The sequence below is a fragment of the Ranitomeya variabilis genome, chromosome 2 (genome assembly GCF_051348905.1).
Source record: "Ranitomeya variabilis isolate aRanVar5 chromosome 2, aRanVar5.hap1, whole genome shotgun sequence".
Classification (NCBI taxonomy): domain Eukaryota; kingdom Metazoa; phylum Chordata; class Amphibia; order Anura; family Dendrobatidae; genus Ranitomeya; species Ranitomeya variabilis.
This window is the reverse complement of record NC_135233.1, coordinates 888,245,714-888,317,802: the sequence shown is the minus strand read 5'-3', so window position 1 is coordinate 888,317,802 and position 72,089 is coordinate 888,245,714. Positions and strand designations below refer to the sequence as shown.

The 72,089-nt window shown below is 45.2% G+C and overlaps 1 protein-coding gene across 1 annotated transcript; it reads right to left on the bottom strand.

Moving 5' to 3' along the window:
* Nucleotides 1–23,995: 23,995 nt before the first annotated feature.
* ZNF639 (zinc finger protein 639) lies at nt 23,996–45,218 on the bottom strand. Its single transcript, XM_077292929.1, has 5 exons — nt 45,145–45,218; nt 43,642–43,740; nt 27,170–27,277; nt 25,726–26,665; nt 23,996–24,549 (listed from the first exon to the last, which is right to left on the bottom strand). Exons 2-5 carry the CDS (start codon nt 43,727–43,729, stop codon nt 24,210–24,212), a joined length of 1,476 nt encoding a protein of 491 aa, XP_077149044.1. The 5' UTR covers nt 43,730–43,740; nt 45,145–45,218; the 3' UTR covers nt 23,996–24,209.
* Between the last annotated feature and the right edge of the window lie 26,871 nt (nt 45,219–72,089).

The following is a 72,089-nucleotide window of genomic DNA, read 5'->3' as shown; positions in this document are numbered from 1 at the left end:
AGCACATGGGTGGTACATGGGACCATAGGTATACAGCTCATGGGTGGTATACGGGACCTGATGTACACAGAATATGGGTGGTACAAAGGACCAGAGGTACCCAGTACATGTGGGGTAAATCGGACCTGAGGTACACAGCACATGAGTGGTACACGGGACCTGAGGCCCACAGCACATGTGTGGTACACGGGACCTGAGGTACACAGAATATGGGTGGTCCAAAGGACCCGAGGTACAAAGTACATGTGGGGTAAGCCGGACCTGAGGTACACAGCACATGGGTGGTACAATGGACCTGAGGTAAACATCACAAGAGTGGTACATGGGACCTGAAGTACAAAGCACATGGGTTGTACACGGGACCTGAGGTACACAACACATGGGTGGTACTCGGGACCTGAGGTACACATAACATGGGGGGTACACGGGACCTGAGGTACACAGCACATGTGGGGTACATGGGACCTGAGGTACACAGCACATGTGGGGTACATGGGACCTGAGGTACACAGCACATGTGGGGTACATGGGACCTGAGGTACACAGCACATGTGGGGTACACGGGACCTGAGGCCCACAACACATGTGGGATACACGAGACCTGAGGTACACAGCACATGTGAGGTACACAGGACCTGAGGTACACAGCAAATTTGAGGTACAAGGGACCTGAGGTACACAGCACATGTGGGGTAAACCGGACCTGAGGTACACAGCACATGGGTGGTACACGGGACCTGAAGTACAAAGCTTATAGGTGGTACACAGGACCTGAGGTACACAGCACATGTGGGGTACACTTGGACCTAAGGTACACAGCACATGTGGGGTGCACGGGACCAGAGGTATACAGCATATGGGTGGTACACGGGACCGGAGATACGCAGCACGTGTGGTACATGGGACCTGAGGTATACAGCATATAGGTAGCACACGGGACCTGAGGTACACAGCACATGTGTGGTACACAGGACCTGAGGTACACAGAATATGGGCGGTATAAAGGAACTAAGGTACACAGTACATGTGGGGTAAACCGGACCTGAGGTACACAGCACATGGGTGGTACTCGTGACCTGAGGTACACAGCACATGGGGGTAAACGGGACCTGAGGTACACAGCACATGGGGGTAAACGGGACCTGAGATACACAGCACATGTGGGGTACTCTTGGACCTGAGGTACACAGCACATGGGTGAGACACGGGACATGAGGTATACACCACATAGTTGGTACACGGGACCTCTGGTACACAGCACAAGTATGGCACACGGGACCTGAGGTACGCAGCACATGGTTGGTACACGGGACCTAATGACACTGCACATGTGGGGTACACCAGACCTGAGGTACACAGCACATGTGGGGAACACTTGGAACTGAGGTACACAACTCATGGGTGGTACACAGCACATGGGTGGTACACGGGACCTGAAGTACAAAGCACATGGATTGTACACAGGACCTGAGGTACACATCACATGTGGGGTACACTTGGACCTGAGGTACACAACTCATGGGTGGTACACAGGACCTGAGGTACACAGTACATGTGGGGTACACGGGAACTCAGGTACACAGCATATGTGTGGTACACGGGACCTGAGGTACACAGCACATGGATTGTACAAGGGACCTGAGGTACACAGCACATGTGGGTATACGGGACCTGAGATACACAGCACATGTGGGGTACACGGGACCTGAAGTACACAGCACATGTGGGGTACACTGGACCTGAAGTACACATGTTCCTGTGGTACTTAGCACTTGGGTGGTACACTGGACCTGAGGTATACAGCATGTGTGGTACACGGGACCTAAGGTACACAGCACAAGGGGAGTACACGGGACCTGAAGTACACAGCACATGGGGTAAACGGGACCTGAGGTACACAGCACATGTGGGGTACACGGAACCTGTGGTACACAGCTCATGTGTGGTACACAGGACCTTAGGTATACAGCACATGGGTGGTACAAGGGACCCGAGGTACACAGCACATGTGGGATACACGGGATCTGAGGTACACAGCACATGTGTAGTAGACGGGACCTGATGTACACAGCACATGGGGGTAAACAAGACCTGAGGTACACAGCACATGGGTGATACACGGGACCTGAGGTATACACCACATTGGTGGTACACGGGACCTGAAGTACACAGCACATGTGTGGTACAGGGGACCTGAGGTTCACAGCGCATGGGGGTACACAGTACCTAAAGTACACAGCACATGTGGGGTACACGGGACCTAAGGAACACAGCACATGTGGGGTACACATGGTCCTGAGGTACACAACATATGGGTGGTACACGGAACCTGAGGTATACAGCATATGGGTGGTGCACGGGACCTGAGGTACACAGCACATGGGTGGTACAAGGGACCTGAGGTACACAGCACATGGGTAGTACACGAGTCCTGAGGTACACAGCACATGTGGGTTACACGGGTCCTGAGAAACACAGCTCATGTAGGGTACACGGGACATGAGGTACACAGCACATGGGTGGTACACGGGACCTGTGGTACACAGCACATGTGGGGTACACTGGACCTGAGGTACACAGCACATGGGTGGTACATGGGACCTGAGGAACACAGCATATGGGTGGTACACGGGGGGTACAAGGGACCTGAGGTACACCGCACATGTGGGGTACACAGCACATGGTTGGTACACTGGACCTGAGGTACACAGCACATGGGTCGTGCACTGGACATGAGGTACACAGCACATGTGGGGTTCACGGGACCTGTGATACACAGCTCATGTGTGGTACACTGGACCTGAGGTATACAGCACAAGTATGGTACACTGGACCTGAGGTACACAGCACATGGGTGGTACACGGGACCTTAGGTACACTGCACATGTGGGGTACTTGGGACATGAGGTACACTGCACATGTGGGGTACTTGGGACATGAGGTACACAGCACATGTGGGGTACAAGGGACGCGAGGTACACAGCACATGTGGTGTACATGGGACCCGAAGTATACAGCACATGGGGAATACACGGGACCTGAGGTACATAGCACATGGGGGGTACAGGGGACCTGTGGTACACAGCTCATCTGTGGTACACGGGACCCGAAATATACAGCACATGGGGAGCACACAGGACCTGAGGTACACAGCACAAGTGTGGTACACAGGACCTGAGGTACACAGCACAAGTGTGGTACACAGGACCTAAAGTACACAGCACATGTGGGGTACATGGGACTTGAGGTACACAGCACATGTGGGGTACACATGGACCTGTGGTACACGGCACATCGGTGTTACACGGGACCTGAGGTACACAGCACATGGGTGGTACACGGGACCTGAGGTACACAGCACATGGGTGGTACACGGGACCTGAGGTACACAGCACATGGGTGGTACACGGGTCCTGAAGTACACAGCACATGTGGGGTACACGGGACCTGAGGAATACAGCACATGTCGGGTACACGGGACCTGAGGTACACAGCACAAGTGTGGTACACAGGACCTTAGGTACACAGCATATGGGTGGTACATAGGATCTAAAGTACACAGCACATGTGGGGTACACGGGACCTGAGGTACACAGCACAGGTGGGGTACACATGGACCTGAGGTACACAGCACATGGGTGGTATACGGGACCTGAGGTACATAGCACGTTTGGTACAGAGGAACTGACGTACACAGCACATGGGTGGTACAAGGGACCCGAGTTACACAGAACATGTGGGGCACACGGGACCTGAGGTACACAGCACATGTGGGGTACACGGAACCTAAGGTACACAGCACATGTGGGGTACACGGGACCTGAGGTACACAGCACCTGAGGTACACAGCCCATGTGGGGTACACGGGACCTGAGGTACACAGCACATGGGGAGTACACTTGGACCTGAGGTACACAGCACATGTGGGGTACACGGGACCTGAGGTAAACAACACATTGGGACCATGGGGAGTACACGGGACCTGAGGTACACAGCACATGGGTGCTACACAGGACCTGAGGTAACCTGGACCTGAGGTACACAGCACATGGGTGGTACACGGGACCTGAGGTACACAGCACAAGGGTGGTACAAGGGACCTGAGGTAACAAAGCACATGGGTGGTACACAGGACCTGAGATACACAGCACATGGGTGGTACATGGGGGGTACAAGGGACCTGATGTACACAGCACATGTGGGGTACACGGGACCTGAGGTACACAGCACATGGGTGGTACACCGGACCTGAGGTACACAGCACATGGGTGGTACACGGGACCTGAGGAATACAGCACATGTCGGGTACACGGGACCTGAGGTACACAGCACAAGTGTGGTACACAGGACCTTAGGTACACAGCATATGGGTGGTACACGGGACCTGAGGTACACAGCCTATGTGGGGTAAACTGTACCTGAGGTACACAGCACATGTGGGGTACACGGGACCTGAGGTACACAGCACATGGGTGGTACACCAGACCTGAGGTACACAGCACATGGGTGGTACACGGGACCTGAGGTTCACAGCACATGGGGACCATGGGGAGTACATGGTACCTGAGATACACAGCACATGTGGGGTACATGGGACGTGAGGTACACAGCACATGGGTGGTACACTGGACCTGAGGTACACAGCACATGGGTGGTACACTGGACCTGAGGTACACAGCACATGGGTGGTACACTGGACCTGAGGTACACAGCACATGGGTGGTACACTGGACCTGAGGTACACAGCACATGGGTGGTACACTGGACCTGAGGTACACAGCACATGGGTGGTACACTGGACCTGAGGTACACAGCACATGGGTGGTACACTGGACCTGAGGTACACAGCACATGGGTGGTATACTGGACCTGAGGTACACAGCACATGGGTGGTACACGGGACCTGAGGTACACAGCACATGGGTGGTACACGGGACCTGAGGTACATAGCACATGTGGGGTACACGGGACCTGAGGTACACAGCACAAGTAAGGTATGCAGGACCTGAGGTACACAGCAGATGTGGGGTATACTTGGTCCTGAGGTACACAGCACATGGTTGGAACACGGGACCTGAGGTATACAGCACATGGGTGGTACACGGGACCTCTGATCCCACTAGCCACCCGGATTACAACTTTTCCCTCACCTGCCTAGAGCTGCTCTGCAGGCCAGGATTCTTCCCAGTGGGCAGTGATGGAAAGAGCATGTGGGACACAAAACCGCGCCCACCTCTGAAGAATTAAAGGGCCCGCAGCTTAAAAAAAACAGCACCAGAAGTTTAAAGACTGATCTACACCCTGCTCTTAGTTTACAATCTAATATACAATATACATGATGCTGATGAAAACATACATACAAATATACACCCTGCTCCTAGAAGTTTTTAATCTAATTCCATGACTACTTTGCTGATCTAATTAGCAATATTCTGCTGCCAAAGGTGCATTTACACTGCACGATTATTACAAACAAGAGTTTCTTAGGGACCTATCATTGTGCCGATCATCTAATGAATCAGCAAGATGCTCGTTCATCAGGTGAAATGATCTTTTGTGCCTCACAAAAAGATCATCATTCTTGGTGGCACATCATCCTGTGTAAATAGGACATGTGCTGGCGAGAATATTGCACAGTGAATGATTTATTACAGAACACTGAAGTTGAGTCTATCAGTCGGAATAAGCCACACACGGGGAAATTTAATGCACAACTTGGCTTCTAAACATCTATGCAACGCCGGCATTAAGGGCGCGAACTTGACACTTGACCACACACAAAGCAACCCCCTGCTTCTGCAGGCATACAGTATTTTTCGGATTATAAAACAAACTTTTTTCCCTCTAAATTTTGGAGGAAAATAAAGGTGTGTTTTATAATCTGAAGGTAGCTTACCGGGGTGGTGGCTGCGGTGAGGCAGGGTCGTTGCTTCACGAGGCTGGTGGAGGCAGCAGGAGTGGGACAATGCTGCAGGCCTTGGGCTCTCATAAGATGTCGGCGCTGGTGAGCAGAGTCTCCTTTTCCATCGATTTCCTTGCGGTGAGCTTTGGAAAAATGGCTGCCAGTGGTGGTGCATGCACAGACTGAGATCTCGGGAGGCGAGATCTAAGCTTCCAAGATCTCGTCTCTCCTGACGCTGCCAGCCTCCTGAAGCAGTGACCTTGCCTCCTGTGACACCGCACGCTGACAAGCTACCGTTAAACCAGACTAGAAGACGCATCACCATGTTATTTAAAAATGTTTTTTTCCTATTTTCCACCTCAAAAATTGGGGTGCATCTTATGCGTCTTATAGTCTACAAAATTCACACATATATATAATAGAGTTGCAGACTCCAATGAGGCTTTGCTCAGAGTGTGATCAGAGTGGCATCAGTTTCTCTCGGAGGTAGAGAGGGGAAAAGTCTGTGAAAATCGGAGAGCATCTAATATATAATTGCCTAGAATACTACTTCCTGCAATTTGTGCCAACTTCCGTGGCTTTGTCCGGAGCTAATGTCCGGAGATAATGTCCGGAGCTAATGTCCGGAGCTAATGTCCGGAGATAAGTGACGTCACCAGTGTCCTACACCCAGGCAGAGCACAGGGGCCCCAGGCAGCATATGGGGCCCCAGGCAGAGCACAGTGGCCCCAGGCAGAGCACAGGGGCCCCAGGCAGAGCACAGGGGCCCCAGGCAGCATATGGGGCCCCAGGCAGAGCACAGGGGCCCCAGGCAGAGCACAGGGGCCCCAGGCAGCATATGGGGCCCCAGGCAGAGCACAGGGGCCCCAGGCAGCATATGGGGCCCCAGGCAGAGCACAGGGGCCCCAGGCAGAGCACAGGGGCCCCAGGCAGAACATGGGGCCCCAGGCAGAGCACAGAAGCCCCAGGCAGAGCACAGGGGCCCCAGGCAGAGCACAGGGGCCCCAGGCAGCATATGGGGCCCCAGGCAGAACACAGGGGCCCCAGGCAGAGCACAGTGGCCCCAGGCAGCATATGGGGCCCCAGGCAGAGCACAGGGGCCCCAGGCAGCATATGGGGCCCCAGGCAGAGCACAGTGGTCCCAGGCAGAGCACAGGGGCCCCAGGCAGCTTATGGGGCCCCAGGCAGAGCACAGTGGCCCCAGGCAGAACATGGGGCCCCAGGCAGAGCACAGTGGCCCCAGGCAGAGCACAGGGGCCCCAGGCAGAACATGGGGCCCCAGGCAGAGCACAGGGGCCCCAGGCAGCATATGAGGCCCCAGGCAGAGCACAGGGGCCCCAGGCAGCATATGGGGCCCCAGGCAGAGCACAGGGGCCCCAGGCAGCATATGGGGCCCCAGGCAGAGCACAGGGGCCCCAGGCAGCATATGGGGCCCCAGGCAGAGCACAGTGGCCCCAGGCAGAGCACACACCAAATCGGAGGCCGAGGGGCCCCGCCAACCAAATCGGAGGCCGAGGGGCCCCGCCAACCAAATCGGAGGCCGAGGAGCCCCGCCCACCAAATCGAAGGCCGAGCGGCCCCGCCCACCAAAGCGGAGGCCGAGGGGCCCGGCCCCGCCCACCAAAGCGGAGGCCGAGGGGCCCCGACCACCACATCGGAGGCCGAGGGTCCCCGCCCACCAAATCGGAGGCCGAGGGTCCCCGCCCACCAAATCGGAGGCCGAGGGTCCCCGCCCACCAAATCGGAGGCCGAGGGTCCCCGCCCACCAAATCGGAGGCCGAGGGTCCCCGCCCACCAAATCGGAGGCCGAGGGGCCCCACCAACCAAATCGGAGGCTGAGGGGCCCCACCAACCAAATCGGAGGCCGAGGGGCCCCGCCAACCAAATAGGAGGCCGAGGGGCCCCACCAACCAAATCGGAGGCCGAGGAGCCCCGCCCACCAAATCGGAGGCCGAGGGTCCCCGCCCACCAAATCGGAGGCCGAGGGGCCCCGCCAACCAAATCGGAGGCCGAGGGTCCCCGCCCACCAAATCGGAGGCCGAGGGGCCCCGCCAACCAAATCGGAGGCCGAGGAGCCCCGCCCACCAAATCGAAGGCCGAGCGGCCCCGCCCACCAAAGCGGAGGCCGAGGGGCCCGGCCCCGCCCACCAAAGCGGAGGCCGAGGGGCCCCGACCACCACATAGGAGGCCGAGGGTCCCCGCCCACCAAATCGGAGGCCGAGGGTCCCCGCCCACCAAATCGGAGGCCGAGGGTCCCCGCCCACCAAATCGGAGGCCGAGGGTCCCCGCCCACCAAATCGGAGGCCGAGGGTCCCCGCCCACCAAATCGCAGGCCGAGGGTCCCCGCCCACCAAATCGGAGGCCGAGGGTCCCCGCCCACCAAATTGGAGGCCGAGGGTCCCCGCCCACCAAATCGGAGGCCGAGGGTCCCCGCCCACCAAATTGGAGGCCGAGGGGCCCCACCAACCAAATCGGAGGCCGAGGGGCCCCACCCACCAAATCGGAGGTCGAGGGTCCCTGCCCTCCAAATCGGAGGCCGAGGGGCCCCGCCAACCAAATCGGAGGCCGAGGGTCCACACCACCCTAATCGGAGGCCGAGGGGCCCCGCCCACCAAATCGAAGGCCGAGGGGCCCCGCCCACCAAAGCGGAGGCCGATGGTCCCCGCACACCAAATCGGAGGCCGAGGGGCCCCGCCCACCAAAGCGGAGGCCGAGGGTCCCCGCACACCAAATCGGAGGCCGAGGGTCCCCGCCTACCAAATCGGAGGCCGAGGGTCCCCGCCCACCAAATCGGAGGCCGAGGGTCCCCGCCCACCAAATCGGAGGCCGAAGGGCCCCGCCCACCAAATCGGAGGCCGGGGGTCGCCGCCCACCAAATCGGAGGCCGAAGGGCCCCGCCCACCACATCGGAGGCCGATGGTCCCCGCCCACCAAATTGGAGGCCGAGGGGCCCCGCCTACCAAATCGGAGGCCGAGGGTCCCCGTCCACCAAATCGGAGGCCGAGGGTCCCCGCCCACCAAATTGGAGGCCGAGGGGCCCCGCCCACCAAATCGGAGGCCGGGGGTCCCCGCCCACCAAATCGGAGGCCGAGGGGCCCCGCCAACCAAATCGGAGGCCGAGGGGCCCCGCCAACCAAATCGGAGGCCGAGGAGCCCCGCCCACCAAATCGAAGGCCGAGGGGCCCGGCCCCGCCCACCAAAGCGGAGGCCGAGGGGCCCCGCCCACCACATCGGAGGCCGAGGGGCCCCGCCCACCAAATTATTCTTACATTTGAATAAATAAAGTATATATGGATTCTAGACTCCCGATTCTTTAGAATCGGGCTGCCATCTAGTGTATATATATATATATATATATATATATATATATATATATATATATATATATATATATATATATATAAAGATATATGTATAATTATATATTTTTTATACATATTTAGTCTATTTATATATAGATATATAGTGTGTATACCTAGCGCTGTGGAATTAATGGCGCTGATCAGCATGCCATAGAGCAGCTGTTTGGAGCGACCAGTGGGTTTCTCAGGACCCAGTCACCCACTGATCAACTCCACATAAGGCCTCGTGCACATAACCAATTTTGTTATCTGAATGCTATCCTTGGTTTTGACGGATAGCACTCATAACGATGATATTCTATGGTGCTGTGCAAATGACAGATTTTATCCTCGGACTCAGTGGTCCACAGAAAATAATCAGAGACAAGTCTGATATTGTTATCAGTGTCAGATCAAAATTGGCAATGCAAGTTTATGGGCCCAGGAAAAAATTGAACTCCACTTGGATGACATCTGAGTGCAATCCAATATATATAATGGAGAAGGTAGAGAAACCTTTTTTTTCCCCTCGCCACATCCGAGAAAAACTGATGCTAATCTGATCAAACTCTGACCTGAGTTTGTAACTAATACGCCAGTTGCCGGTTAATAAATTCTGCTCCTGATATCCTGTGGTTCCAGTTCTGTCTCTCCTGCTGCCATCAAACTACTACGTTCTCCTTTGTTTCTGCTCAAGTCTTCCTGCTGCGCCACCGTCATCTGTCCGTGCTTCATTACAGCTGCTCATCTGAACTAGAACCTATCATTACAAAAAAGATTAAATTTAAGGAATCATTCTGAAACACAAGAGAGAACACATCACTCAGAGATGTTTGCTGAGATTTCTAAACTTCACCACAAACACCCTACAGCTACACAATGTGAATGGGCCTTAAGGTACCGTCACACTAGGCGATATCGCCAGCGATCCGTGACGTTGCAGCGACCTGGATAGCGATATCGCTGTATTTGACACGCAGCAGCGATCTGGATCCCGCTGTGAAATTGCTGGTCGCTGCTAGAAGGTCTGCACTTTATTTGGTCGCTAGGTCGCCGTGTATCGCCGTGTTTGACAGCAAAAGCAAGGATACCAGCGATATTTTACACTGGTAACCAGGGTAAACATCGGGTTACTAAGCGCAGGGCCGCGCTTAGTAACCCGATGTTTACCCTGGTTACCAGCGTAAAAGTTAAAAAAACAAACAGCACATACTCACCAGCGCGTCCCCCAGCCTCTGCTTCCTGACACTGACTGAGCGCCGGCCCTAAACTGAAAGTGAAAGCACAGCGGTGACGTCACCGCTCTGCTGTTAGGGCCGGAGCTCAGTCAGTGTCAGGAAGCAGAGGCTGGGGGACGCGCTGGTGAGTATGTGCTGTTTGTTTTTTTAACTTTTACGCTGGTAACCAGGGTAAACATCGGGTTACTAAGCGTGGCCCTGCGCTTAGCAACCCGATGCTTACCCTGGTTACCCGGGGATCTCGGCATCGTTGGTCGCTGGAGAGCGGTCTGTGTGACAGCTCTTCAGCGACCAAACAGCGACGCTGCAGCGATCGGCATCGCTGTCGCTATCGCTGCAGCGTCGCTTAATGTGACGGTACCTTTAGTGTTAAGTGCGCAGTTACCTTCCAGGACTTGTCTTCCTGAAGCTGCTGCTTCTGGGGACACAAGGTGGTTCAGGATAATAACGGTATACATTCTGTACCAATTGTGATGTCATGTGACATCTATGATGTCATGTCCCCTGTGATGTCATAATAACTGCCAATGGTTGGCTATGTATCAAGTTTCCAACATCAAGAGTAGAATAAAACAAAATCACAGGCTTCAAATAACCACCAGCCTCATTTTGAATTGAGTCATGACGCACGTTAAAACCTAAACATTTCCACCATTCCATTCTAATCCGTATCACCTACTGTTCTATGAATAGTTCAATTCCTGATCGCGATAAACCATCAGTTCCCGGTCACCCCTGATCCAACAGGACTAAGGGAGCCGATGATGGAGAACTGTAGCAGTCTGCAATTACATTTATGTTATGATAACGTTTTCACAACAGAAAGGGTATGTTTCCACGGTCAGGAAACGCTGCTTGTTTGACGCTGCGCAGAGCTGCAGCGTCAAACAAGCAGCGTCCAGATGTTCCAGCATAGTGGAGGGGATTTTGTGAAATCCCGTCTCCACTATGCGTGGAAACCCGCACGCGGCGGCCCTGCGACTCCGGACATGCTGCGCGTCTTTTCAGATCGCAGCATGTCCGTACACCTTATATGCAAGGCATATCACAGGGCGCTATGGGAGAGAGCGATCATCCCGGATGTGAAGAGTTAACACATCCGGCATGATCGCGTCCCAGAAAGGGGGTGGGGCTTAGCGCCGAGCGGCTTCGCCGCTGCGGCGATACCGCCGGCCATCCTGACAGTGGAAACATACCCTAAGGCCGGCGTCACACATGCGAGTTTTACGGACGTAAGAGCGCAGAAACTACGTCCGTAAAACTCGCATAACATACGGCACAATTATTCTCAATGGGGCTGCTCCTATCAGCCGTATATTACGGATCCGTAATATACGGCTTTCTACGGCCGTATAAAATCGCAGCATGCTGCGTTTGTCAGCGTATTGCGCAAAAAAAATCACCAATGAAAGTCTATGGGGGCGAGAAAAATACGGATTCCACACGGACCAGCAGTGTGACTTGCGAGAAATACGCAGCGGTGTTAGTGAAAAGTCGGTAATTCAATTGCCGGCTTTTCATTTCTCCTGCACAAACCCGACAGGATATGAGACATGGTTTACATACAGTAAACCATCTCATATCCCCCTTTTTTTTGCATATTCCACACTACTAATGTTAGTAGTGTGTATGTGCAAAATTTCAGCGCTGTAGCTGCTAAAATAAAGGGTTAAATGGCGGAAAAAATTGGCGTGGGCTCCCGCGCAATTTTCTCCGCCAGAGTGGTAAAGCCAGTGACTGAGGGCAGATATTAATAGCCTAGAGAGGGTCCATGGTTATTGCCCCCCCCGGCTACAAACATCTGCCCCCAGCCACCCCAGAAAAGGCACATCTGGAAGATGCGCCTATTCTGGCACTTGGCCACTCTCTTCCCACTCCCTGTAGTGGTGGGATATGGGGTAATGAAGGGTTAATGCCACCTTGCTTTTGTAAGGTGACATTAAGCCAGATTAATAATGGAGAGGCGTCAATTATGACACCTATCCATTATTAATCCAATTGTTTGAAAGGGTTAAAAAACACACACACATGATTTAAAAGTATTTTAATGAAATAAACACAGCGGTTGTTTTAATAATTTATTGCTCTCTCAATCCATTTGCAGGTCCTCGCTTGGCAAAATAATAAACATACAATATACATACCTTCAGATGACCTATCACGTCCAACGAGGTAATCCATCTGAAGGGGTTAACTAATATTACAGGCACGAGCTGCGATAAACCACTCACTCGTGCTTGTAATCCCCGGGTGCTGAAAGGAAAGCAGTGATCTATACTTACATTGAGTCGCGGTGATGCGCCCCTGCTGGATGTTCTCATGAACTGCAGCCTGGCAACTTTTTCCCACGGTCCAGGTCATATGAGGACATCCACCAGGGGGCGCATCACCGCGACTGAAGGAAATGTAGGTCAATGACCTACATTTCATTCATTCGCCGGGGAATTACAAGCACGAGCACACAGCTGCATTAGCAGGGCTCCTGCCTGTAAAATAATTAACCCCTTCAGATGGATTACCTCGTGGGACGTGACGGTTCAGCTGAGGGTATGTATCTTGTGCGTTTATTATTTTGCCAAGCAAGGGCCTGCAAATGGATTGAGAGAACAATAAATTATTACAACAACCGCTGTGTTTATTTCATTAAAATACTTTTAAATCATGTGTGTGTGTGTTTATTAACCCTTTCAAACAATTGGATTAATAATGGATAGGTGACATAATTGACGCCTCTCCATTATTAATCTGGCTTAATGTCACCTTACAATAGCAAGGTGACATTAACCCTTCATTACCCCATATCCCACCGCTACAGGGAGTGGGAAGAGAGTGGCCAAGTGCCAGAATAGGCGCATCTTCCAGATGTGCCTTTTCTGGGGTGGCTGGGGGCAGATGTTTGTAGCCACGGGGGGGCCAATAACCATGGACCCTCTCCTGGCTATTAATATCTGCCCTCAGTCACTGGCTTTACCATTCTGGCGGAGAAAATTGACCGGGAGCCCACGCCAATTTTTTCCGCCATTTAACCCTTTATTTTAGCAGCTACAGCACTGAAATTTTGCACATATACACTACTAACATTAGTAGTGTGGAATATGCAAAAAAAATGGGGATATGAGATGGTTTACTATATGTAAACCATGTCTCATATCATGTCGGGTTTGTGCAGGAGAAATGAAAAGCCGGCAATTGAATTACCGGCTGTTCACAGATATCGCGCTGAATGAAATCTAAATACAGAATATATATATATGTGTCTCAATGACATATATATATATATATATATATATATATATACTGTATATATGTTTTCTCGAACATTTGAGCACATAAATCCATTAGATGTTGGTTTTGCAAGCCTGCGCGAAAATCTCGCAGTACGGATGCCATACGGATTACATACGGAGGATGCCATGCGCAAAATACGCTGACACACCCTGACTACGGATCAATATTTTGGGAACATTTCTCCGTATTACGGCCGTAGTACGGACGTATAATACGTGGCGTATTGTCTTACGCCAAGTGTGATGCCGGCCTACTGGAAAAGCTGCCCAAAAATGGAACCAAATGGAGTTGTCTCACCTGGCCCCCCCCTTTCTATATGCTTTTATTAGAGCACATGGGTGTGTCAGAGGGCAAAACCAGCCGATTGCTGAGGGTATTTAAGACCAGTGACACATGATCGCCAGCATGTCCTCATTTAGGGAAGGGTTGTCCAGATTGGTAAACCCTGTTAGGCCGGGCTCACACTCACTTACTACAGAACTGAAATGTTCATATTTTCCTTGGAATCTGGTCAATAAAATTTTTTTAAAATCACTGGATCATTATAACAATCACAGGACACATATTATGCGGTTTGTGCTAAGATTTTCAGTTGAATGATGCAGCTCTGAATCCCACTACTAACCCCCCCAACTATACAATTTGTGATTGAGGTCGTAAGTGAAGAGTTCCCTACCTGGACTTGTTTCCTTCAATTTGTCAGGCGCTAATGAAGCAAGATGGCTCACGTGTTGCACTTTGCACATTCTATGCCAATTGTGATGTCTATGATGGTTCCGTGCTTTGTGATGTCATCCAAACTGCCTGTTTAACTCCTTCCCACCCAATGACATACTCTGATTTTGTGAACAGATTATTTGGAAGCAATGGCTCAGACAATAAAGGGACAATGGTAATCATCCAAAACTATTTGTCATTCTACCACAGAAAGGAAATCTAACTATAGGGACATATGTGTATATGTATATATATATATATATATATATAGTGCCTTGCGAAAGTATTTTTCCCCCTGGAACTTTTCAACCTTTTCCCACGTATCATGCTTCAAACATAAAGATACCAAATGTAAATTTTTGGTGAAGAATCAACAACAAGTGGAACACAATTGTGAAGTTGAAAATAATTTTTCAAGATGGTGTTGTAAAGTATTCTAATTTACAGAGATGATGACTTTTTGGTTTTCATTGGCTGTAAGCCATAATCATCCACATTAACAGAAATAAACACTTGAAATGGATCACTCTGTTTGTTATGACTCTAATATATGAGTTACACTTTTGCATTGAAGAACTGAAATAAATTAACTTTTTTCTAATTTTGTGAAAACACACACACATATATATATAATATATATACATACAGTGCCTTGCAAAAGTATTCGGCCCCCTGGAACTTTTCAACCTTTTCCCACATATCATGCTTCAAACATAAAGATACCAAATGTAAATTTTTGGTGAAGAATCCACAACAAATGGAACACAATTGTGAAGTTGAACGAAATGTATTGGTTATTTTACATTTTTGTGGAATCTCAAAAACTGAAAATTATTTTAAAATCTGAAATGTATGTTCAGTAAATGCACTCAATACTTGGTCGGGGCTCCTTTTGCATCAATTAATGCATCAATTAATGCATCAATGCGGCGTGGCATGGAGGCGATCAGCCTGTGGCACTGCTGAGGTGTTATGAAAGCCCAGGTTGCTTTGATAGCAGCCTTCGGCTCGTCTGCATATATATATATAGAGAGAGAGAGTCCAAAAAGTAGGAGGCAGCACACCATTGCAAATGAGTTCAAAAAGTGTTCAAGTTTAATAGCCCATCATGGCGATGTTTCAGCTCATGGAGAGCCTTTCTCACTATATATAGTTGTTCTCAAAAGTTTACATACCCCAGCAGAATATTTGCTTTCTTGGCCTTTTTTTCAGAGAATATAAAACTTTTTCTCCACTCATGGTTAGTGGTTGGGTGAAATCATTTATTGTCAAACTACTGTGCTTTCTCTTTTTAAATCATAATGACAACCCAATACATCCTAATGACCCTGATCAAAAGTTTACATACCCCATTTCTTCATTTCTTAATACCGTTTATTGCCACCTTTAACATCAATGACAGCTTGAAGTCTTTTGTGGTAGTTGTGGATGAGGTTCTTTATCTTCTCAGATGGTAAAGCTGCCTACTCTTCTTGGCAAAAAGCCTCCAGTTCCTGTAAATTCCTGGGCTGTCTAGCATGAACTTGAGATCTCCCCAGAGTGGATATTGAGGCCCGGAGACTGAGACGGCCACTCCAGAACCTTCAATTTATTCTGTTGTAACCAATGACAGGTCTATTTGGCTTGAGTGTTTTGGATCGTTGTCACGTTGGAACGTCCAAGTATGTCCCATGCGCATCAGTATTTTCTGATAAAGTGCTGCATTAATCTTTCATTCAACTTTGACCAAGTTTCCTGTGCCTTGATCAAACCTTTGAGCACAACTGTGTATATATACACTGCTCAAAGATGAACGGAACACTAAAATCCCAAATCCTAGATATCATTGAAAGTAATATTCCAGTTGTAAATCTTTATTCATTACATAGTGGAATGTGTTGAGAACAATAAAACCTACAAATTATCAACGTAAATCACAACTATTATCCCACGGAGGTTTGGAGTTGGAATGATGCTCAAAATCAAAGTGGAGAATGAAGTTACAGGCTGATCCAACTTCAGTGGAAATGCCTCAAGACAAGGAAATGATGCTCAGTAGTGTGTGTGGCCTCCACGTGCCTGTATGACCTCCCTATAATGCCTGGGCATGCTCCTGATGAGGCGGCAGATGGTCTCCTGAGGGATCACCTCCCAGACCTGGACTAAAGCATCTGACAACTCCTGGACAGTCTGTGGTGCAACGTGCGTTGGTGAATGGTGCGAGACATGATGTCCCAGGTGTTTTCAATCGGATTCAGGTTTGGGGAATGGGTGGGCCAGTCCATAGCTTCAATGCCTTCATCTTGCAGGAACTGCTGACACACTCCAGCCTGATGAAGTCTGGCATTGTCCTGCTTTAGGAGGATCCCAGGGCCAACGGCACCAGCATATGGTCTCACAAGGGGTCTGAGGATCTAATCTCGGTACCTAAGTCAGGCTACCTCTGGTGAGCACATGGAGGGCTGTGCAGCCTTACAAAGAAATGCCACCCCACACCATTTCTGACCCACTGCCAAACCGGTCATGCTGAAGGATGTGGCAGGCAGCAGATCACTCTCCATGGCATCTCCAGACTCTTTCATGTCTGTCACATGTGCTCAGTGTGAAACTGCTTTCATCTGTGAAGAGCACAGGGCGCCAGTGGCGAATTTGCCAATCCTGGTGTTCTGTAGCAAATGCCAAGTGTCCTGCACGGTGTTGGGCTGTGAGCACAACCCCCATCTGTGGATGTCGGGCACTCAGACCATCCTCATGGAGTCAGTTTTTCAACTACTGGAGGTCATTTTGCAGGGTTCTGGCAGTGCTCCTCCTGTTCCTCTTTGCACAAAGGCTGAGGTAGCGATCCTTCTGCTTGGTTTTTGCCCTCCTACGGCCCCCTCCACATCTCCTGGTGTACTGGCCTGTCTCCTGGTAGCACCTCCAGCCTCTGGACACTACGCTGACAGACATAGCAAACCTTTTTGCCACAGCTGGCATTGATGTGCCATCCTAGATGAGCTGCACTACCTGAGCCACTTGTGTGGGTTGTAGAGTCCGTCTCATGCCACCACGAGTGTGAAAGCACAACCAACATTCAAAAGTGACCAAAACATCAGCCAGAAAGCATTGGTACTGAGATGTGGTCTGTGGTCCCCACCTGCAGAACCACTCCGTTATTGAGTGTGTCTTGATATTTGCCAATAATTTCCATCTGTTTTCTATTCCATTTGCACAACAGCATGTGAATGTCAATTTTGCAGATGAATATTTCATATAAACAGTGGGGAAAAAAGGATTTAGTCAGCCACCAATTGTGCAAGTTCTCCCACTTAAAAAGATGGGAGAGGCCTGTAATTGACATCATAGGTAGACAACAACTATGAGAGTCAAAATGAGAAACCAAATCCAGAAAATCACCTTGTCTGATTTGGCAAGATTTATTTTGCAAATTATGGTGGAAAATAAGTAATTGGTCACCTAAAAACTTGCAAGATTTCTGGCTCTCACAGACCTGTAACTTCTTCTTTAAGAGGCTCATCTGTCCTCCACTTATTACCTGTAGTAATTGCACCTGTTTGAACTTGTTATCAGTATAAAAGACACCTGTCCACAACCTCAAACAGTTACACTCCAAACTCCACTATGGTGAAGACCAAAGAGCTGTTGAAGGACACCAGAAACAAAATTGTAGCCCTGCACCAGGCTGGGAAGACTGAATCTGCAATAGGCAAGCAGCTTGGTGTGATGAAATCAACTGTGGGAGAAATAATAAGAAAATGGAAGACATACAAGACCACTGATAATCTCCCTCAATCTGGGGCTCCACGCAAGATCTCACATTGAGGGGTCAAAATGATCACAAGAGCGGTGAGCAAAAATCCCAGAACCACACGGGGGACCTAGTGAATGATCTGCATAGAGCTGGGACCACCATAACAAAGGCTATCATCAGTAGCACGCTATGCCGCCAAGGACTCAGATCCTGCAATGCCAGACCTGTCCCCCTGCTCAAACCAGTACATGTCCGGGCCCGTCTGAAGTTTACTAGAGAGCATTTGAATTATCCAGAAGAGCATTGGAAGAATGTCATATGGTCTGATGAAACCAAAGTAGAACTGTTTGGTAGAAATAAAAATTGTCATGTTTGGAGAAGACAAAATGGAGTTGCATCCAAAGAACACCATACCTATTGTGAAGCATGGGGGTGGCAACATCATGCTTTGGGGCTTTTTCTCTGCAAAGCGACCAGGACGACTGATCCGTGTACATGAACGAATAAATGGGGCCATGTATTGTGAGATTTTGAGTGCAAATCTCTTTCCATCAGCAAGGGCATTGAAGATGAAACGTGGATGGGTCTTTCAGCATGATAATGATCCCAAGCACACAGCCAGGGCAACAAAGGAGTGGCTTTGAAAGAAGCATATGAATGTCCTGGAGTGGCCTAGACAGTCTTCAGATCTCAATCCCATAGAAAACCTTTGGAGGGAGTTGGAAGTCCATGTTGCCCAGCGACAGGCCCAAAACATAGTTACATAGTTACATAGTTAGTAAGGCCAAAAAAAGACATTTGTCCATCCAGTTCAGCCTATATTCCATCATAATAAATCCCCAGATCTACGTCCTTCTACAGAACCTAATAATTGTATGATACAATATTGTTCTGCTCCAGGAAGACATCCAGGCCTCTCTTGAACCCCTCAACTGAGTTCGCCATCACCACCTCCTCAGGCAAGCAATTCCAGATTCTCACTGCCCTAACAGTAAAGAATCCTCTTCTATTTTGGTGGAAAAACCTTCTCTCCTACAGACGCAAAGAATGCCCCCTTGTGCCCGTCACCTTCCTTGGTATAAACAGATCCTCAGCGAGATATTTGTATTGTCCCCTTATATACTTATACATGGTTATTAGATCGCCCCTCAGTCGTCTTTTTTCTAGACTAAATAATCCTAATTTCGCTAATCTATCTGTGTATTGTAGTTCTCCCATCCCCTTTATTAATTTTGTTGCCCTCCTTTGTACTCTCTCTAGTTCCATTATATCCTTCTTGAGCACCGGTGCCCAAAACTGGACACAGTACTCCATGTGCGGTCTAACTAGGGATTTGTACAGAGGCAGTATAATGCTCTCATCATGTGTATCTAGACCTCTTTTAATGCACCCCATGATCCTGTTTGCCTTGGCAGGTGCTGCCTGGCACTGGCTGCTCCAGGTAAGTTTATCATTAACTAGGATCCCCAAGTCCTTCTCCATGTCAGATTTACCCAGTGGTTTCCCATTCAGTGTGTAATGGTGACATTGATTCCTTCTTCCCATGTGTATAACCTTACATTTATCATTGTTAAACCGCATCTGCCACCTTTCAGCCCAAGTTTCCAACTTATCCAGATCCATCTGTAGCAGAATACTATCTTCTCTTGTATTAACTGCTTTACATAGTTTTGTATCATCTGCAAATATCAATATTTTACTGTGTAAACCTTCTACCAGATCATTAATGAATATGTTGAAGAGAACAGGTCCCAATACCGACCCCTGCGGTACCCCACTGGTCACAGCGACCCAGTTAGAGACTATACCATTTATAACCACCCTCTGCTTTCTATCACTAAGCCAGTTACTAACCCATTTACACACATTTTCCCCCAGACCAAGCATTCTCATTTTGTGTACCAACCTCTTGTGCGGCACGGTATCAAATGCTTTGGAAAAATCGAGATATACCACGTCCAATGACTCACCGTGGTCCAGCCTATAGCTTACCTCTTCATAAAAACTGATTAGATTGGTTTGACAGGAGCGATTTCTCATAAACCCATGCTGATATGGAGTTAAACAGTTATTCTCATTGAGATAATCCAGAATAACATCCTTCAGAAACCCTTCAAATATTTTACCAACAGTAGAGGTTAGACTTACTGGCCTATAATTTCCAGGTTCACTTTTAGAGCCCTTTTTGAATATTGGCACCACATTTGCTATGCGCCAGTCCTGCGGAACAGACCCCATCGCTATAGAGTCCGTCCCTAAAAATAAGAAATAATGGTTTATCTATTACATTACTTAGTTCTCTTAGTACTCGTGGGTGTATGCCATCCGGACCCGGAGATTTATCTATTTTAATCTTATTTAGCCGGTTTCGCACCTCTTCTTGGGTTAGATTGGGGACCCTTAATATAGGGTTTTCATTGTTTCTTGGGATTTCACCTAGCATTATCATGAACATCACTGCTCTAGATGAGATCTGCATGGAGGAATGGACCAACATACCACCAACGGTATCTGCGAACCTTGTGAAGACTTACAGAAAATGTTTGACCACTGTCATTGCCAACAATTGATATATAACAAAATATTGAGATGAACTTTTGTTAATGACCAAATACTTATTTTTCACCATAATTTGCAAAATAAATCTTGCTGGATTCTGGATTTGTTTTCTATATTTTGACTCTCATAGTTGTGGTCAACCTATGATGTCAATTACAGGCCTCTCTCATCTTTTTAAGTGGGAGAACTTGCACAATTGGTCGCTGACTAAATACTTTTTCCCCACTGTATATATGAAATATTCATCTGCAAAATTGCTATGAAAAATACAGTAAAAAAAGTACTTAGCGCATAGATTGGCCAATATATGTGAGCCCAATCTCTTTCTCGAAGAAGCCCCCAAATGTAGTCCCCCATCATGTTTTCATTATACTGGCCTTGGTAACGACATTCAAAGTTCAATATATCTTGATGAAAGCACTCGCCTTGCTCCTCTAAGTAAGCTCCCATGTTCTCCTTGAACTTGTCAAGATGAGCGTCAAGGATATAGACTTTGAGAGACATTCTGCATCCCATTATGGCATAATTCTTTATCAGAGTCTGAACCAACTGCACATAGTTTTCAGCCTTGTGATTATCCAGGAAGCCATTAACCACTGCAACGAAATTGTTCCAAGCCGCTTTCTCCTTCCTGTTCAGCAGCTTGGCGAACTTATCACATTCTATGACCTTCTTGATCTGCGGTCCGACAAAGATACCAGCCTTGACCTTTGCCTCGGACAGCTTTGGAAAGAGATTTTGAAAGTATTTGAAAGCTGCTGACTCCTTGTCAAGAGCCGTGACAAATTGCTTGATGAGGCCTAACTTGATGTGCAGTGGTGGCATCAGCACCTTCAGAGGTTCTATCATCGGCTCCCACTTGACGTTGCTCTTCCCCACAGAGAACTCTACCCACTGTGGCCTGTCCTTTCTATGATAGTGCGCCTAGTGTTACGGCTGTCCCAGAGGCAAAAGAAACAAGGAAATTTTGTGAAACCTCCTTGAAGGCCCATCAGGAATGACACTATTTTGAAGTCTCTGATGACCTCCCATCCATAGTCGTGATACTTCAAGGCACTCAGCAACATCTTTACACTGGTGTAGTCCTCTTTGAGATACACAGAGTGAGCCATAGGGAGAGACGGGTAGTTGTTTCTGTTGTGAAGCAGCACGGCTTTGAGGCTCCGTTATGAATTGTCTATGAATAGGCGCCATTCACTCAGCTTACAGGTGATACCTGTTCTTGAATTTTTGAAGATTTTAGAAACTTCAGCACAATTCTAGCAGTTCAACAATATTCTAAAAGACTACTCAGTATTGAATATGAATCGAGAATTTTCCCGAAAACAGACAAATTTCAAAATTTCATTGTCCTGATCTAAAATTTCCTGGTAGATGGCTGTGCTGACTTTGGTCTTGATAAAAGACAGTGTGCCTATATCAGCAGATGACATAGCTCCCCAAACCATCACTCATTGTGGAAATTTCACACTAGACCTCAAGCAGCTTGGGTTGTGGGCCTCTCCACTCTTCCTCCAGACTCTGGGACCTTGATTTCCAAGGTCTAGTGTGAAGTATCCACAATCAGTGATGGTTTCGGGAGCCATGTCATCTGCTGGTGTAGGTTCGCTGTGTTTTATCAAGACCAAAGTCACCGCAGCCATCTACCAGGAAATTTTAGAGCACTTCATGCTTCCCTCTGCCGACAAGCTTTTTGGAGATGGAAATTTCATTCTCCAGCAGGACTTGGCACTATCCACACTGCCAAAAGTACCAATTCTTGGTTTAAAAACAACAGTATAACTGTGCTTGATTGGCCAGCAAACTCATCTGACCTTAACCCCATAGAGAATCTATGGAGTATTGTCAAAAGGAAGATGAGACACCAGACCCAACAATGCAGACAAGCTGAAGCCTGCTGTCAAAGCAACCTGGGCTTCCATAACACCTCAGTAGTGCCACAGGCTGATCACCTCCATGCCACGTCGCATTGATGCAGTAATTGATGCAAAAGGAGCCCCGACCAAGTATTGAGTGCATTTACTGAATATACATTTCAGTAGGCCAACATTTCAGATTTTTAAATTATTTTTTCAAGCTGGTGTTATAAAGTATTCTAATTTACTGAGATAATGACTTTTGGGTTTTCATTGGCTGTAAGCCAATCATCAACGATAACAGAAATAAACACTTGAAATAGATCAGTTTGTAATGACTCTATATAATATATTTAGAATTGAATTCTAAATATTTTTCTATCTACTGGCTAACACGGTACCAAGATATATTTCTTTCCTGTATCTATATAATATATGAGTTTCACTTATTGTGTTGAAGAACTGAAATAAATTAACTTTTTGATGATATTCATATTTTGTGAGATGCACCTGTATATATCTCTATCAAGGACTCTTCTTCTGCCGTAACAGTAAAGGGTTGTCCTTTACTTCATATTGATGGCCTAACCTTATAATAGGTCATCCAGATCAATAACTGAACACTTCCAGTTGGCACCAGCACAGAGAACAGCTTATTGTTGGGGGTGATGGGTGTTGCTCCCCCACCAATCAGATGTCCCCAGTGCTGGTGGTGACTGGATGTGATTGGTTGTTGAGAGGAACAGAACAGCTGTGTCAGTTACATAGTGGAGGCAGTGGCATACTGCAGGTCTGCGTCTATTTAATCAAATAGGAAAGGATGTGCAATAGAGGCCACTATACTGTTGATGACGCTGTGCAGCTCAGCTTTATGATGAAGTACAGCCAGCTACTGCAAGCATCGGACACAGCTGAATGGCAGAGATTACGGGTGTTGTACCCGAGCCAGTCTGATATTAATGACCTATGCTAAGGAGAGGCCATCAATATAAAAGTGGTGGACAACTCAATTTATCTTCTGATGGTGCCTCTTTGAAATAAACCAAAATTATGTCAGATGCCTTTACCTCATAGGAAAGCACGTCAATGACAATGGTAGGCGGTAACTGAGCACATCTGCATAGAAAAGAAGTTTCTAATTCAGAGACACACCAAGATCCCCAATTCATCACCCATTAAATATGACATACACATGCACAATATGTATTTTATTCCTATAGACTTCTGAGTAGAGTCAGTATCTCTCAATTTACAGAAAAATAAAACATATAAAATAAGTTTTGTGTATACATGCCCCAGCATGGTATATTCTTGGCACATGCAGTTTGGTAGCAACGAAAATTACAATTATTTTTTTCCCCCAGTTTAATATTTTGCTCACAAGACACGTGCATTTAAATAATTTCAGTTGAACATTTTACACATGGGAATCAGACATCTTACAATTTAATTAACATAAAGTAATAACAGATTTAGGGAGAATATATGAAGAAAAATCCGGGATACACCTCATTCCCCAAGCACACAGGGTTGGCTTGTCTCTCTATGTTTATTACTACGGTTTTAGAAGTGGAGTGTTCAATTATTATATCTTCTGGCCGGATCTGTTTTCTCACTGTACAGTTCAGGCCGCAGCGGGCTATACAACCTACTACACACACGAGGACTTACAATACATTGAAGTGTTTGGATCTCGTACAGTAATTTCCCTGCAGACGCCAGAAAGTGTATTTTCCAACATGCCAGGTGTCTTAAGGATTCAGGTTTGTCATATGTCTGTACATGAGTGCTAAATTCATCTTCTGATCCAAATCTCAGAAGGCAGCTCCCGCACTTATGAGGCAGATCTGCCGAATGCCTAAAATCTAGGTGGGTTTTTAGGTCCTCCAGCTGACCTGTTGAGTACTCACAATATTGGTGCAGCGCCCCAGGGTCCTGGTCGTTGCAGTAATGTCATTTTCCTTTAGGGGAGAGTGATGTTACGTTTGGAGGCAAAGAAGGACAACTGCATCCAGGTATCACGAACATGCAACACATTTCACACTCCAGGCCACCAGGGGGAGCTCTGCTTCTATTTATCAGGTCACTCCTCACATTGGTAAAACTGGTGACCTGGAGGGATAGTTAGTTAGTTGCTGGCTGAGCTTCGCTCAGGTAGTTGGTCCCTGACAGGTGTGGGATCCTGTCAGAGATCGAGGAAGAAGGACACGGAGCTGTGCCTGCCCTGAGAGCTGCAGCTTCTAGAAAGAGACACTGAAGGAGAACTGTATTGCAGAGATGGTGAAAGAAGTCGTAGCAAAGGAGTGGATTCCAGGAGGGGATCAGCCCTACACAGGCTGCCTCCTTCTGAGGCACAGGATCCCGGTAGCCGAAACACCGAGGGAGCAACGATCCTTTATGCCTTCCTCAAGAGACCGGCAGGACAGCTAATTTCACGTTACCTGTCCGCCCTACACCCAGGAGGCAAGGTGGCACCCCCTTAGAGGCTGGGGCATGATAGAGTCCCTGTAAAACGCCTCAAGCCACCGGTCATACGGGTTTGTACTATCCTATCCGGGGGACAGAGAGAGAGAGACATAACATCTATAACATCTGTGAGGACCTTATGAGAAGCTTAGCAGTAAGGGACTACAACACTGCAGCACTAGAGGAAGGCTACTGATTTCCACCTGGACAAGGGGACTCTGGACTTGCCTCTAAACCGGCCGGACTCTGTCTGCCCTGTGATCCTGTACTCTGGACTGTGGATGCTGAAGTCTTCAGTAAAAAAGAGACTGCAACCTTGTGTCCTTGTTCTTCACTGCGCCTCTCACCATCCACCATCTACACACTGGGAAGCCCTGGGGACTTACTTCACCTGTGAGAAGGTATACCATCTAGCTGCCATAACATTACTCCAGCGGACCCCTTAAAGCAGCGTCGGTCACCCTGACCGAATACCACAGGTGGCATCATGAACATTTCCCCTTTATAGACCTTTCCCTTTTACACGGACATCCCAGGGCCACGGTCCGGGTCAGCCACCGTGACATCCCCTGAGAACCGAAGGACCCGGTACCGAGTACCCCGCTGCCCTGATGGGGCGATCCATTGGCATAAGTAGATGCCTTCAGATGAATGTAGGTTTAGATGCTCACTGTATTCTAACATACCAGAAAAGCCTTTCCCGCAGTCATCGCAGACATGTGGGTAGAAATGAGTGTGCTCTATTGCTACGTGCCGGTTCACATTAGTGTGGAGCCTACTGCTAAAGCCACATACTTGGCATATGAAGAAGTTCTTGCATTTGTCAAAACTTATTTTATTTAATAGACTGAATTGCACGGGTCCTCTATTGTTATAGGCATCGCTTAGCTCTATCAGACGGCACGTGTGCTCCTTTACTACATGACTATGCAGATCTTCTGGGTCGTTGGTCTCGTGCTCACAGAACTGACATAGGTACTCTTCATCACAACTGTGCTCCTGAAAGTGTAGGTACAATTCACTACTTGTGCAAAACTGCAGATCACACTGCTCGCACCAGTAGAAAAAGTCATTGAAGTGGATATCTGACACGTGTTGATTGAGATTCTCAAATGAGGTGGTCTTGTACTCGCAGTGCTTACAGCTCAGCTGCTCCTCCTCGTGCACCTTGCCATGATCCAGCAGCTGCTCATCACTGGTAAAACTCTTCTTACAAACCTTACAGATGTGGGACTCTGTGCACTTGGGCTTCAGAATCATATGCTGTTTCAGATCCAAGAAGTATTTGCTGTTGTAGTCACACTGGTCACAACGAAAGAGGCCACTACTGTTGGCTCTCAAGAGCGGCCACTTCTGAGGAGTTGTCAGATTGGAAGAGGGGCTGCCTTCCGGGCTCTCTTGTATCTGAAGTGGGACATCTATTATTTCCTGATCGGTGACGGGGGAGGGAACACACTCAGGCTCTTCAGTGTGGACTTCCACAACTGCCTCTTCATGAACTGGTTGGGGGATTAGTGTGGGAGACTCGCACATCTCTCGACTTTCTCCATTAGTACTGGGCTGCTCCTCTAGGAATCAAACACAGTAAAAATTCTTATTTTCTCATGTTTCATTGATCACATATCAAAATGGATTACACAGAAACAAAATGACCAAGTCCGTGATTACTTCCAGAAATTATATCATGCACTTTATACTATTCCTACAGCAGTTGGGGAAAAGAAAGGCACATATTCCCCTTAAAAAAGGAATCACACAGGAGTAGATACTGTCAAATTAATAGGCTGTAACAAACATATCATGCATGCTCAGCTAATGTTCACATTTGCACTGTGAATAAAAGCCACAAAACTTCTAAACCAGGACACCACTGATTCACAATGGGGTCTGTCAGATCCCAGTATTGTATCTCGTGCAGATATGAACAGAACCTAAGCCAACAGTCTATATATGTCTATTTTCACCTATGTCATCCTGTTCATTACATTTTTATGCACATAACCCCAGTGCAGACATATTACGCTTAGATTATTCTGTGTGATCCGATTCTGGATTTATTTTTTTTTACGCACCTTCACTGTCTGGAAGTGTAGGATCAGCTTGAATTAAAGAACAGACACTGTAACAGTGATCAAAATATATCCCGTTATTTTCTACCTTTTTGACTGGAAGAGCGACATCTGGAGAGAAAGAGGGAAAATGTAATAATCAGACATAGGATATTCAGGAATTACATGAGCAGAAGCCTGGTCTTTGCTACAAGGACTATGCTGTAGATCAGAGGTGTCAAATAGAGTTGAGCGACTTTCATTTTTTTAAGATCGAGTCGGGTTTTGTGAAACCCGATTTTGTCCAGAGTCGAGTCGAGTGCAGTCGGCCGATTATCGCTAAAAGTCGGGGATCGACCGAAACACGAAACCCAATGCAAGTCAATGGGGAAGCATAGTCGGCAGTGAGTGGAGGCCAGGAAAACACCTACAGTGCCCATTTTAATGCCAAAAACATCCATTCTTGTTTCTGAAGCTTGTCAATCTTAATTAACTTTATAATAATAGTTGGGCATAGGGAATTGGGGGTCATTTGGCAAAAGTTGTGGGGGGAGTAGGGCTGGCTCAAGTTTTTCATGGGCCCAGGAAATGCGGACTACGTCACGGCGGTGTTGCAGGGAAAGGTAAGTATTTCAACGTTGCAAGTGCTGTGATCCTGAGCAAGCAGGGGGGGCCCACTCGTTCGTATTGGCACTGGCACAGGGCCCCTCAAAGTACAGCGGTGTGTTTGCATGGCGGGGGCGCCTCCCACCAGCAGCGACACTTTTGCGTACTCTGAGGGGCCCTGTGCCAGTGACGTCGCCAACGAGTATGCCCCCCCACCTGATGAAGGAACCTGCACTTTCATCTGCACCTTCCTCTCTGTCCCTGTGTAAGGTGGTATAACATGCGGGAAGGGGAACCTTACTTTCAGCAGGGTCAGATTCTGGCTGTGTAGAGTATAAGGGGAATGTAGTGGTCTAGGTCAATGTACCAGCAGACTCATCTAGCAGTGGCTGGGCAATGGGCAGGATGAGGAGGAAACAGATATAGGGCCAAAGAATAAAGTAGGCTAAATGCAGTTCAAAATTGGTAACAGGACTAAACAGGCGGCATTGCTTTGTTCAGTGGAGTAGCAAACCCAAGAGCAGCAGACACTGTTTCAAGGGCCTAACCACACTAGTAGGCCAAATGCAGTTTAATATCTGATAGTATGGGGCGAAAGCCAGAATGTGGAAGCTCAGCTTTGTTCAGTTGAGGACAACACCAGGCAGGGGCAGACAGACACCTTTAGTAGGCCGGAACAGCCAATTTAAAAAAAAAACAGCAGTTAGTAAGAGGCAGAAGGTAGAAGCTCAGCTTTATTCAGTTGAGGACAACACCAGGCAGGGGCAGACCCCTTTAGTAGGCTGGAACAGCCAATTGCATTTTTAAAAATGGTAATTTGGAACTGAAGGTTGAAGCTCAGCTTTATTCAGTTGAGGACAACACCAGGCAGGGGCAGACAGACACCTTTAGTAGGCCGGAACAGCCAATTGCATTTTTAAAAATGGTAATTTGGAACTGAAGGTTGAAGCTCAGCTTTATTCAGTTGAGGACAACACCAGGCAGGGGCAGACAGACACCTTTAGTAGGCCGGAACAGCCAATTGCATTTTTAAAAATGGTAATTTGGAACTGAAGGTTGAAGCTCAGCTTTATTCAGTTGAGGACAACACCAGGCAGGGGCAGACAGACACCTTTAGTAGGCCGGAACAGCCAATTGCATTTTTAAAAATGATAATTTGGAACTGAAGGTTGAAGCTCAGCTTTATTCAGTTGAGGACAACACCAGGCAGGGGCAGACAGACACCTTTAGTAGGCCGGAACAGCCAATTGCATTTTTAAAAATGGTAATTTGGAACTGAAGGTTGAAGCTCAGCTTTATTCAGTTGAGGACAACACCAGGCAGGGGCAGACAGACACCTTTAGTAGGCCGGAACAGCCAATTGCATTTTTAAAAATGGTAATTTGGAACTGAAGGTTGAAGCTCAGCTTTATTCAGTTGAGGACAACACCAGGCAGGGGCAGACAGACACCTTTAGTAGGCCGGAACAGCCAATTGCATTTTTAAAAATGGTAATTTGGAACTGAAGGTTGAAGCTCAGCTTTATTCAGTTGAGGACAACACCAGGCAGGGGCAGACAGACACCTTTAGTAGGCCGGAACAGCCAATTGCATTTTTAAAAATGGTAATTTGGAACTGAAGGTTGAAGCTCAGCTTTATTCAGTTGAGGACAACACCAGGCAGGGGCAGACAGACACCTTTAGTAGGCCGGAACAGCCAATTGCATTTTTAAAAATGGTAATTTGGAACTGAAGGTTGAAGCTCAGCTTTATTCAGTTGAGGACAACACCAGGCAGGGGCAGACAGACACCTTTAGTAGGCCGGAACAGCCAATTGCATTTTTAAAAATGGTAATTTGGAACTGAAGGTTGAAGCTCAGCTTTATTCAGTTGAGGACAACACCAGGCAGGGGCAGACAGACACCTTTAGTAGGCCGGAACAGCCAATTGCATTTTTAAAAATGGTAATTTGGAACTGAAGGTTGAAGCTCAGCTTTATTCAGTTGAGGACAACACCAGGCAGGGGCAGACAGACACCTTTAGTAGGCCGGAACAGCCAATTGCATTTTTAAAAATGGTAATTTGGAACTGAAGGTTGAAGCTCAGCTTTATTCAGTTGAGGACAACACCAGGCAGGGGCAGACAGACACCTTTAGTAGGCCGGAACAGCCAATGGCATTTTTAAAAATGGTAATTTGGAACAGAAGGTAGAAGCTCAGCTTTATTCAGTTGAGGACAACACCAGGCAGGGGCAGACAGACACCTTTAGTAGGCCGGAACAGCCAATTGCATTTTTAAAAATGGTAATTTGGAACTGAAGGTTGAAGCACAGCTTTATTCAGTTGCAGCTTCTTGGCAATAATATAAAGAAGACGAGACAGGACAACACTCGTTGGATGCCATATCTGTGTTTTCACTGGAAAAAAAACTGTCATTTAACTACTTGTAGGAGAAAGTTTTTGTAGCTGGAGGCCACTTTTTGTATTGTACCAGTTTTTGGTTGTATGTTTGGAACTGAAGGTTGAAGCTCAGCTTTATTCAGTTGAGGACAACACCAGGCAGGGGCAGACAGACCCCTTTAGTAGGCCGGAACAGCCAATTGCATTTTTAAAAATGGTCATTTGGAACTGAAGGTTGAAGCTCAGCTTTATTCAGTTGAGGACAACACCAGGCAGGGGCAGACAGACACCTTTAGTAGGCCGGAACAGCCAATTGCATTTTTAAAAATGGTAATTTGGAACTGAAGGTTGAAGCACAGCTTTATTCAGTTGCAGCTTCTTGGCAATAATATAAAGAAGACGAGACAGGACAACACTCGTTGGATGCCATATCTGTGTTTTCACTGGAAAAAAAACTGTCATTTAACTACTTGTAGGAGAAAGTTTTTGTAGCTGGAGGCCACTTTTTGTATTGTACCATTTTTTGGTTGTATGTTTGGAACTGAAGGTTGAAGCTCAGCTTTATTCAGTTGAGGACAACACCAGGCAGGGGCAGACAGACACCTTTAGTAGGCCGGAACAGCCAATTGCATTTTTAAAAATGGTAATTTGGAACTGAAGGTTGAAGCTCAGCTTTATTCAGTTGAGGACAACACCAGGCAGGGGCAGACCCCTTTAGTAGGCCGGAACAGCCAATTGCATTTTTAAAAATGGTAATTTGGAACAGAAGGTTGAAGCACAGCTTTATTCAGTTGCAGCTTCTTGGCAATAATATAAAGAAGACGAGACAGGACAACACTCGTTGGATGCCATATCTGTGTTTTCACTGGAAAAAAAACTGTCATTTAACTACTTGTAGGAGAAAGTTTTTGTAGCTGGAGGCCACTTTTTGTATTGTACCAGTTTTTGGTTGTATGTTTGGAACTGAAGGTTGAAGCTCAGCTTTATTCAGTTGAGGACAACACCAGGCAGGGGCAGACAGACACCTTTAGTAGGCCGGAACAGCCAATTGCATTTTTAAAAATGGTAATTTGGAACTGAAGGTTGAAGCTCAGCTTTATTCAGTTGAGGACAACACCAGGCAGGGGCAGACCCCTTTAGTAGGCCGGAACAGCCAATTGCATTTTTAAAAATGGTAATTTGGAACAGAAGGTTGAAGCACAGCTTTATTCAGTTGCAGCTTCTTGGCAATAATATAAAGAAGACGAGACAGGACAAAACTCGTTGGATGCCATATCTGTGTTTTCACTGGAAAAAAAACTGTCAGTTAACTACTTGTAGGAGAAAGTTTTTGTAGCTGGAGGCCACTTTTTGTATTGTACCAGTTTTTTGTTGTATGTTTGGAACTGAAGGTTGAAGCTCAGCTTTATTCAGTTGAGGACAACACCAGGCAGGGGCAGACACCTTTAGAAGGACGGAAAAGCCAATTTTTTTAAAAACAGCAGTTAATCTGAGCCAGAAGGTAGAAGCTCAGCTTTATTCAGTTGAGGCCAACTTGAATTAGGGACTGCAGACAGACTTTGCAGGCTGTCCCCTGTGTGGACCATGCATCCAATACATTAACCCATTGAGCCACAAAGGACACGTAACCTTCCGTGGCCAGGCCTACAGGTCCATGTGTCTGTTGTCAGGTATACCTTTGGACTGACAAATTGACAGAATGCAAGGACAATGCGGTCTTTAACATGCAGGTGGAGGAGTGGGATGGCTTTTCTCGCAAAAGAATTGTCAACTGGGTAGCTCATAGCGTGGTATATCGTAGTTCATCCTGGCTTTATTAATATTAAATTAAATTAAAAAATAGGCTCTATGCACTTTATAATTGGTTCCAGGGGTACACGGGCAGCAGTGATCTGGTCAGTGGAGGCCTAGTGGAAGGAGGGACCGCAGACAGGCTTCGAAGGCCTAACATAATTAAATTGGGCTGGCTGTAGGCACTTTATTATTAGTTACAGGGGTACACGGGCAGCAGTGGTCTGGTCAGTGGAGGCCTAGTGGAAGGAGGGACCGCAGACAGGCTTCGAAGGCCTAACATAATTAAATTGGGCTGGCTGTAGGCACTTTATTATTAGTTACAGGGGTACACGGGCAGCAGTGGTCTGGTCAGTGGAGGCCTAGTGGAAGGAGGGACTGCAGACAGGCTTCGAAGGCCTAACATAATTAAATTGGGCTGGCTGTAGGCACTTTATTATTAGTTACAGGGGTACACGGGCAGCAGTGGTCTGGTCAGTGGAGGCCTAGTGGAAGGAGGGACCGCAGACAGGCTTCGAAGGCCTAACATAATTAAATTGGGCTGGCTGTAGGCACTTTATTATTAGTTACAGGGGTACACGGGCAGCAGTGGTCTGGTCAGTGGAGGCCTAGTGGAAGGAGGGACCGCAGACAGGCTTCGAAGGCCTAACATAATTAAATTGGGCTGGCTGTAGGCACTTTATTATTAGTTAAAGGGGTACACGGGCAGCAGTGGTCTGGTCAGTGGAGGCCTAGTGGAAGGAGGGACCGCAGACAGGCTTCGAAGGCCTAACATAATTAAACTGGGCTGGCTGTAGGCACTTTATAATTGGTTCCAGGGGTACACGGGCAGCAGTGGTCTGGTCAGTGGAGGCCTAGTGGAAGGAGGGACCGCAGACAGGCTTCGAAGGCCTAACATAATTAAATTGGGCTGGCTGTAGGCACTTTATAATTGGTTCCAGGGGTACATGGGCAGCAGTGGTCTGGTCAGTGGAGGCCTAGTGGAAGGAGGGACCGCAGACAGGCTTCGAAGGCCTAACATAATTAAATTGGGCTGGCTGTAGGCACTTTATAATTGGTTCCAGGGGTACACGGGCAGCAGTGGTCTGGTCAGTGGAGGCCTAGTGGAAGGAGGGACCGCAGACAGGCTTCGAAGGCCTAACATAATTAAATTGGGCTGGCTGTAGGCACTTTATTATTAGTTACAGGGGTACACGGGCAGCAGTGGTCTGGTCAGTGGAGGCCTAGTGGAAGGAGGGACCGCAGACAGGCTTCGAAGGCCTAACATAATTAAATTGGGCTGGCTGTAGGCACTTTATAATTGGTTCCAGGGGTACACGGGCAGCAGTGGTCTGGTCAGTGGAGGCCTAGTGGAAGGAGGGACCGCAGACAGGCTTCGAAGGCCTAACATAATTAAATTGGGCTGGCTGTAGGCACTTTATAATTGGTTCCAGGGGTACACGGGCAGCAGTGGTCTGGTCAGTGGAGGCCTAGTGGAAGGAGGGACCGCAGACAGGCTTCGAAGGCCTAACATAATTAAATTGGGCTGGCTGTAGGCACTTTATAATTGGTTCCAGGGGTACACGGGCAGCAGTGGTCTGGTCAGTGGAGGCCTAGTGGAAGGAGGGACCGCAGACAGGCTTCGAAGGCCTAACATAATTAAATTGGGCTGGCTGTAGGCACTTTATTATTAGTTACAGGGGTACATGGGCAGCAGTGGTCTGGTCAGTGGAGGCCTAGTGGAAGGAGGGACCGCAGACAGGCTTCGAAGGCCTAACATAATTAAATTGGGCTGGCTGTAGGCACTTTATTATTAGTCACAGGGGTACACGGGCAGCAGTGGTCTGGTCAGTGGAGGCCTAGTGGAAGGAGGGACCGCAGACAGGCTTCGAAGGCCTAACATAATTAAATTGGGCTGGCTGTAGGCACTTTATAATTGGTTCCAGGGGTACACGTTCAGCAGTGGTCTGGTCAGTGGAGGCCTAGTGGAAGGAGGGACCGCAGACAGGCTTCGAAGGCCTAACATAATTAAATTGGGCTGGCTGTAGGCACTTTATTATTAGTTACAGGGGTACACGGGCAGCAGTGGTCTGGTCAACGGAGGCCGATTGTAATGAGTGTCTGCCAGTTAGTAGTCCAAAACAACAACTAAATGTGAATGTCTCGCATTAAAACAAAACAAAAACACTAAAGGGTGCAATCATTAGGTTCAGGGGTGGGATCCTCTGCGTTGTTTCAGACCTACTAATTTTGCGCAAAGTATTTACTGTGGTAAATAGAGGACACTGCCCCTGACTATGTTAAGTACCATCATACATGTCAACACAATGGTATTGTCAGTGGCAGGTATGGAAGGATGTCAGCGCATAGACTTAACATTGGTGGAAGTGTGAGAGATAACTGTGGAAGTGGTAGAGCAATGTTTGACCTGGGGGTGGGTGAACTCTCTTGTGGCTGGCGTTACAGGCCCAAGGCCCCTCATGTTACAACAGTGTGTCTGACGTTGGGTGCGCACCACCACCGCCAGAGACACTTTATTGTACTATGAGGAACCCAGTAGCAATGCCGTCGACCAAAAGCGAGTACACCCACCTCTTCAGACAAACAGCAGTCTCACGGGTGCTTGCGCCAAGTCGCGATACCACGGCCCCGTGTGGGGAGTTTGGCCATTTAGGGAGGTGTAAACATGTCGTATGCTGGACAATCAGCTGCAGCAAATTAGACATTAGAAAAGTAATTCACAGTAGTCCACAGGCAAGAGCTTTTCATAGGAAAGCTAGGTGTCGGCCGGGCAAGGTGGGGCAAAAGATTTCGAAATCCAGTTGTGGTTCATTTTAATGAATGTTAGATCGTCAACATTTTGGGTAGCCAGACGAGTCCTTTTTTCGGTTAATATTGAACCTGCAGCACTGAATACTCTTTCTGATAGGACACTTGCTGCCGGGCAAGCAAGCTCCTGCAATGCATATTCTGCCAATTCTGGCCAGGTGTCTAATTTTGATGCCCAGTAATCAAATGGGAATGACGGTTGAGGGAGAACATCGATAAGGGATGAAAAATAGTTAGTAACCATACTGGACAAATGTTGTCTCCTGTCACTTTCAATTGATGCAGCAGTACCTGTCCTGTCTGCGGTCATAGCAAAATCACTCCACAACCTGGTCAGAAAACCCCTCTGTCCAACGCCACTTCTGATGTGTGCACCCCTAACACTCCTAGTCTGTTGCCCCCTTGAGCTCGTGTGAGAACGATCACGTGCGCTGTGTGCTGGGAATGCCTGAAGCAAACGGTCAACAAGAATTGATTGTTTGGTTGCTAATATTAGTTCCAAGTTCTCATGTGGCATAATATTTTGCAATTTGCCTTTATAGCGTGGATCAAGGAGGCAGGCCAACCAGTAATCGTCATCGTTCATCATTTTCGTTATGCGTGTGTCCCTTTTTAGGATACGTAAGGCATAATCCGCCATGTGGGCCAAAGTTCCAGTTGTCAAATCTCCGGTTGTGATTGGGTGAGGGGCAGTTGCAGGCAAATCTACGTCACTTGTGTCCCTCAAAAAACCAGAACCCGGCCTTGACACGCAACCAATTTCCAGTGCCCCCGGGAAAGGTTCCGCATTAAAAATATACTCATCCCCATCATCCTCCTCGTTCTCCACCTCCTCTTCGCCCGCTACCTCGTCCTGTACACTGCCCTGACCAGACAATGGCTGACTGTCATCAAGGCTTTCCTCTTCCTCTGGTGCAGACGCCTGCTCCTTTATGTGCGTCAAACTTTGCATCAGCAGACGCATTAGGGGGATGCTCATGCTTATTACGGCGTTGTCTGCACTAACCAGCCGTGTGCATTCCTCAAAACACTGAAGGACTTGACACATGTCTTGTATCTTCGACCACTGCACACCTGACAACTCCATGTCTGCCATCCTACTGCCTGCCCGTGTATGTGTATCCTCCCACAAAAACATAACAGCCCGCCTCTGTTGGCACAGTCTCTGAAGCATGTGCAGTGTTGAGTTCCACCTTGTTGCAACGTCTATGATTAGGCGATGCTGGGGAAGGTTCAAAGACCGCTGATAGGTCTGCATACGGCTGGCGTGTACAGGCGAACGTCGGATATGTGAGCAAAGTCCACGCACTTTGAGGAGCAGGTCGGAGAACCCAGGATAAGTTTTCAATAAGCACTGCACCACCAGGTTTAAGGTGTGAGCCAGGCAAGGAATGTGTTTCAGTTGGGAAAGGGAGATGGCAGCCATGAAATTCCTTCCGTTATCACTAACTACCTTGCCTGCCTCAAGATCTACTGTGCCCAGCCACGACTGCGTTTCTTGTTGCAAGAACTCGGACAGAACTTCCGCGGTGTGTCTGTTGTCGCCCAAACACTTCATAGCCAATACAGCCTGCTGACGCTTGCCAGTAGCTGGCCCATAATGGGACAACTGGTGTGCAACAGTGTCATCTGCCGATGGAGTGGTTGGCCGACTGCAGTCTGTGGAAGAGCTGTAGCTTCTGCAGGAGGACGAGGAGGAGGAGGAGGAGGGGGTGCGAACGCCTACAGCCAACTGTTTCCTAGACCGTGGGCTAGGCACAACTGTCCCGAAATTGATGTCCCCTGTGGACCCTGCATCCACCACATTCACCCAGTGTGCCGTGATGGACACATAACGTCCCTGGCCATGCCTACTGGTCCATGCATCTGTAGTCAGGTGCACCTTTGTACTCACAGATTGCCTGAGTGCATGGACGATGCGCTGTTTAACATGCTGGTGCAGAGCTGGGATGGCTTTTCTGGAAAAAAAGTGTCGACTGGGTAGCTCGTATCGTGGTTCAGCGTACTCCATCAGGGCTTTGAAAGCTTCGCTTTCAACTAACCGGTAGGGCATCATCTCTAACGAGATTAGTCTAGCTATGTGGGCGTTAAAACCCTGTGTACGCGGATGCGAGGATAAGTACTTCCTTTTTCTAACCAGAGTCTCATGTAGTGTGAGCTGAACTGGAGAGATGGAGATCGTGGAACTTGCGGGTGTGCCGATGGACATGGCAGACTGAGAGACGGTTGGAGACGGTATTGTTTCCGCCGGTGCCCTAGATGCAATATTTCCGCCTACAAAACTGGTGATTCCCTGACCCTGACTGCTTTTGGCTGGCAAAGAAACCTGCACAGATACTGCCGGTGGTGCGGAAAATGGTGGCCTTACAGTGACGGAAGGGATGTTGCGTTGATGACTAGCTTCATTGGCCGAGGGTGCTACAACCTTAAGGGACGTTTGGTAGTTAGTCCAGGCTTGAAAATGCATGGTGGTTAAGTGTCTATGCATGCAACTAGTATTGAGACTTTTCAGATTCTGACCTCTGCTTAAGCTAGTAGAACATTTTTGACAGATGACTTTGCGCTGATCAATTGGATGTTGTTTAAAAAAATGCCAGACTGCACTCTTCCTAGCATCGGATCCCTTTTCAGGGATTGCAGACTGAGCTTTAACCAGATGGCAACGCTGTGCTCCAACAGGTTTTGGCTTTGACACGCGTTTTGGGCCAGATAGGGGCCCGGCAGATGGAACCTGTTGCGATGTTGATGCCTGCTGTGGCCCCTCCTCCACCTCCGCTTCTGAACTTCTGCTGCCTGCACCCTGTTCCCCCAATGGCTGCCAATCGGGGTCAACAACCGGGTCATCTATTACCTCCTCTTCGAGCTCGTGTGCAACTTCGTCTGTGTCACTGTGTCTGTCTGTGGTATAGCGTTCGTGGCGGGGCAACATAGTCTCATCAGGGTCTGATTGTGGATCTGTACCCTGAGAGGGCAATGTGGTGGTCTGAGTCAAAGGAGCAGCATAGTACTCTGGCTGTGGCTGTGCATCAGTGCACTCCATGTCAGAATCTACTTGTAATGGGCATGGCCTGTTAAGTGTTTCACTTTCTAAGCCAGGGACGGTATGTGTAAAGAGCTCCATGGAGTGACCCGTTGTGTCGCCTGCTGCATCCTTCTCTCTTGTTGTAGTTTTTGCTGAGGAGGACAAGGAAGCGACTTGTCCCTGACCGTGAACATCCACAAGCGACGTGCTGCTTTTACATTTACCAGTTTCAGAAGAGGAGGCAAAAGAGCTAGAGGCTGAGTCTGCAATGTAAGCCAAAACTTGCTGTTGCTGCTCCGGCTTTAAAAGCGTTTTTCCTACTCCCAGAAAAGAGAGCGTTCGAGGCCTTGTGTAGCCAGACGACGAAACTGGCTCCACAGCTCCAGACTTAGGTGGAATATTTTTATCCCCACGACCACCTGATGCTCCACTACCACTACCATCATTACCAGCTGACAATGAACGCCCACGGCCACGACCTCTTGCACCAGACTTCCTCATTGTTTTAAAAAATTAACCAAAGTAACTTTATTTGTTGCTGTCAAACAACTTACACGGTGAGCTATAACTTCAGTATGATTTCTATATCCCTTAACAGGTTGGTGAGACCACAAGGAAAATCAGGCACAATGTTACACACTCTGTTTTCTGTGGCACAAAATCACAGAGATGACACACACGCAGGACTGTCACTCAAGCACTAATGTCAATATTATTCTCCCACCTAATTTTTTTTTTTTTCTCAGGGAGACTTTAGAAACCAAATAAGATAAAATGTTTTTTTCAGGGACAATTTAGAAACCAAATACTAATAAAAAAAAATAAAAAATAAAATAGCCTTTCTATGGCCCACAATAAGGCCGGGATCACACATGCGAGAAACACGTCCGTGTCTCGCATGTGATACCCAAGCTCTGGCGCCGACACTGTGGAGCGGAGCGTGCGGCCGCATAGGAACACATGGAGCTGCACGCTCCGCTCCGGAGTGCAGGTGCCACAGCTTGCTTTTAACCAGCGAGACTCGGCCGTATCTCGCACCAGTGTGTCTCCGGCCTTAGAGAGAGAGAGGTGGCACACCCAGGAGTCAAGACTGGCACACAAGCTGAAAGGGCAATATTACTCTCCCACTGTTTTTTTATGTATTTTTTTTTTTCAGGGAGACTTTAGAAACCAAATAATATTAAACAAAGCAAAAAAATATATAGGCTTTCTATGGCCCACAATTAGAGAGAGAGAGGTGGCACACCCAGGAGTCAAGACTGGCACACAAGCTGAAAGGGCAATATTACTCTCCCACTGTTTTTTTATGTATTTTTTTTTTCAGGGAGACTTTAGAAACCAAATAATATTAAAAAAAGCAAAAAAATAAATAGGCTTTCTATGGCCCACAATTAGAGAGAGAGAGGTGGCACACCCAGGAGTCAAGACTGGCACACAAGCTGAAAGGGCAATATTACTCTCCCACTGTTTTTTTATGTTTTTTTTTTTTTTCAGGGAGACTTTAGAAACCAAATAATATTAAACAAAGCAAAAAAATAAATAGGCTTTCTATGGCCCACAATTAGAGAGAGAGAGGTGGCACACCCAGGAGTCAAGACTGGCACACAAGCTGAAAGGGCAATATTACTCTCCCACTGTTTTTTTATGTATTTTTTTTTCAGGGAGACTTTAGAAACCAAATAATATTAAAAAAAGCAAAAAAATATATAGGCTTTCTATGGCCCACAATTAGAGAGAGAGAGGTGGCACACCCAGGAGTCAAGACTGGCACACAAGCTGAAAGGGCAATATTACTCTCCCACTGTTTTTTTATGTATTTTTTTTTTTCAGGGGGACTTTAGAAACCAAATAATATTAAACAAAGCAAAAAAATAAATAGGCTTTCTATGGCCCACAATTAGAGAGAGAGAGGTGGCACACCCAGGAGTCAAGACTGGCACACAAGCTGAAAGGGCAATATTACTCTCCCACTGTTTTTTTATGTATTTTTTTTTTTTTTTCAGGGAGACTTTAGAAACCAAATAATATTAAAAAAAGCAAAAAAATAAATAGGCTTTCTATGGCCCACAATTAGAGAGAGAGAGGTGGCACACCCAGGAGTCAAGACTGGCACACAAGCTGAAAGGGCAATATTACTCTCCCACTGTTTTTTTATGTATTTTTTTTTTTCAGGGAGACTTTAGAAACCAAATAATATTAAACAAAGCAAAAAAATAAATAGGCTTTCTATGGCCCACAATTAGAGAGAGAGAGGTGGCACACCCAGGAGTCAAGACTGGCACACAAGCTGAAAGGGCAATATTACTCTCCCACTGTTTTTTTATGTATTTTTTTTTTTCATGGAGACTTTAGAAACCAAATAATATTAAAAAAAGCAAAAAAATAAATAGGCTTTCTATGGCCCACAATTAGAGAGAGAGAGGTGGCACACCCAGGAGTCAAGACTGGCACACAAGCTGAAAGGGCAATATTACTCTCCCACTGTTTTTTTATGTTTTTTTTTTTTTTTCAGGGAGACTTTAGAAACCAAATAATATTAAACAAAGCAAAAAAATAAATAGGCTTTCTATGGCCCACAATTAGAGAGAGAGAGGTGGCACACCCAGGAGTCAAGACTGGCACACAAGCTGAAAGGGCAATATTACTCTCCCACTGTTTTTTTATGTATTTTTTTTTTCAGGGAGACTTTAGAAACCAAATAATATTAAAAAAAGCAAAAAAATATATAGGCTTTCTATGGCCCACAATTAGAGAGAGAGAGGTGGCACACCCAGGAGTCAAGACAGGCACACAAGCTGAAAGGGCAATATTACTCTCCCACTGTTTTTTTATGTATTTTTTTTTTTCAGGGAGACTTTAGAAACCAAATAATATTAAACAAAGCAAAAAAATAAATAGGCTTTCTATGGCCCACAATTAGAGAGAGAGAGGTGGCACACCCAGGAGTCAAGACTGGCACACAAGCTGAAAGGGCAATATTACTCTCCCACTGTTTTTTTATGTATTTTTTTTTTTTTTTCAGGGAGACTTTAGAAACCAAATAATATTAAAAAAAGCAAAAAAATAAATAGGCTTTCTATGGCCCACAATTAGAGAGAGAGAGGTGGCACACCCAGGAGTCAAGACTGGCACACAAGCTGAAAGGGCAATATTACTCTCCCACTGTTTTTTTATGTATTTTTTTTTTTCAGGGAGACTTTAGAAACCAAATAATATTAAACAAAGCAAAAAAATAAATAGGCTTTCTATGGCCCACAATTAGAGAGAGAGAGGTGGCACACCCAGGAGTCAAGACTGGCACACAAGCTGAAAGGGCAATATTACTCTCCCACTGTTTTTTTATGTATTTTTTTTTTTTCATGGAGACTTTAGAAACCAAATAATATTAAAAAAAGCAAAAAAATAAATAGGCTTTCTATGGCCCACAATTAGAGAGAGAGAGGTGGCACACCCAGGAGTCAAGACTGGCACACAAGCTGAAAGGGCAATATTACTCTCCCACTGTTTTTTTATGTTTTTTTTTTTTTTTCAGGGAGACTTTAGAAACCAAATAATATTAAACAAAGCAAAAAAATAAATAGGCTTTCTATGGCCCACAATTAGAGAGAGAGAGGTGGCACACCCAGGAGTCAAGACTGGCACACAAGCTGAAAGGGCAATATTACTCTCCCACTGTTTTTTTATGTATTTTTTTTTTTCAGGGAGACTTTAGAAACCAAATAATATTAAAAAAAGCAAAAAAATAAATAGGCTTTCTATGGCCCACAATTAGAGAGAGAGAGGTGGCACACCCAGGAGTCAAGACTGGCACACAAGCTGAAAGGGCAATATTACTCTCCCACTGTTTTTTTATGTATTTTTTTTTTTTTTCAGGGAGACTTTAGAAACCAAATAATATTAAAAAAAGCAAAAAAATAAATAGGCTTTCTATGGCCCACAATTAGAGAGAGAGAGGTGGCACACCCAGGAGTCAAGACTGGCACACAAGCTGAAAGGGCAATATTACTCTCCCACTGTTTTTTATGTATTTTTTTTTTTTTCACGGAGAATTTAGAAACCCAATAATATTAAAAAAAACAAAAAAATAAATAGGCTTTGTATGGCCCACTGAATGAGAGATGGCACACACAGGAGTGGCACACAAGCCCTGACTGAGGCCAATATTTTTCTCCCACTGATTGATGTAGTGTTTTTGTGTTGAGGTAGATTTTAGAACACAAATCAAGGAAAAAAATAAATAGGCTTTCTATGGCCCACTCAGTGAGAGATGGCACACACAGGGATGGCACTGTAGCAGAAATGCCAATCTTAATCTTCCACAAAAAAAAAAAAAAAAAACAGGGACTGTCCTACAATTACTATCTCCCTGCAGTAATGTAAGCCAGGTATGGCAGGCAGCAATAAGGAGTGGACTGATGCACAAATTAAATAAAAAGTGTGGACAAACAAAAAAGATAGCTGTGCAGAAAGGAAGGAACAAGAGGATATGTGCTTTGAAAAAAGCAGTTGGTTTGCACAGTGGCGTACACACAGCAATACAGCTATCACGGAGCCTTCTAGGGCAGCCCAATGAGCTACAGCGCTGAGGGAAAAAAAAAATGTAGCTTCCAGTGTCCCTGCACACCGAAGGTGGTGTTGGACAGTGGAAATCGCTACAGCACAAGCGGTTTGGTGGTTAGTGGACCCTGCCTAACGCTATCCCTGCTTCTGACGAAGCGGCAGCAACCTCTCCCTAAGCTCAGATCAGCAGCAGTAAGATGGCGGTCGGCGGGAACGCCCCTTTATAGCCCCTGTGACGCCGCAGACAGCAAGCCAATCACTGCAATGCCCTTCTCTAAGATGGTGGGGACCAGGACCTATGTCATCACGCTGCCCACACTCTGCGTTCACCTTCATTGGCTGAGAAATGGCGCTTTTTGCGTCATTGAAACGCGACTTTGGCGCGAAACTCGCGTACCGCATGGCCGACAAGCACAGGGGTCGGATCGGGTTTCATGAGACGCCGACTTAGCCAAAAGTCGGCGACTTTTGAAAATGAACGACCCGTTTCGCTCAACCCTAGTGTCAAACTGCATTCCTCAAGGGCCGCCAACAGGTCATGTTTTCAGGATTTCCTTGTATTGCACAGGTAATAATTTAATCACAGAATGATTCCAGCACCTTGTGGAATGCTAAGGAAATCCTGAAAACATGACCTGTTGGCGGCCCTCGAGGAATGCAGTTTGACACCTCTGCTGTAGATATATTACCTGTCACAGGGAGAATAGGTGGGCGAGAGCTAATAACCCGGGCCCCTGCAATTTCCCTCAGACTAGGGAAATACTGACTGACCCTCTACCTGAAGTTTACACTGATGGTTTGCATGTCCAGGCCTCGAACCTCACCCTGCCTCCTGTTTCAACCCTAAGCTGAGAACCTCTGCCCTCCACCCAGTGAATGCAATACACCAATACCCACAGTTAGCACAGACAAGGATAAAGGAAAATATACACCACGCCGCAGTCACTCAGGAATACACTATAAATGTGCAGGGCAAAATAAATACAAATATAGGAAGGAGTAAATAAGACAAAGGAAAATACACCACCAGCAACGATTCTCCAACAACCAGCTCTCCACTCCGGACCGAGATAACAACGCACAAGACAGAAGCTATAATTGGCGACGCCCAATGATCAGGAGAACTATTTAAAGGCAATGGGCATGGCCCAGCTTCCAATCCGAGGATCAGGTAAATTAACCCCGGAACAGCTAGACAAAATCTAGCTGACGCCAATGAGCAAATAGTGGTCAAAAGCGGAACTACCGCTGTCTGTCGGACGACCTGGTCTGAACAGCGTCCGACATGACATTACCCTTATCACACGGAAAGGTTTGGTCTCATGAACTTACCTGGTGCAGAAGCAACAGCTGAACTCTGCCCTGCGTACCGAGAAGGAAAAGAGGTCTTCCTTTTACGTTTCTTTGGATGTTCGTTCATATCGCTACAGTCTGAAAAGAGATTACCCTATTTAGTTAACATTACAGTATCCAATGATGGGATCTTCACAGGAGAATCCAATAGAAAGCAGCACAATGAAACAGACTTTTGGCTTGGACAATTACTCTCCAGATAGTATGTCCCCCAACAACAAAAAATATTGTGTACAGTTGAGCTACAGATTCCGAGAACCCCAGAAATCCTGTTGAGGAATCTAGCAACAGATACTATCTGAATCAGCTCCTCTCTGAGGATCACTGGCAATCAGGTGATCAGTAAGGGTCTAGGGGCTGGCATTGGAAAGGAGGGGGGTGATGCAAGAGAAATAAAGAATTGCATGGTGTCTACTGACATGGTATCCGTTATGGCCTCCAGTGTGGGAGACACTGCTTAGCCTAACTAATAGAGGAAAGTTCCTCTACGATTTCTTTATGCCTCAACAGGAAAACTGGTGTAATGAATTATTCTGCCTTAAAGGGCTTGTCTGGCCCAAATCGATAAGCCTGCAGTCGCTCTGTGTGACTCCAGACTTATGAATCTCCCCCAGTGCATGCACTGTGCCCTGCGGTGATTCGCCGGTTTCTGACCCAGGACGGGAGGGTATGTATGAATTATACATACTCCTGGCCAGTGGGCGCTACCTCGCTTCCATACACTTGTATATAGCGAGGCTGTGCGCTCTAGTCTGCCACGCCCATTGAATGGCCTCGCTCGCTCTGGCCGGGAGTATGTATAACTCATACATACCCTCCGGTCCCAAGTCAAAAATCAGCAAATTACCCGCAGCGCATAGTTCGTGTACTGGGGGGATTCATAAGTCTGCAGTCAGACTTATTGATTTGGACCAGACAACCCCTTTAAAGAAGCACTCCTCCCATCAAAATGTTTTATCCTATTAATATATTGTAGTCCTCATATTATATAGCACTGTGTACTTACAATTGCTCATTTTGACTTTCTACCCAGCTATTTCTTCTACTGTCCATTAGGTCTATGACATGTGATTAAAAACTAACAAACTGAATCCTTCTAATCTCTATGTACAAACGGGTCAATTTTCTCTGCACAAGTCACTGCAAAAGTCTATGGCATGGGGGTGAGCAGCTGGGTCAGAAGCTGAAGAGGGGAATGAGTCATGCAAGGACAATATATTTCCTGTTTCTACAGAGCAGAGGAAAAAAGTACACAGTGCTATATATTATGATGACTGCAATATATTAAGAGGATAAAAACTTTGATGGGATTGGTATAACGTCAGTATGCAATAATGGGGCATACAGAAAGATCTGTTATGTTGGCTTCTTCATGGCACTAAACGCATAGCAGAAGAGTAATCTAATTACGGTAGTTCCTGGCATGGACATGCACACAATACTACACAATACAACAACTTTAACACTCTGTATTATACTCACGTATGTTGCCCAATCAATTCTCATAGACCAGAAGTGAAGAATAGTCTTCTACTGTCCTCAGTTATTCTGTACAGAAATATGATATCAGAGCTTTACTAAATCTGGTATGAATAAGGGCTGCCATACAATAGTACTAAATTATACACCAACACTTCTAGCAGAAATATCTTTCCCGCTACAGGATGGACTACAACAATGAAAAAAATAGCAAGTGCTGCGTCAGCCACCACTTCAAAAAAATCTGCATTGGTATGTGGTTATGTGTATGGGCATAGTGTCTGTTCTTTTACCCCCCTCCTTGGGAATTTCAGTTTTTGTTTTTTCGCTCCCCTTCTTCCCAGAGCCATAACTTTATTTTTCTGTCAATATGGCCATGTGAGGACTTGTTTTTTGTGTTGTATTTTGAATGGGGCAAAAGGAGGGTGATTTAAACTTTTATATTTTTTCAATATTTTAAAAACTTTTTTTAATAAACTTTTTACTGCCTTTAACCCCTTTCTGACATATGACGTACTATTCCGTCGAGGTGGTATGGGCCCGTATGACCACTGACGGGATTGTACGTCATCACCGATCAGCCGCGCTCATGGGGGGAGCGCGGTGGATCGGGGCCGGGTGTCAGCTGACTATCGCAGCTGACATCCAGCACTATGTGCCAGGAGTGGTCACGGACCGCTCCTGGCACATTAACCCCCGGAACACTGCGATCAAACATGATCGCAGCATTCCGGCGGCATAGGGAAGCATCACGCAGGGAGAGGGCTCGTGATCCAGACTAATCAAAATAGTCATCTCAGCACCACAGAAAGGATAAGAGAATGTACAGTAGGTCTTGCTGCAAGTGATATTTTGATTCGGCAAGGAGTCAAAACAAATAGAGTTGAACGTTTCGAACATGAGCGATCTTTGTCAAGGATGTCTGATGTAAGTGAAATTATAGAACAGATACATATTCTTCAGTGTATCAAATGATATATTTTTATTTATATACAAAAATTTACAAAATATGATAGAAAATAAACAAAAGATACAAAAGGGATATGCCAAAATTAGTACAAAAGTAAATACAAGGACATGGATAACGTAGGGGGAGAAGGAAAACAAAGATGGAAGGGGAATGAGCGGAAAGAGTAAATAGACAAAGGGAAATACAGCATAATTAAAGCTATATCATATTTCAATGTAAATGTGTAGTAACTTAGTGGAGTACTTTCATAAACCACAGGGTCTATTGCAGGTCTAGGAGGACCTAAAAGACATATAGGGTATTATCAATTACAATTATCATATAGGAATAATATACACTTGCAGCAAGACCTATAGTCTCATATCCCTTTGAAGAACAGTAATCGCACAAAGTCTGATCTTTAGAACACATACAGTTGTGTTAAAAAGTGTTTGCCCCTTCCTGATTTCCTATTCTTTTGAAATCACAAAATTTAAAGGGACAAAGATAATTCAAGTAAATACAAAATGCAGGTTTTAAATGAAGGTCTTTATTAAGGGACAAAGAGATCCAAACCTACAGGGCTCTGTATGAAAAAATTATTGCCACGACTCCCCCCCCAAAAAAAAAAAAAGAACATAAATTAACTGTGGTTTATCACATCTTCGGGAAGGAGAATTCAACTTCCCTAGCCACACTCAGATCGGATTACTGCCACATCTGTTTTTAATCAAGAAATAACTTATATAGAACCTGCCTGACAAAGTAAAGTAGACTAAAGGACCTCAAAAGCTAGACATCATGCGGTGATCCAAATAAATTCTGGAACAAATGAGAAGCAAATTAATTGAGATCTATCAGTCTGAAAAAGGTTATAAAACCATTTCTAAAGCTGTAAGACTCCAGTGAACTACAGTGAGAGCCAATATCCACAAGTGGCAAAAACATGGAACAGTGGTGAACCTTCCCAGGAGTGGCAGGCCAATCAAAATAACGCCAAGACCACAACAATGACTCATCCAAGAGGTCACAATAAACCTCACAGCAACATCCAAAGAACTGCAAGCCTCACTTGTCTCAGTTAAGGTCTGTGTTCATGACTCCGCCATATGAAAGTGACTGGGGAAAATGGTTTGCATGGCAGTGCTCCAAGGTGAAAACCACTGCTGAGCAATAAGTTATATTACACTCAAAAAAAGGTTGGCTTTTTTTTCAGGATTAAATTACTCACTCATAGAGTATTCCATGCTCTGGGGAACATTGTTGTGATATCTAACACTCCAAAACAGTGTTTAAAAATTTTGTTGGGTTAAATTTCTCACACATACAGTATACCATACTATGGGTACATTTCTGTGATATCTAACACTTCCAAAAAGCTTTGATAATTTTTTTCTGGATTCAATTCCTTATCCATATAGTATTACATGGTCTGGGGTACATAACGGTGATATTATCTCCAAAAAATGCTTTTACTGTAGCCAGTGACCACATTTTTTATTTACATTAAAAAAAACACTTGGTTTCAAGAGACATAGCAATAAGAAAATGTAAAAGGCGTGCGGTAAGGGACTGGGAAGTGGAAGTGCTGATGATGGTATATGCAGGTGCTGAAGATATGGAGCAGGTGCGACAATGCCTGTTGCTGAGCACAAGAAACACCCCCAACCACAACACAGTTTCCTGCCCCACTTTGCAGGGAGGCATGTTACACCACTTCTGAAGCCACAGCAGTGCGAACAGGTGGTCAGTTGGGTAGTAGATAATGCTTCCAGACAGCTTGGCAGCAACATCAAGTCTGGCTCACTTCATCCTCACCCTAATACTCCTTCCTCCCACCATGTTGAGTCCCAGGAGACTAGTGATCCCACACTAGGACACTCCAACAAGTTCTTTTACAGCAACATTTCTTCATTGTGGCCCCTCATCCTGCATATTTGAAGAAGGACAGGGGGACATGCTGTTTAGTAATGCACACAACTTAGAGCAGCCACGGACACAATAAGATGATGGAGAGGAATGGGAAATTTTGTCTAAGGAGGAAGATGATGATGAGACACAGTTGCCGATAAGATAATTTGTTGTTGTCAAGTCACCAAGTCAGGAGCACCAGGGTCTGCAAAACGAGGTGGTGGATAATGAAGTTACCGACGCAACCTGGGAATTTGGCGAGGCCCGTAGCTCTGAAGGGCAGGGATTGGCAGCACTGAAACAGACAGGAAGAGGCCCTGGTGTAACCAGAGGGACAAGGTGGGCAACTGTTCTGCAGAGCACTGACACTCCTGAATTTCTACATCAAAGAGTTAGGTGTTCCCCAGTCTGGGACTTTTTTAATGAGAGTTCTGAGACAAAAAAAATGGCAATTTGTAACCTGTGCCATGCGAAGATCATCAGGGGTCTGGCCACTAAGAACCTAGCCACCACCAGCATGATCAGGCACATGTTATCTAAGCACCCGACTCTTTAGTCCGAACACCTAGGTCCTCGATTGATGCCATTGGGTGACGCCACTGCCTCTTCCCTTGTGCTAGGTGTCTCACATAACACTGGCACAGATGTCTCCCACCCTGCACCTATCCTTGTACATTCTGACTTAACATCATCAGGCACTTCCAAATACTTGTCACAGCACAGTGTTCAGCTGTCCTTACCCCAGGCCTTGAAATTAATGAGAAAGTTTGCAGCCACCCATAGGCCCAAATTCTAAAACATACACATATCCAAGCTGCTTGCCATGGAAATGTTGCCATTTCAGCTAGTTGACAAGGATCATTTCCGCCACCTCATGGCGGCAGCTGTCCATCGGTATTCGGTCCCCAGCCGCCACTTTTTCTTCCAGTGCAGCATCCCCACCTTGTACCACCATGTGTCCTGGAACATCACCTATGCCCTTACCAAAGAGGTTAATTGAGATTGTCCACTTAACGACTGACACGTGGACAAGCGCTTATGGCCATGGGCGCTACTTTTCACTGATGGCAAATTGGGTGAACATTGTGGAGGCTAGGGCCGAGTCACACCCTGGCATGGCACATGTGCTCCTGACGCCGATGATTGTTGGTCCTACTTCTATCTCTTCCATAGAGTATTACATGTTCTTCAAGAGATTTTGGTGGTATCTAACATTCCTGAAAATTGTTCAAATACAGCTCTAGCAAAAATTAAGAGACCACTGCAAAATGCTCAGTTTGTCTGATTTTTCTCTTTATAGGTATATTTTTGAGTAAAATGTAAATTGTTCTTTTAGTCTATAAACTTCTGAAAACATGCAATTTCCAAGCGATACATTTTGTATTTTTTTTCTGACAAAGAAAAATGGTCAAAATAAAAAAAACAGGCTTTCAGACCTCAAATGATGCAAAGAAAACAAGTTCATAAATGTTTAGAAACAACAATACTAATGTTTTAACTCAGGAAGAGTTCAGAAATCAATATTTTGTGGAATAACCATCATTTTTAATCACAGCTTTCATGCGTCTTGGCATGCTTTCCACCAGTCTTTCAAACTGCTTCTGGTGCAAAAATGTAAGCAGTTCTTCTTTGTTTGATGGCTTGTGACTATCCATCATCCTCTTGATTACATTCCAGAGGTTTTCAATAGGGTTCAGGTCTGGAGATTGGGCTGCCCATGACAGAGTTTTGATGTGGTGGTGTATCAGTATCATATTGCTCATCCATCAAGTATTACGTTTTCTTCTTCACATTTCAGTGGTATCTAACCCTTGCAAAAATTGTTTAAAAATGTATCACTATTATATTGCTCGTCCATAGAGTATTACACTGCTCAAAAAAATAAAGGGAACACTAAAATACCACATCCTAGATATCACTGAATTAAATACTTCAGTTGTAAATCTATATTTATTACATAGTGGAATGTGTTGAGAACAATAAAACATAAAAATGATCAATGTAAATCAAAATGAATATCCCATGGAGTCTGGATTTGGAATGAAACTCAAAATCAAAGTGGAAAATCAAATTACAGGCTGATCCAACTTCAGTGGAAATGCCTCAAGACAAGAAAATGATATTCAGTTGTGTGTGTGTGTTGCCTCCATGTGCCAGTATGACCTCCCTACAATGCCTGGGCATGCTCCTGATGAGGCGGCGGATGGTCTCCTGAGGGATCTCCTCCCAGACCTGGACTCAAGCATCTGCCAACTCCTAGACAGTCTGTGGTGCAACGTGACATTTGTGGATGATACAAGACATGATGTCCCAGATGTTTTCAATCGGATTCAGGTTTGGGGAATGGGCGGGCCAGTCCATAGCTTCAATGCCTCATGAGGTCTTGAATTGTCCTGCATTAGGAGGAACCCAGGGCCAACTGCACCAGCATATGGTCTCAGAAGGGGTCAGAGGATCTCATCTCGGTACCTAATGGCAGTCAGGCAACCTCTGGCAAGCACATGGAGGGTTGTGCAGCCCTACAAAAAAATGCCACCTCACATAATGACTGACCCACAGCCAAACCGGTCATGCTGGAGGATATTGCAGGCAGCAGATCGCTCTCCATGGTGTCTCCAGAATCTGTCACATCTTTCACATGTGCTCAGAGTAAACCTGCTTTCATCTGTGAAGAGCACAGGGTGCCAGTGGCGAATTTGCCAATCCTGGTGTTCTGTGGCAAATGCCAAGCATCCTGCACGGTGTTGGACTGTGAGCACAACACCCATCTGTGGACGTCGAGCACTCAGACCATCCTCATGGAGTCTGTTTCTAACCGCTTGTGCAGACACATGCACATTTTTGGCCTGCTGAAGGTCATTTTGCAGGGCTCTGGCAGTGCTCCTCCTGTTCCTCCTTGCACAAAGGCTGAGGTAGCGGTCCTGCTGCTGGGTTGCTGCCCTCCTACAGCCCCCTCCATGTCTCCTGGTGTACTGGCCTGTCTCCTGGTAGTGCCTCCAGCCTCTGGACACTACACTGACAGACACAGCAACCCTTCTTGCCACAGCTTGCATTGATGTACCATCCTGCATGAGCTGCACTACCTGAGCCACTTGTGTGGGTTGTAGAGTCTGTCTCATGCTACCATAAGTGTGAAAGCACAACCAACATACAAAAGTGACCAAAACATCAGCCAGAAAGCATTGGTACTGAGATGTGGTCTGTGGTCCCCACCTGCAGAACCACTCTTTTATTGAGTGTGTCTTGATAATTGCCAATAATTTCCATCTATTGTCTATTCCATTTGCACAACAGCATGTGAAATTGATTGTTAAACAGTGTTGATTTCTAAGGGTACTGTCACACAGTACCATTTTAATCGCTACGACGGCACGATCCGTGATGTCGCAGCGATCGTATGATTATCGCTCCAGCGTCGTAGACTGCGGTCACACGTTGCAATCACGGCGCTGGAGCGATGCCGAAGTCCCCGGTAACCAGGGTAAACATCGGGTAACTAAGCGCAGGGCCGCGCTTAGTAACCCGATGTTTACCCTGGTTACCAGCATAAACGTAAAAAAAACAAACAGTGCATACTTACATTCCGGTGTCTGTCCCCGGCGTTCTGCTTCTCTCCACTGTGTAAGCGCCATAGCCGGAAAGCACAGCGGTGACGTCAGACGTCACCGCTGTGCTCGCTTTCCGGCTGGCAGACGCTCACACAGTGGAGAGAAGTTGAGACGCCGGGGACAGACACCGGAATGTAAGTATGTACTGTTTGTTTTTTTTACGTTTACGCTGGTAACCAGGGTAAACATCGGGTTACTAAGCGCGGCCCTGCGCTTAGTTACCCGATGTTTACCCTGGTTACAAGCGAACACATCGCTGGATCGCTGTCACACACAACGATCCAGCGATGTGAGCGGGTGATCAAGCGACGAAAGAAAGTTCCATACGATCTGCTACGACGTACGATTCTCAGCAGGATCCCTGATCGCTGCTGCGTGTCAGACACTGCGATATCGTAACGATATCGCTAGAACGTCACGAATCGTACCGTCGTAGCGATCAAAATGGTACTGTGTGACGGTACCCTAAGTGAACAGTTTGATTTCACAGAAGTTTGATTTACTTAGAATTATATTCTGTTGTTTAAGTGTTCCCTTTTTTAGAGCAGTGTACATATTCTTGGACACATTTTGGTGGTTTATATAACACTACAAAAAAGCAGTGAGAAATTTGTTTGAATTTAATTACTCATTCATACAGTTTTACATGCTTTTTGTTACATTTCGGCTTTATATAAAACTCCCAAAAAATTGAACATTTTTGTTATGAATTCAAGGATTCATTCATACATTGTAACACGGTTCTTGTTACATTTTGCTGGTATATTAAGCCTACAAAAACACTTTCAAAACTTTTGGGGGATTCAATTAGTCATACATACACTGTAACATGGTTCTTGTTACATTTAGCTGGTGTAACAACCCTGCTGGCATCACTGCATGGCCTCCCATCCCCCACTTGCATTACACTCAAGTCACTCACTTCTCTGGGCCATCTTGTGACTTCTCTCTGCTGCCAGCTCAATGCTGTGTGCCTCATATCTGCTGCTTGCTCTGTGCATGCGCCGTCTGTGTGAATAGAGGGTCAGCGCTGGCAACTCCTGTGTCTTATTGAGTCTGTGTGCACCTTGCTAAGGTGTCCCCGGCCAATCGCCACAAGGCTTCCTGTATTTAAGAGATCCCCACCCATTGGTGGGGGCCTGTGCAACTTACTCCCAGTCAGTTCTTAGCTGCTGAGGTGCCAGGCCCTGTCTCTGTTACTCTTATGTCCGCCACCCAGAGGGGCATTGTACCCTGGTCTGTGTCCTGTGTTTGCCATCCAGTGGGGCTTCGTACCCTGGCCTATGTCTGCCACCCAGATGGGTGTCATACCCTGGCTTGTGTCCATGTCTCTGTGCCTTGCCCTGCTCCTGAGTTTGTCTTAGCCTAGTCCTGTTCCTGTGTCTGTTTATATCCCTGCCTTGGTTTCCTTTCCCTGATGTGCGTACTCTGTGTCTTGCTTTGCTCTGCTTTTGGCTCTGCGACCTTGCTTTGCTGCTTGCTCTGCATTCTGTGACCTTGCTCTGCTCTCTGTGGTTTTGCTCTGGGCTCTGCACTCTGTAGCTTCGCTCTGCACTCAGCTCTGCGCTCTGACTTTGCTCTGCTCTCATCTCTGCACTCTGTGGTTTTGCTCTCAGCTCTGCTCTCTGTAGCTTTGCTCTGCACTCTGACCTTGCTCTGCACTCTATGGCTTTGCTCTGTGGCTCCACTCAGCTCTCGCTCTGCGGCTCCGCTCTTTGCAGTTCTACCTGGCTCTACTCCTTGCGGTTCTACGTCTCTTGCTCTTGGCTCCGCCTCCTGCGTTTCTGCACTTGGCTCCTCCTCCTGCTCTTGGCTCCACCTCCTGCATTTCTGCACTTGGCTCCACCTCCTGCTCTTGGCTCCGCCTTCTGTGTTTCTGCATTTGGCTCTGCCTCTTGCTCTTGGCTCTGCCTCCTGCGTTTCTTCATTTTGCTCTGCCTCCTAGTCTTGGCTACGCCTCTTGTGTTTCTGCACTTGGCTCCGCCTCCTGCTCTTGGCTCCGCCTCCTGCATTCCTGTTCTTGGCTCTAGCTCCTGTGCTTTCGCTTTGCATCTGCTCTTGTGGTCTTTCTCTACCTATTCATAAGTCCTCCTGTCTGAACAGGTTCTTACCTGTTTTACATACCTGCCTGCAGACCGGTCCCTTCTGGTTCTTCCAGTGTACCTGCCTTGTCCGCCTGTCCTGCCAGAGAGCCAGCCGTACCCGCCTGCCTGCCAGTGTCTCTGTTGTACCCTTCTGCCTGCCTGTGTCCCAGCCGTGCCCGCCTTTCTGCCAGAGTACCAGCCATGCTCGCTTGCCTGTCTATGTTCCATTCCCCGGTGGGATCAGCAGCCACAGCCAGACACCTCCCTGGAGTAGCACCTGGTAACTCCCTGCCGCACAAGCCTGTCCTCACAATCAGAGGCTCCAGCGAACACCAAGGAAGCTACTTATTTATGCTCTTTCCAGGGTAGTCTAGTCTGTGGCACAGTGGGGCCACACCCCCGTACGCCACGCCAACCAGTCTAGGCGTGAGCATGACAGCTGGTATATTAAACTCTAAAAAGAAGCTTACAAAAAGGTTCATGGTTTCAATGATTCATGCATACAGTTTAACGTACTTTGTGTAAAACTATGTTGTGTTAAAAATTTTAAATCCTCCTTGGCCTAATACAGTTTCCAAAATATTTTTGGTCAATGCATTCGCTATTGTCATATTGGCTTTTAGGAGTGTAGGAGTACCACAACTATACTTTGCTCACAATATTTTAATAAGGTACTATAGTTGGTGCTTTCAAGGTTTTATGGATGACCCTGCTTGTAATTTTTGGCAGGCATTGCACTGTGCAGAACTTTTATTATTATTATTATTTTTTTATTTATATAGCACCATTGATTTCATGGTGCTCTACATGAGAATGGGTTACATACAAAATACAGATATCACTTACAGTAAACAATCTAACAATGATAGACTAGTGTAGGCTTATATTCTACAGGATGATGATGAAAGAGACAGTAGGTTGGGGGTTGCGTTATCTCCGATGATGTTCAGGTGGCAGCGTTGTCAATGCAGGCTGTAAGCTTTCTTGAAGAGATGGGTTTTCAAGTTCCATCTGAAGGATCTGAATGTGGTGGATAATCGGACGTATTGGGGCACTGAATTCCAGAGGATGTGAGATATTCGGAATAAGTCTTGGAGGTGATTGGGTGAGGTACAAATAGGAGGAACGATTGGGTGAGGAACGTGTGGAGGAGACAAGCAGGTCTTGGAAGGACTGAGATTACGTGAGGGAAGATATTGGGAAATTAGTTTGGAAATAAACAGGGCAGACAGGTTATGAAGGTCAGTGTTAGCAGTGTTATGGAGCCAGTATTTAACAGGCAATCCTTGCATGTCTTTTTTCTGTGTCTAACAGCCACCAAACATGCAGAGTGTGGATTTGAGCATGTCACTCGAGCACCCGTGATACTCGGTGCATACCCGAGCACCCAATGCAAACTCAGGTAGCGAGCACTTGCGCTCAACACTAATGACATCATATTCAATATGGCGACCTAATATGATCAACTTATGTTCAGTACCTTTTGGATCCAGAATCATCGCTAAACCCCTAGATCCTTGAAGGGGGCTCTTTACAAAATGGGGTCACTTATGGAGGGGGGATTTCACTATTTAGGTACATCAAGGGCTCTCCAAAAGCAACAAGGCATCCTCTATTGATTCCAGCTGTTTTTGCATTCACAAAGTCAAAACATGCTCCTCCCCTTCTGAGCCTTGCCGTGCGCCCAAAAAGTAGTTTTCTCCCACAACTGGGGTATAGGCATACTTGGGAGAAATTGCACAACCAATTTAGGGGGGTTCATTTTTGTGGAAAAAAGTAAAAATGTTCAGTTTTTCCTTCCACACTACATTATTTCCTGTGAAGCACTTTTGGGGTATTTTCAGTCATATAGGCTCCCCAAAGTCACTTCAAATGTGATGTGGCCCCTAAAAAAATGTTTTTTTTACATTTTGTTGGAAAAATGAGAAATTGCTGATCAACTTTAAACCCTTCTAACTTCCTAACAAAAAAAATACGATATAGATGTAAACTAGACATGTGGAAAATGTTATTTATCAACTATTTTGTGTGGTATAACTATCTTACTTATAGCCATCGAAACTGAAAGTTTGAAAATTGTGAAGTTTTCAAATTTTTTGTTACATTTTTGACATTTTCATAAATATATGCCAATCGTATCAACCACAACTTACCGCTGACAAAGTTTATATATGTCACAAAAAACAGTCTCAGAATCACTCGAATACATTAAAACGTTCCAGAGTTATTACCACATAAATTGACACTGGTCAAATTAAAAAAATTTGGCCTGGTCATTATGGTCAAAATTAGCTCCGTTACAAAGGGATTAAGCAACTAAATGCTTCTATCACATTAGCTATTAATAATATTTATGAATCCACCATCAGGCATACACTTAACAAAAATGGTATCCCTGGCAGGAATGCAAGGAGAAAGCCAATACTTTCCAAAAAAAAACATTGCTGCCCATCTGCCTTTGCTAAATATTACCTGGACAAACTAGAAGGCTATAGGAGCAAAGTTTAGTAGACAGATCAGACCAAAATAGATCGTTGTTTGTTTAAATGAAAAACATTGTGCTTTGAGAAAGAAAAACATGGAATTACAGAATTAAAACCTAATACCTTCCATGAAACATGGTAGAGGCAGCTACAGTTGGGCAAATATATGAAAATGAAATTTAATTCTACTCAAATTTTTAAAAACTCAGTATTCTCCAGAATGCAGATTTGTTGTAAAATGGTGGCTAGTTGACCCCAAACATATTCACACTGAGTCTTGACTTCCAGCAGCAACTAGGCCCACGATGTCCCTGTATATGTGCAGAGACATCTGGAGCCTAGTCAGAAGACTTTGCCTAGAGTGCAGTTGTAAGGCTGCAGTTATGTTGTAACATCACAACGAACACCGTGACCTTACAACACACACTTTAAGCTGGGACGTCCAGCCACAACAAGGCGTGGAACGTTTCTGCACATGCAGGGTGACCCAGGCCTAATTCAGGCACGACTTCTTGGCTTAGGAAAAAGATGTTGAGGGTTTCAGCAGCAGTGGTGATAAGATGGACCATACAGTGGACAGCAGAGCAGAGGTAAATGATGAGAATTAGTTGTTGTTTTTTTCTACATCTTCATTTATTATGCTCATGGGACTCCCCAGAACCCAAAACATAATAAAGGACATTCAATTCCCACAGAATAAATTAGCTGCAAATCGAAGTTCCCAGTAAAAGCTGTTCAGTTTGGAGAATTCAAAACTTATCAGATCTGCTCATTTCTTGCTGTATCATCAAGGTTTGGGCTTTTTTTACTACAGTTGGGTCAAGACAGCTTGCCTTCATTATTTCAACAATACGTTTTGAATTATATCAGCAAATACTAAAGGAAAATCTCAAGAGAATTCAAGTAAGACAATGATGCAAAAGCACAAAAGTCGTTCTATAAATGAACGGTTAAAGAAGCACAAAGTAAAGTTTTAGAATGGACAAATCAAACCTTAGTCCTATAAAAATGTTCTGGCAGAACCTGAAGCAAGCAGTTTATAGATGAAGCTGTTGTAGGTCAATAGGCAGGACTAGTCAACAATTACAAGTCACGTTTATATGCAATTATTGCTGTACGTGGGGGTCACACTAGATACCGAAAGCAAAGGGTTACATACATTGGCTGCTCACTGACATGCAATATTGGATCAATACATTTGTTTTATATTTTTGACTCACTTGTTTTATTTGGTTCTCTTTATCTACTTTTAGAACTAATGCAAATCTGATACAGTTTTAGGCAGAATTAATATGAAAATATTAAAAATTCTGAAGGGTTCACAAACTTTCAAACACCACTATATTTGATTTATTTTACTTTATTTTCTTTGTTTGGATTCATTTGTAAACTTTAAGCCCTGCAAAACAAAAAATGTAAAGCCATTTCTTCTGTCCCTGTTTGCCGCACAGCCAACAACTATCTCTTCTAACGCCCATCAAACAAAGGAATATTCAGGTTGGCAGAGCGTCCATGTGTTTTTAAAGGGGAGAAGATTGAAAGCAGCTTTTTTGTGGATTCATATATTGCAGTCAGATACCAGAGCATAACAGAGGTAGACTATGGACTGCTTGAGTTAAATTTTCCCAGCTGCGCATAACCTTTAAATAGTATCTTTTATACACCACCAGTTAAATACTTACATGAACAAGTGCCATTCCCTAACATATTAATAGGAAATTATTGCATATTATATTAAATTACTATTGAAAAGCATATCATTCATTGTAAACCTACATTTGTAGCATCTCATGTGTCTGGATTGATAAACCTACAGAGTTAAAATGAACTTAACCAATATGATGTTCTGATTAATATTCTGTGCCTGCACATAAAACATTAGTAGAAATGTAGGCCCAATTCACTTGCATTTTTAATAAGTCACTTTGTTTTTGCATTGCAGCATTCATTTCTGCTCTTTTCAACAACTACTTCAAAACGGTGCACGCAGTTCATGAAATTATATGCATGAAAAGAAAGGTCTTTATTTTTGCCTTGAACCTCTTTTGTAACATTTTAGTGCAAAAAGTTGTGAAAAGTAGCACAAAAATTGCAGGAAAGTATATGATATACATAAATTCACTCTAGAAGGAAAGAGCTGGAGTACATTTGTAATACGTTTTGTGATTTTTCATGAAGTTACAAATGATGAAATCTCTGGAAACCGAGAACTCTGCCCACAATGGCAAACTAAAGAAAACAACAGGTGAACACATAAAATAGAATAAAAAAAGAACAAATGAATAGATGAATCTGTGCTAACAAAAAAAGGTGCAAAACATGAAATTTCAACAAAAAACATGCACAAATGCAATAATGAATTCGGTCCTTAATTTTTAGTGAGACCATTAAATTATTTATGCACGTTAAAAATGTTTTCTGACCTCTAAAAATCAGGTGACATCCTTCTCACAATGCAATCCAAAGCACTTTTATCACATGATATAGGACATGCCCACAAAGTAGAGATAGGGAGGACATGCCCACAAAGTAGAGATAGGGAGTTGGGCTCTGTGCTTCAAGGACGGGGAGCTAATGTCACGCACAATGTGGGAAGACTAAATGCAACAGGAGGGGAAGAGGAGAAGGAAGCCCAAACACTAGGGAAAGGGGTAGTGGAGAACCCTAGGCAGATCTAATAGCTCCCTGTCTCCCCTACCATCCCTATATTGGTTCCACATCAATCGCCAAGCAGGAACCTAAGCCCTTTATGTCCCTCTAGCTAGGCCCTGAATATGGAAGGAAGGGGGAATGAGCACTGGTCAGTTCCCACTGTACACTAAAGAGAGAGGTAACATCTATCATCCTCCAATAGCACCAGAGAGGATGTTAGCCGACTGCTATTGTTCCAAGCCTTCACAAGGGAAAATGTGAATATCTCCGGCAACTCCCTAAAGCAGACTGGGAGTCTATATACACCTAGGTCCAGGTGTGTCAATTAGAGCTGGAGCGAGGTTGCCACTGGGATCAAAAGTCAGAAGGATTAAGAAGGCGTCTGCAATGTCAAACACAGAGACCTTCTGCAGCCAGATACAGAGTGACTGTCTGCAGCATCTGACACACCCGTGACAGCTAAGCTCTGTGTTTCAAGGATAGGGAGCTCTGTGTTACAAGGACGAAGAGCTGGGCTCTGTGCTACAGGGAAGGTGAGCTGGATTCTGTGCTACAAGGGCAGGAAGTCTAAGCACGCAGGTAGCGCTCAAAACATGTCTGGTAATGAGACCCCCAAGTCATCCCCTCACACCTTATATTGTTCACCTTGTTAAATATGTATTCATTGTTTGCAATAAAGGAATTTGTTTTATATGTACCTGGATTGGAAGCTGGAACTTTCCTTCTTTTCCTGCATATACTGGGCGCTGAGCAGTGGTTTTGATCACGAGCTGCCGATTGTTCCTCGAAATGGGTGAGCTGGTCTTTCTTCCTTCTGTGTGTGCTTCAAGGACAAGTAGCTGGGCTCTGTGCTTTAAGGATGCGGAGCTGGGCTCTGTGCTTCAAGGACATGGAGGTAGGCTCTCTGCTTCAAAGATGCAAAGCTGGGCTCTGCTTCAAGGAGACAAAGCTGGGCTCTGTGCTGCAAGAACAGGAAGCATAAGCACGCAGGTACTATGTATGTATGGATTTGAGTCCAGTGGGAGGTCCTACTCAGTGATTGACAGTTCTCTCTGTATGACTGTGCTTCTAGTAATAACTGACAATTGCTATGTAGGACCACCCACTTGGCTTATACGCATACAAGCACCAGAGATTTCAAAGAACATAATAGAAGTTATGCTGAAAGTTTTTCAGACAATCCTACATATGATTCTGCTCAGCTTCTCATTCTCTATGCCATGCTTTCCACAGATCAGTGGATCAGTGGTGTTACCTGTAAATCATCACACATCCACCTTTGTAGAATGACCCATTCCTCAGCAATATAAAATGCCAACTACTGCTTTGCTTTCTCTGAGAAGACATTCATTACTTTCTGAAATAGTATCTCTTTCCAGAAACTTGGAGCAACAGGTGGGATGAAGGAATAAACATCTGAAAACGAGAAGGTACCTGTCATTATCTAAGGATTGTCTACTTAGCTAGGAAATAATTGTGTTGTGCAGCCAGAAAGAAAGATGTTGCTCTCCTATCATATTGTTAACATCATTATGGATTATGCTTAAAGTAATCTTAGGCTAATTTAGTACTATTGTATAAATTATTGGCAAATTTAAGCATAATAGAAGTAGTTTAATATGGTCCACTGGGAAACCCAGGTGTTTAGATCAGCTTAAAAATAATAACCTCCTCCCCTACCATGAGCTTTCTTTTCACAATAAGCTCAGCTTTTATTCTTGGCAATAAAGACTATCTCCAAAAGGAAATTATCCACCTGATTGCCCTTTACAAGGCCTGGAGAGCACGGATTCTGAGCTCCAGAGGTTAGTATATAGCCATGTGATTAACCTTAGCTGGCCTGTATCTTTGCATACTTGGTTAACAGCATCCATTGTTCTTCAGTGTCTTAAGTAAGTAGTTTATCGGCAGTGTTAAAATTGAAAAGCAAGAAAACCAAAGAGCAAGGCTTCTATAAAACATCCGGGGCAGTCCTCCCTGATAGAGAAGGTATTGCTTCTATCTGACCTCCAATACTTTACGTCAATACTATGAAGCAGTAATCTTATGACTTATTAGATTATGTGCTGTTAGAGATGAGTTGATTGATTTGAATTCATGGAAAGCAAATTTAAGAATTTGCTGAACTCAGCAAATTCAAACAGTTTGTGATTTTTTTTTTTTGCTTAAATAGCTGTCTTTCTTTAACAAAGAAGTTTGCATCAGCCACAGAAGGCTCATATAACCTAGGGTAGAGGCAGACAGGTTTCCTTATAATGCCCTGCAAATATCACATTACATGGTAAGACATAGCCAATTAGGATGGATTATCATTGCTTGTATGAAAGCAGAAACAGGGAATGCAGCAGCCATTTTATGGTGAACCTGGATAGTGAGTAGACATTACAGCTGACAGCTTAGCTAGAAAGATAGGGAGAGAAAGCCATAAAGCTGTGAAAAAATTCTACAAATAGTGTCTGTGAAAGCACAGCAGTGAAAAAGATTAGTGTCTAGTCTATCAAGAAAATAGGATAATACAGAGATTCAATAGATAGGAAGAGGTAAAAGAGGTGGCAGCTATTTATACCATTGGTTATATTGCTGTTGATTCTGCATGTGAATTAAAACTATTTCTATTCATGCAGCTGCAGGCCACCAATATTTCTAAAAGAAAATAATAATTTAATTTTGTGACTGTCTCAAAAGTGCGCATATACCACTGATTTCTTACAAACTTGTTATGTTAGTCTAATTCAACATAATTTGGCATATATACATGAAACACCAAGCATTTCATGGTCACTCCTTTTTGGGAAGGTGGGAATTGTGTTAAAAAAGTATAAAAACAGAATCAGAAAAATAGACATTTATCTGTTTGACTGTCTACCTCCAAATGCCACAGAATATGAGCGTACTACAAATTACTGATTTCTTGCATATCAATTTTAATATTCAAATCACCACACTAATACAGCCTAATTTTTTCAATTGAAGACGTTCGCTTCCATCAAAGCCATTTATGTCTTTTCTGACTCCTAACAGGAAGAAGCAAAAGGTTCAGCACATTTTCCACACTGAGACAACAGTCAGACAAACCAAGGATGATAGTGATGATGATGATAGTGATGATGAGGACCTGGGAAGCAGACCTTAGTGACAAGTAGCTGATGTCTTCAGAAAAGGGGAGTGATGTCATCTGCAATGAATAACTTAGCCAAATGATTTTCCATGGGCAGATAGCTTTGAAGCAGTGGTAATAGTGTTGCTGATGGTGGCGAGTAATGAGGGCAGCCATCTCGGGAGAGGAAATCCTGTTTTTTGTTGCTGGAGAACAAATCTATTTCAGTGTGTAGGTGCAGCAGCCACAAAATAAGCCATTGAAGTTTTGGGGCAAATCAACTAGGAACTACAGCTTTTCATCAGCATATGAAGCTGTATCACCTGCTTACATGCGAAAAGACAACTGACCAGTGATATGAGCAAGGCTCAAGCTGCCCACCTTCTACTTCCCATTGTGATCAAAAGAAATTTGAAAACCGGCTCAGGGCTGAAAGAGTTAAAAAAATATCCTCTTGGCTACTAGAGTATGTTGTTACTTCAACCATTTTTACGTGGTGAAGAGCAGTCTCATGAATATTCAGCGACTAAGAGGTATGAAAGATCTGTCTCACTTGCAAAATTGCTATGCGATGGGATTCAATGCTGCATAATAATAATAATATGCCATGCAGCAGAGAAATTGGAGATTATGCTACCTTGAAATATACCATTGGATAAGGAATGAGTTTCGCTTTCTGAGGCCCTTTGGAGAGGTTACAAAATTTGGGCAGTGGCGGCAAAGAAAATTATGTTACACCCAGTCCCAGTCCCATACCTTCTCATGGTCCCCGGAGGGACTCATGCTCTGTGCTAGCCCCGCACCATCCTGCTGCAGCCCTCTCTTCCCCCAGCTTCTTGGCACGCGGCCAGCAGGTCCTCGGTTAGATAGCGCGCGCGCTCCCGGTCTCTTAAAGACACAGGGCGCATTTTTCAAAAAGTACTTCTGACCAATGTTATGTTAGTAATTACTATTTCTAGCCCCTCCGCCATAGGGAGGGTACCGGAGCAACAAGTATCCTCTGTTGCAAGCTTCCAGTTTCGGCTAGTGTGTGTGTCAGCTTCTGAAGTGTTCTGCCAGTGCTCCGCTTACTCTGTTTATCTCTGCAGACTATCAGCCACCTGTTACCCGGCTATCCTGGACGACGACCGTTCTGTCTACGCCTGTTCTGTCTCGTCCCGCCATTCTGCCAGTCGTACCTCTGGACATTGCCAGTACCACCAGTGTCAGTTCCACAAAATCTGTCAACCCTGCTTGTCCATCTGTCCCACTGGGACAGCTGCCACATGTCCAGGGTCTAACTGGAGGTAGCACCCGTGTCTCCCAGGCATTCCATTCTGACCCTGTTCGCGGGGACTTACCACGGGTGTCTGAGGCTCATGTAATCACGCCCCCCGGACCGTGGTCTCAATATTCCACAAAAATACCAATAATACACGAATGTGAACTTCACCACCTGTGCCTCTGCTTCCATTCATTACAAATTATACATCTTTTGGTATCTTTATGCTACATTGCCAAATTATTTTTTGTCATGGCTTAAAAAATAAGCCATTGCATCCATGATTACTTATTTACCATGCATTTGGCTTTGACTGTGCCCTTGTGCAGGTTTGAGCACAGAAGGCTAAAAGAATTTAAAAAAATACTAAAACATTCATGGCCTCCATGATTACTATTTCTTTACAATTATCCTCTTAAGGGTTCATTCTCACATGCGAGAAACTCGGATGAGTCTCACACGTCAATACTCGGCACTATGATCGGAGCGTGCGGTCGCATAGCAATACATGCAGCCGCATCCTCCGCTCCTGAGTGCCGGGTGCAGTACCGGGTATTGCCGTGTGGGACTCATCTGAGTTTCTCGCATGTGAGTATGAACCCTAAAAAAAACAATATGTTGTGGGCGTAGACTGATGTAAATTTCTCCAACAGGTGGACACAAAAGGCAAAAATTAAAAAAAAAACTATTACTTCCATAAATTCTGTTTTGTTTTATTTTTTTTTGCAATTATCTTCATTTTTTGTAAGACTTGTATCTTATGGACTTTGGGAGTGGCTAAAAATAATTCAGAACTTTCTAAAATAAATTAGTCGGATTTGTTTCGCCATTTTGTTAGAACAGTAGCTTTTTTATATTTCTATTGATGACATTTTATTGATTTCATTTTGGTGGTTCATAGAATGGTTTCTTGCTTTTTTTCTGGGGAGGGGTAAAACATCAGTTCTGATGTTTCAACTTTTTTATCTTTACAGCCTCTACTTCTTGGTTTAATTAAATTTTTTCCTCATTAATACTTTATTTTTTAGGGAGCTTGAACCTGCAATAATTTGATCACTTGTTCTACATAAAAGAATTGACAATCTCCTTTGAAGCCCAGCCATGTGACTACAGAGACTAAGGTGACAGCGGCATTCATTTGGCTCCCCACAACATAGTGCACTCCACTCCACTTACAAAATGTTATCATAGATTGCTTTGATTGCTGCTATAAGATGCAGATATCAGCTATATCACACAACCCGACCAGCCATGTATGGAGCAGTCGTCCAGACCAAACGTGTGATATACAGTTGAAACCAGAAGTTTACATACACTAAAAAGACACATACACTCACTGGCCCCTTTATTAGGTACACCTGCCCAACTTCTTGTTAACACTTAATTTCTAATCAGCCAATCACATGGCGGCAACTCAGTGCATTTAGGCATGTAGACATGGTCAAGACAATCTCCTGCAGTTCAAACCGAGCATCAGTATGGGGAAGAAAGGTGATTTGAGTGCCTTTGAACGTGGCATGGTTGTTGGTGCCAGAAGGGCTAGTCTGAGTATTTCAGAAACTGCTGATCTACTGGGATTTTCACGCACAACCATCTCTAGGGTTTACAGAGAATGGTCCGAAAAAGAAAAAAAATCCAGTGAGCGGCAGTTCTGTGGGCGGAAATGCCTTGTTGATGCCAGAGGTCAGAGGAGAATGGGCAGACTGGTTCGAGCTGATAGAAAGGCAACAGTGACTCAAATCGCCACCCGTTACAACCAAGGTAGGCCTAAGAGCATCTCTGAACGCACAGTGCGTCGAACTTTGAGGCAGATGGGCTACAGCAGCAGAAGACCACACCGGGTACCACTCCTTTCAGCTAAGAACAGGAAACTGAGGCTACAATTTGCACAAGCTCATTGAAATTGGACAGTAGAAAAACGTTGCTTGGTCTGATGAGTCTCAATTTCTGCTGCGACATTCGGATGGTAGGGTCAGAATTTGGCGTAAACAACATGAAATCTTTGGGATGTGGTGGAACGGGAGATTCGCATCAGGGATGTGCAGCCGACAAATCTGCGGCAACTGTGTGATGCCATCATGTCAATATGGACCAAAATCTCTGAGGAATGCTTCCAGCACCTTGTTGAATCTATGCCACGAAGAATTGAGGCAGTTCTGAAGGCAAAAGGGGTCCAACCCGTTACTAGCATGGTGTACCTAATAAAGTGGCCAGTGAGTGTATATAATAAAAAATCCTTAAAACATTCTCTCTCTCTCTCTCTCTCTCTCTCTCTCTTTATTCTGGCATTTGGCAAATATTAATAATTATGGTTATCCTAATTGACTAATTGACCTAAAACAGTAAAGGTTTATTCTGATTTCATGTCAGATATTAAGAAAAACACTTATAAGTGTCTTTTTATATTGAGTATGTAAACGTCTGGTTTTAACTGTTTAGTATGTCACACAACAGGAATGGGTTCAATGGAGAAGACCCAGTTCACCTTCCAGTGGAAAAAATTCCTCCCATTAAAAATTGTCAAACAACAGTTAATATAGGTCACTGGTGCTCTTACAGTAAAAAATCTTAATAGTGAAACCTTCTTTTGCTTCAGACATAGTGGATACCCTCTAGTTATGGTTACCGGCTTAAGTAGGAAATGATGAGTATTCAGATATTTTACTGTCTATTTATGCAAATACAGCTCTGGAAAAAATTAAGAGACCACCACATCAAAACCCTGTCATGGGCAGCCCAATCTCTAGACCTGAACCCCATTGAAAACCTCTGGAATGTAATCATGAGGATGTTGGATAGTCACAAGACATCAAACAAAGAAGAACTGCTTAAATTTTTGCATCAGAAGCAGTGTGAAAGACTGGTGGAAAGCATGCCAAGACGCATGAAAGCTTTGATTAAAAATCATGGTTATTCAATAAAATATTGATTTCTGAACTCTTCCTGAGTTAAAACATTAACATTGATGTCTCTAAATGATTATAAACTTGTTTTCTTTGCATTATTTGAGGTCTGAAAGCACTTTTTTTTGTAATTTTGACCATTTCACCTTTTCAGAAAAAAAAAATGCAAAATGTATAGCTTGGAAATTCGGAGACATGTTATCATTAGTTTATTGAATGAAAGAAAAAATTACATTTTACTCAAAAATATACCTATAAAGAGAAAAATCAGACAAGCTTAACATTTTGCAGTGGTCTCTTAATTTTTGTCAGAGCTGTATATGTGTATATGTCAATGACACACTCATATATACCCTGCTCAAAAAAATAAAGGGAACACTTAAACAACAGAATATAACTCCAAGTAAATCAAATTTCTGTGAAATCAAACTGTCCACTTAGGAAAAAACATTGTTTGACAATCAATTTCACATGTTGTTGTGCAAATGGAATAGACAACAGATGGAAATTATTGGTAATTATCAAGACACACTCAATCAAGGAGTGGGTCTGCAGGTGGGGACCACAGACCACATCTCAGTACCAATGCTTTCTGGCTGATGTTTTGGTCACTTTTGAATGTTGGTTGTGCTTTCACACTCGAGGTAGCAAGAGATGGACTCTACAACCCACACAAGTGGCTCAGGTAGTGCAGCTCATCCAGGATGGCACATCAATGCGAGCTGTGGCAAGGTTTTCTGTGCCTGTCAGTGTAGTGTCCAGAGGCTGGAGGCATTACCAGGAGACAGGCCAGTACACCAGGAGATGTGGAGGGGGCCATAGGAGGGCAACAACCCAGCAGCAGGACCACTACCACTACTATCGGTTAGAAACCAACTCCATGAGGATGGTCTGAGTGCCCAATGTCCACAGATGGGGGTTGTGCTCACAGCCCAACACCGCACAGGATGATTGGCATTTGCCACGGAACACCAGGATAGGCAAATTCGCCACTGGCGCCCTGTGCTCTTCATAGATGAAAGCAGGTTTATACTGAGCACATGTGACAGACGTGACAGAGTCTGGAGACACCGTGGAGAGCAATCTGCTGCCTGCATGCCTTCAGCATGACCGGTTTGGCAGTGGGTCAGTAATGGTGTGGGCTGTCATTTCTTTGGAGGGCCGCACAGCCCTCCATGTGCTCGCCAGAGGTAGCCTGACTGCCATTAGGTACCGAGATGAGATCCTCAGACCCCTTGTGAGACCATATGCTGGTGCGGTTGGCCCTGGGTTCCTCCTAATGCAGGACAATGTAAGACCTCATGTGGCTGGAGTGTGTCAGCAGTTCCTGCAAGATGAAGCTATGTACTGGCCCGCCCGTTCTCCAGATCTGAATCCGATTGAACACATCTGGGACATCATGTCTCGCACCATCCACCAATGTCACGTTGCACCACAGACTGTCCAGGAGTTGGCGGATGCTTTGTTCCAGACACAACTGATGGTCGCAACCCCATTTATAAGGCAAGAAATCCCACTTATTAAACCTGACAGGGCACACCTGTGAAGTGAAAACCATTACCGGTGACTACCTCTTGAAGCTCATCAAGAGAATGCCAAGAGTGTGCAAAGCAGTCATCAAAGCAAAAGGTGGCTACTTTGAAGAACCTAGAATATAAGACATATTTTCAGTTGTTTCACACTTTTTTGTTAAGTATATAATTCCACATGTGTTAATTCGTAGTTTTGATGCCTTCAGTGTGAATGTACAATTTTCATAGTCATGAAAATACAGAAAAATCTTTATTATGAGAAGGTATGTCCAAACTTTTGGTCTGTACTGTATATATATATGTACTCTAAGTGTATATATCTATTCTATCTATCTATCTATTCTAATCTGTCAGTGTGTTTTTACTGTACCCTTATATGATTTGCCGGCTATTACAAGGAGATCGGTGTGTAAAATTTGGACAGCACAGGCATGGTCGGAGTGCTGTGTGATTTTTTTCTCGCACCCATTGACTTCTATTGCGGGATGTGATCCGAATTCCGATTGCAGCATGCTGCAACTTTTTTCCAGTCCGATTGTGATCCAATCAGCGCTGGAAAAAAAACGCAGATGAAGACACAATCATAGAATAACATTGGTCCGAATTCAATCCGATTTTTTATCGTATTACATTAGTCCGATTTCATCGTAAGTGGGAATGAGCCCTTAGGCTGGGTTCACATTGCATTATGGCAGTCCGTTAGAGGGACTGAGTTACACCACGGCATAATGCGGTATGACGCAGTCCGTTAACGCTGCCATTAACCTCTATTATCGGGCGTATAGATGGAGCTGCACGCTCCGCTCCAGAGTGCCGGCGCCAGAGCTGGGTTTTCAATTGCGAGACTCGGCCGTATCTCATGTATGTGTGATCCCGGCCTATCTCATGCGTTGAATGGACTGCAGTAACGCAATGTGAACCCAACCTAACAGTAATGTGGATGAGATTTCTAGAAATCTCCTGCCCACAGTGCTTTTATTTTTTTTTACTCAGTGTAAACTGGCCTGCGGTGTAACTTGCAAATTCACAACATGTCAATTTCTCTTGTGGGTACGCTGCGTTTTCTGTGTGGATTTTCCCCATAGACTTGCATTAGATGGAGAAAATCAGGTAAGAAATGCAAATGTGGATACGCATCAAAAACACATATAATCTGCACTAAATTATAGCAATAAAATTTTGGCAATGCCAAATACCAGAAAGTATAAAGAAGCTTTATTTATAGCATGACACCAAAAAGAGACAAAAATTGCAGCGTCAAAAACGCAATAAAAACTCATGTTGAAACAATGCACACAAAAGCACAATAAAAAAGTGCAAGTAGCCAAATCTAAATAATAGATGCAGAAGATCTGCCACATCAAAAACTCACAAAAGCTCATCTTGAGATTGTAGCCCAAAATGTCACTGCATAGCAACATAGCTACACGCAACCATGCAGCAATGTGAGCGGAGATCTGACTGTCCCCTGTAACTGGAGCTAAGAAACCAGCCCCAGTTATAAGGGAGATAAGATAAAAATAAAAGTATTTAAATTTTGAAATGCCTCTCAAAAATCATTTATGACCTTATGGGTGACACAATATGTAAAATATTTTTTAAAAAAATCAATTTATAAATAAATAAGTGAATGAAAAATAGCAGGTAATAAATAAATGAGTCCCTTTTAAACCAAATCAATATTAGTAGCCTTGCCTCCATTGAAAAAAAAAATAAAAATGTTCCTGGTAAAAATGGGGGTAAATGGCCCAGGCCTGAACTGATTAATAAGCAAGCATGAAACATATTTTTTAATTTATAGTGCTGCGAATGATGAACGTGTGAATTAGGGTTCGCTCACATCAACCTATTAAAAATCGCTCCAAAGTTATCCCCAAAAGTTGAACAAGTGGAATCCGTGTGGTTTATCTTTTGTCATGCAAGTGCAATGTGAGTGCGCCTTTTTTTTCTCGCACCCATTGACTTGCATTGGCAAGTCTCGTCCGACTTATGCGGCCGGACGCCGCATGCTGTGATTTTTTTTTCCTCAGCCGATTACAGCTGAGAAAAAACTCACAGATCAGCACTTTTTGTCGCATTGCACTCCCCCGATTTATAAGCTAATGTGAGCTAACCCTTAGGCCGGCCTCACACTAGCGAGTTTTACGGACGTATGAGCGCATAAACTACGTCCGTAAAATACGCATAACACACTGCCCAATGATTCCCTATGTCCCAGCTCCTATCAGCCGTATTTTACTGATCCGTATTATACGGTCTTGTACGGCCATACAAAATCGCAGCATGCTGCGTTTGTCACCGTATTGCGCAAAAAAATCGCCAATGAAAGAATATGGGGGGGAGAAAAATACGGATTACACAAGGACCAGCAGTGTGACCTGCGAGAAATACGCACCGGTGTTAGAGAGAAAAGCCGGTAATTCAATTGCCGGCTTTTCATTTCTCCTTCCCAAACCCGACAGGATATGAGACATGGTTTACATACAGTAAACCATCTCATATCCCTTTTTTTTTTGCATATTCCACACTACTAATGTTAGTAGTGTGTATGTGCAAAATGTGGGCGCTGTAGCTGCTAAAATAAAGGGTTAAATTGCGGAAAAAGTTGGCGTGGGCTCCCTCGCAATTTTCTCCGCCAAAGTGGTAAAGCCAGTGACTGAGGGCAGATATTAATAGCCTAGAGAGGGTCCATGATTATTGGCCCCCCCGGCTACAAACATCTGCCGCCAGCCACCCCAGAAAAGGCACATCTAGAAGATGCGCCTATTCTGGCACTTGGCCACTCTCTTCCCACTCCCGTTTAGCGGTGGGATATGGGGTAATGAAGGGTTAATGTCACCTTGCTATTGTAAGGTGACATTAAGCCAGATTAATAATGGAGAGGCGTCAATTATGACACCTATCCATTATTAATCCAATAGTACTAAATGGTTAATAAAACACACACACATTATTACAAAGTATTTTAATGAAATAAAGACACATGTTGTTGTAATATTTTATTAGACTCTTAATCCACCTGAAGACCATTGTCCTGAAACAAACTCAAAAAAACAAACAACAATATTCCATACCTTCCGTCGTTATGTCCCACGCTGTAAATCCATCTGAAGGGGTTAAATCATTTTACAGCCAGGAGCTGTGCTAATGCACTCGCTCGTGCCTGTAAACCCCGGGTACTGAAAGGAAAGCTGGGTGATCTGTAGTTACCTTGAGTTCTGGTGATGCGCCCTCTGCTGGATGTCCTCATGAACTGGAGCCTTGGAAAAGTTCCCACGCTCGAGTTCATATGAGGACATCCAGCAGAGGGCGCCTCACCGCAACTCAAGGTAACTACAGGTCACCCTGCTTTCCATTCACTACCCCTGGGTTTTACAGGCACGAGTGAGTGCATTAGCACAGCTCCTGGCTGTAAAGTGATTTAACCCCTTCAGATGGATTTACATCGTGGGACATAACAACGGAAGGTATGGAATATTGTTGTTTGTTTTTTTAACTTTGTTACAGAACGAGGGTCTTCACGTGGATTAAGAGAATAATAAAATATTACAACACCCTGTGTCTTTATTTCATTAAAATACTTTGTAATCATGTGTGTGTGTTTTATTAACCATTTAGTACTATTGGATTAATAATGGATAGGTGTCATAATTGACGCCTCTCCATTATTAATCTGGCTTAATGTCACCTTACAATAGCAAGGTGACATTAACCCTTCATTACCCCATATCCCACCGCTACACGGGAGTGGGCAGAGAGTGGCCAAGTGCAGGAATAGGTGCATCTTCCAGATGTGCCTTTTCTGGGGTGGCTAGGGGCAGATGTTTGTAGCCAGGGGGGGCCAATAACCATGGACCCTCTCTAGGCTATTAATTTCTGCCCTCAGTCACTGGCTTTACCACTCTGGCGGAGAAAATTGCGCGGGAGCCCACGCCAATTTTTTCCGCGATTTAATCCTTTATTTTAGCAGCTACAGCGCCCAAATTTTGCATACACACTACTAACATTAGTAGTGTGGAATATGCAAAAAAAAAGGGATATGAGATGGTTTACTGTATGTAAACCATGTCTCATATCCTGTTGGGTTTGTGAAGGAGAAATGAAAACCTGGCAATTGAATTACCGGCTTTTCACATATATCGCGCTGAATTAAATATAAATACAGAATATATATATATATGTGTCTCAATGACATATATATATATATATATACTGTATATATGTTTTAACGAACATTTGAGCACATAAATCCATTAGATGTCGGTTTTGCAAGCCTGCGAGAAAATATTGCAGTACGGATGCCATACGGATTACATACGGAGGATGCCATGCGCAAAATAAGCTGACACACCCTGCCTACGGATGACATACGGATCACTATTTTGGGGACTTTTCTGCATATTCCGGCCATAAAAAACGGACCGTATTTACATACACTGAGTGTGAGGCCGGCCTTACTATGTACTCC

Bases quoted from the DNA above. Each gene is read 5' to 3' on its own strand.
- ZNF639 (XM_077292929.1), bottom strand. From the start codon at position 43,729: ATGAACGAACATCCAAAGAAACGTAAAAGGAAGACCTCTTTTCCTTCT. The intron at 26,666-27,169 runs GTGCGTAAAAAA...TTTGATTCCTAG, and splicing joins TACACTTCCAGACAGTGAAG to AGGAGCAGCCCAGTACTAAT. The intron at 24,550-25,725 runs CCAATGGATCGC...TGGGGCGCTGCA, and splicing joins TCTGAAGGCATCTACTTATG to CCAATATTGTGAGTACTCAA.